This window comes from Brassica napus, chromosome C2 (assembly GCF_020379485.1).
Source record: "Brassica napus cultivar Da-Ae chromosome C2, Da-Ae, whole genome shotgun sequence".
NCBI classification, from domain to species: Eukaryota; Viridiplantae; Streptophyta; class Magnoliopsida; order Brassicales; family Brassicaceae; genus Brassica; species Brassica napus.
The window spans coordinates 50,184,085-50,255,616 of NC_063445.1; the positions used below are offsets into that span (position 1 = coordinate 50,184,085).

A 71,532-nucleotide genomic window follows, 5' to 3' on the forward strand; every position below is an offset into this window, starting at 1 on the left:
GACATGATATACCCGCTGAAAATGTTCAATCCAGAGTTGATGTTCCTAAAGAACAAAGTGATGGTAACAAAATAAATGAACCTAAGGTTCAGTTAAAGAGGGGAGACTAGCGGGTTCTAAAGATAAAAATCCCCGAAAGAAAAAGAAATTGGATGAACAAAATAAGGTTCTAGAAGAACCTGATATTGAAATATGCCTGAAAGAAGACATAAATAGAAAGGTTCCAGAAGAACCTGATACTGAAAAATGTCTGAAAGAAGGCATAGATAAAGATGATCCAGATGACGAGAAGGGAACAGAAAAGTATGAGATTTCCATCAACTACGCCCGAGATGAAAAGTTATGGATCAGAAATAAGATAAAAGATGTTGATGGAATGTTCTCCTTTTCTGTGTCTAAAGAGATCGATCATGAAAATGATGATCCCGATCCAAGGTCCATTTTGGAATGTTAAAAAGACATGATTGGGAGGAGTGGCAGAAGGCCATTCAAATTGAATTATTCTCCCTAATAAAAGGAATGTCTTTGGACCTATAGTCATAACGCCTGAGAATATAAATCTTGTTGGGTATAAGTGGGTATTCGTGAGAAAAGTTACACGATATAAAACCTGATTATTTGCCCAAGGTTTTTCTCAGAGACCGGGAATTGATTTTGAGGAAACGTATTTCCCGGTAATGGATGCAATTACTTTTAGATTTTGATGAGTCTAACAGCGTCTAAAAAATCTCAAAATGCATCTCATAGACGTTGTGACTGCGTATTTGTATGGATCGATGGATAACGATATATATATATATGAAACTCCCTGAGGAATTGAAAATGCCAAGGGCATTAAAAGAAAAATCCAGGGAGATTTGTTCGGTCAGTTACAGCGATCACTTTACAGATTAAAGCAATCTGGACGCATGTGGTACAATCGCTTAAGTGAATATCTTTTGAGTAAAGGATATGTGAATAATGCGATATGTCCATGCGTTTTTATAAAGAAATCGTCATCTGGCTTTGTGATCATTGCTGTATATGTAGATGACATGAACATAATTGGAACTCAAAAGGAGGTTGATGATGCTCGAACTCATATGAAAGAGGAGTTTGAAATGAAAGATCTCGGCAAGACAAAGTTTTGTCTTGGGCTCCAGATAGAGCATCTCCGAGAAGGAATATTTGTGCATCAATCAAACTATACGAAAAGGCCCTGCGAAGATAGCGAGAAGATATTAGGTCCAGAAGTACCTTATATGAGTGCTATCGGTGGGCTGTTATATCTTGCAAACTGTACCAGACCAAATATTGTCTTTGCTACTAACCTCCTAGCAAGATATAGTTCTGCTCCTACTCGCATGCACTGGGACGGAATAAATCATGTATTATGTTATCTCCAAGGTACAGTTGATTTAGGGTTAATGTATTTTAGAAAACCCGAGTTTGGTATGGTTGGTTTTGCAGATGCAGGATACTTATCAGATCCTCATAAGGCTCGATCACAAACCGGCTACATTTTTACGATTGGTGGAACCGCAATCTCTTGGCGGTCCCAGAAACAAACTCTGGGTGCGACATCTTCAAATCATGCAGAAACTATTGCGCTTCACGAGGCATGTCGAGAATGTGTGTGGCTTCGATCAATGAGTCAACACATACAAGAAGCAAGCGGAATAGTCAATGAGAAAGAGCCGACGAAAATATTTGAAGACAATTCGGCTTGTGTTGCTCAGCTTAAAGAAGGCTATATCAAGAGCGACAGAACAAAGCACATCCCTCCAAGATTTTTCTCGTACATAAGGGAGCTCGAGAAAAATAAAGAAGTGGACATCGAATATGTACGATCATGCAACAATTCAGCTGACTTGTTCACCAAAGCTCTTCCGACTACAACATTCCGAAAACACGTCTACGGTATCGGAATGCGGCATTTGCGTGACCTGTAACGACGAAGCTAGGTCCACTACTTTCAGGGGTAGATTACGACAGTGTACTCTTTTTCCCTTGTCATGGTTTTTGTCCCAATGGGTTTTCCAATGACCAGGTTTTTAACGAGGCACTACGTAATACATGATGGATAATCAAGGGGGAGTGTTAGAGATAATATCAAAAGATATGAGAACAACAATAATAATATGATCATCTCATATATTACCCTTTTTTATTTTGTCTTTTCTTATGTCGGTTAATTTGACCGACTTACTACCACTATAAATAGTGGTTTCATCTCATTTGTAACAACATGAGAACAACAATAATAATATGATCATCTCATATATTCCTCTCTCTTACGTTACTTTGCAAACAAGAAACAAATATATATATATGTAATAATACATATATAAATATTCACCTATTATTTCACAACATATTACACTTTTACTTTGAAACGGCTTAAGATTATCTACAATACTGTATGATTTCCTCTTCATTGAAGATTAATATTTCTCTTAACAATTATTATTAATTTCTAATAATGTGATTACGTGCATTAACTAAATTGTATGAGTTTGTTTTTTTTTTTAAATTACAGAAGGGTCAGTTAAGCATTCTCTGTATTGAATGACTCAGTTAGGTCCAAAATAAGCATTCCATCATTCAAATAATACTGTTTGTAGAAATCCATATTTGTAGACTTAGGAATAAAAGGGAATAATGCATTCCTTACCATTCATAATTTTTTTTTTATCATTTACAAGGAATTATTTTTCAAATGCATTTCCTCTCATTTCTTTTATTTTAGAGGAATATAGAACAAATTTGTTCCTCACTAAAATTGATAAAGAATCATTTTCCTTTTCACTCATCTGCATTTTTTCTCTACTCATTCCTAATGTTCTTATAATAGTCACCAGTTAGACCCTTAATAAAACAAAACTGTGGGTGTTCTCAAAAAAAAAATGTCTTCAAACTCTTTTTATTATTCTAAGACTCATGAATCTAAAAATTCAACTTATTAATATGTTTAGGTTCTTCAAAACTCTACAGAAAATAAAAGAAATGAATTAACTGAAAATAATGAGGATATACTTTTAAAATTCTTCTGAAGATGCGGCAAGGAAGCTTCCACAAACCCTAATGACAATAAAGGAAAGTTAACATAATTACAGAGATCTTCGTATATCGTATGATAAGATACGATATTTACATTCATCCCTCTAATACTCCCCCTCAAGTTGGAGCATGAAGATCTCGAATGCCCAACTTGCGCCTAAGATACATAAATTGTGAAGATCCTAGTGCCTTTGTAAAGATATCGGCCAGTTGCTCTGTAGTACGCAGATGAGACGTAGCAAGAGAGCCTTTCACAATTTCATCCCGAATGAAGTGACAATCTGACTCAATATGCTTCGTTCGCTCATGGAACACCGGATTAGCAGCACTATACAAAGCTGCTTTGTTATCGCAGAACATGCGCATCACCTGATCATGGGATATTCCAAAACCAGACAAGAGTTCCTTCGTACATTTAAGCTCCTTTATAGTGAAATTCATCGATCTGTATTCTGCCTCGACAGAACTCAACGACACAACGTCTTGTTTTTTTGTCTTCCAAGGAATAGGTAAATCTCCTAACATCAGCGGACATGCGTTCCAATCTGAATCACATTAAGCCTTGATTTGTAAGTCAGATTCTGCGCTCAAGAAGTCGCCTTGACCCGAACATCCTTTTAGATATCGTACCACTCTAATCACTGCGCCCCAATGCTTCGTACGAGGATTCTGCATAAATTGCACCAGCATATGTACAGCATAAGCTAGTTCCAGAATACACTGTCACTGTATATCCATTCTGACGACAGTTTGTGATATCAGCTCAAAGTTCACTGATTCGTGGTCCATCGCCTTGGAGTAGTGCCTGAAAAGCAAGGGGGAAAGCACAAAGGAGAAAGGAAGCCACCAGATCTAGGTGGTTTCGCCGGTTCGGAGCGGATGTTTGGATAGATCTAGACCGCACCCCCGCGACCCACTCACCTCCACCGCCTCCAGAGGTTTTCCGACTCAGCTCCATCTGCCATCCTCAAAGGAGACCGAAAACCGAGAGTAAGACCTCCGAAGGTCCAGATATAAGGAGACCAACCCCTCCACGTCATGTTACCACCAAGACTAAACCCAAAACTGTCGCGCCACTTCCACCGAAGAACACTTGACCACCATGAGCAAGGAGAAAAGAGCCGGAGAGAGCTTGGGGTCCATGCGCCATCACCGACCCCTCAGATCTGATGCATGTAGTTAGAGCTCTGGCCAAAATTCCTTACCACCACCGCGCAAACACCACCGCCACCGCCTTGAAAAGCTCCACCCTCAAGCCACCGTCTCAGGTATCGAAAAGTGGAAGAGAAGAGACGCAGAAGAGAGCCCTCTCACAGCGGAATCTGGCTGAGGCCGGTTGCCGAAGAAGCATAACTTAGAGCACCATAAATCGTTTTTTTAGAGGGGGAGGAAGGAGAGAGAAATTGACTAATCTGATATGTAAACAAAAAATTAAGAAAATGGAGTGTAGCTACGATGCCCCGGCCCATAGACATGGAATGTATGTGATTCGGCTGTATTTTATGAGTTGAAGACGTTAATTTCAGAGGTTGTGGACACTCAATGCTATCGTGAAGGGGATCAGTAGAAGCAATTGATTTGATATGTGAAACTAGATGGAAAAAGAATGGGAAGACGACCTATTTCCACACCAGAACTATCATATAGTAATAAATGTACACAATCTTTGAACCTCGATCTAATTGCACACAAATTAAGTATGACAACCTAGTTCCACACACGATAAAAGTTCAAAACCCGTTTCTCCCTAAACTTTGAATGACGAACTAATACCAAAAAATAGCGGTTTAAAGTTGGTTAGTGTTTTCTGTTTTAAAATTTAACCAATGACTAACCTAACTAAACCAAAACGACCCGATTAGAGAATATAAACCGGATTAAATTGACCTAATACAATAGGATCTAATAAACCAGCCCAAGACCCGACTTAAGCCAATTCGAAACCTAAAAACTTAAATCCCCAAATCATATTCCTTTGCCTCTCTACAACACAGTAATTTTAAGAATGAAGAGGACAGTGATGAGAGATGATGCTAAAGGAGGAGGATGACTTTAAGTTCGAAGAATACAGTGATGATTCCAAAGATGAGGATGAGGAAGATGAAGAGATGAATCGTCTCTACCTATAAATTAAACTCAAAATCCAACTCATTCAGACTTTATCAAGTTTCTTCAAGAATAAATGGAATAAAGAGAGTGTGTGGAAATCGAAATCTCTTATGGGTTTGTCTCTGTGGGAATCAAATCTCTTTTCTAGATTTTTAGATTTTAGGGTTCTAAATGATGAAATCGATTTGGGGGATTTTAATAAGGGTTTGGGTCTGATTTTAATCGATTTGTAGTTGGATCTTCGTTTGGGTCGGATTATACCAATATCAACCGATACAAATTGGTTTACTATCGGTTAATGTCATAAGCCATTAAAACCAAGCATAATCTTGGTCTGTGTGGAAACGGGTTTCGAACTTTCATCGTATGTGGAAATAGGTTGTTATACTTAACTGGTGTGCAATTAAGACGAGATTGAAAGATTGTGTACATTTGTTACTATATCATAGTTCTTATGTGGAAATAAGTCGTCTTCCCAAAAAGAATAAATATGAAACAAATGTATTCTAATTCCCAATAACTTCTTATAAAAAAAAAAACCCCATTAACTTGGTCCAAGTCCCATAGAATTTAGAGAAAATTTCGGTTAGATTTTTGTATCACCACGAGTTTTCCTAAGCATATGTTATCCTCACTTTCTCATTAAAAACCTAACTAAAGTGCCACCCATCCTAATGTTTCTCAGTGCTCAAGGATTTCTATATATATGTTAGAGTTCTCAATAACTGATAAACAAAATAAATCATCTGACGACTGACGCCATAGAATATTAAATTTTATGATAAAGAAACATTTTTTTTAAATACAAATCTGACTCTGAGCCGTCATACGAGATTCATAATCGATGCACCATATTGTAAATTTTTTGTAATATTTTTCTCCATAATCTGGGTTTTCTAGATTTTGAACTATAGATCTTTGAACGTAAAAATATTAATGAATTCTTAATCAAACCATTGGTGTAAGAGACTTTCACATGAAGAAACTTTTAGGTTTTATATATATATTTGAACGAAAGGCTATTATTATATTTATATATTCTATTAAAACTGAAGTACAAAATAATACTTGCTTAATTTTGAGTGATTTCTTACATATTTTTATTTCTTTTTAAACAAATTCTAGCCACTTCATTTATCGTCTTTTCTAATTAATTCGGCTTCATTAATTACAGAATTACAAAACATAACTATTATATCTTTTACATTTTTTTTCACCTTTCAAAACTACTTCTTTAATTACATTTACCATAATAATTCGATATAATTTATTTTACGTATTAACCATAATAATTTCATAGGTTTGAATGAAATTACTCCATTCTGTGACAAGAATTCAAAATGATTAACAATTTTTTTTACATAATTTGTTAGACAAGGATATTCAGAGTACATATCGGTTTTTCGTGTACTGATTTTTGGATTTTAAAATTAAAATCCAGTCGGATATAATAAAAATTTTAGACGGGGTTTAAATCAGATTCTTAACACGTCTATGTAGTATATAGAAACCTAATATTAGATAAATAATCCATATGTTTAAAAATTCACTAAATAATTTATAAAAAAAATAAAAATGAACATCCAAGCGAAGCTCTAGTATCTTTTTGAAAATCTAGAAAGTCAGTCACGTTGCACACAATAAGATGATACGACCAAGATAGAAAATTCCAATTTGTTTCCAACCTTGAGAGATTACATTGACGGTCAAATGTTTGAATTATATACTATCCTATTAAAATTTCTATAAATTAAATAAAATTTTACGCCAGATACATGTACAAATATCACAGTATTCATGTCATTTAATATCACAAGTAGGGGTGGGCATTTCGGTTATTTTCTCGGTTTGGTTCGGATTCGGTTCGGTTTGGTTAGTTCGGTTCTAGTATTTTCCCAACTGAAGTAAACCATAGTTAGTTTAGTTTGGTTTGTGTTCGGTTTGGTTTATATTCGGTTTGGTTTGTATTCGGTTCGGTTTGTTTTTCTGGATCGGTTTGATTAGATTCTTCTTAGTTTGATATATTTAAGAGAAATTATGTTTTACAACATAAATTATGTAAACATAAACTATGTGAACTAAAAATCTAGTATATATAAGAATTAAAATAAATAAAAATTAACTAATAAAAAAACCAACATCATTAATAATGTCTTTTATATCATTAAAATTAAAAAGCCTGCACTGAATGAAATATTTTACATCAAATATTTAGATGATTACATATTAGGCTAAAAGAATATATGTTAATGAATAAAAAATAGAAAATATGTGGTTTAGTATTTGAATTTTAGTATATTGGTATTACTAATATTTTTAATTTAAATAATTACAAAAAACACATCGATTTCTCGGTTCGGTTCGGTTTAAAACCAAACCGAACCGAACCATTCGGGTTGGGGAAATCTTCAACCGAATGGTTTGAAATAGACTTCGGTTCGGTTTGAATCGGTTTCGGTTCGGTTGGTTCGGTTTGAATTATAAAATTCATGTGATTTTAATTTATTGACTTTAGCATTTTATTATACTTCAAATTTTATTTTATATGAACTTATTTTTTTTATTTAATAGAATATTGTTATATGGTCTATATTTTTTATTTACATATAAAAACTTGAAGAATATTCTTTTGAAATCTTCCTTAGGTAATTTATTTTTTTTAATATTAATAATTAAATGTATGTCTTGTTACCAAATATAATATGAAAAATTCTTACTAATGAAAAAACAATTTTATGGTTAGTCAATTTAATCTGTCAAATTGATTATTTGAAAGATTTCGAAGGTGCAAATCTTGTAATTATTTTTAACAATGATTTATTATGATATTACAATTATGAAAAAGATTACATAGATGATTCGACAACCGACATACTTTCTGTCTTATGAGGATCTATGCATAATTGCATCACCTGAGCCGTCCTATGAAGATCCAAGCCTGACCGGATTTACTTAGATCATGTTGAAGATCTCTTATAATGCTTTTCTTTCGTAGGCTGCATAATTGTTTAATAAATCGCTTTTCCCGGGAAATGAAACATGAACCTCCTATAATGTGCAATCTGCAAGAAATTGCATAGTCTGAAATTCAAACTCAGACTTGGGTGTAGAAGTCTTTAAGCCTTAACCACTAAGATAAAGTGATTCATCTTGTAATAATCCTAGGATTAGGTGCTTCCACATCTTGTAATAATAATCTAAAACTTATTAGGATTATTTAATACTTCAGTGGTATTCAGTGGTACTAATCTGTAAGCAAATCTCTATAATATTATTTGAGAAGTCATTTTTCGATGTGTCGTTTTCACGTTAACTCGCACGATGGTTGATTACACTGATACCCTTAATGAATTAAAAATGTTACATTTAAAATACTATAATTTATTTTTTTATTTAGTTTCCTTTTTAAAATTTTCCAAAAAATATACATATAATAAAAAGGAAAATTTTATAAATTTAAAAAAAATTGAATTGAAAAACGAAAAATATATGTATATATAATATGATTTCATAAAAAAAAGGAAAGTTCACAGAATAGAAATATTACATTTAAAAAATATTTTCAAATAATATAAAATATACATTTGAAGTAATAAATATTTTCTTTATATTTATATTTTTTTAGATGAAAAATATAAATTTGTATATTTTGTGATTTCATTAAAAACAATTTACACAGTTAATCTTGATATTAGAAAAAATAATAATATTTATTTTAAAACATAATTTTAAACAATACAAAAAAAAATTCAAAGATTTAGAAATATTTTTATATATCTATATATTTTCTTAGATGATTACATAAAATAATTAAGTAACATAAAGTAATATATGTTTAATTGACTAAAATAGTTTATAATTAGTATTATTGAAATGTTTTATTTTATTTTCATATATTTAGTTGACTATAATATCTTTTGATTACAGAAAAATATCGATAAATTATATTTACTTATATAATATTATTTTCAAATGCAATCAGAATTTGTTTTACTGCTTATTTTTTAAGAAATATAAAAATAATCCTTTTATTTTCTAATATTTTTTTAAAAAACATCAACATATAATTTGATTACATGCACATTTAAACGATAAATAAAATTGATTTGATTTAAATTAATTATGATAAAAATATTTATGCTTCATTTTGAATTTGAAAGATTATATGTAACTCAATATACTCACAACATAAGTGACTCGACTAATCCAACTTATATCTAAAATCATATATTTAACTACGATAAGAATATATAATTTTATAAGAATAGTATTTTATTTTATAAATATAAATCATAGGACAACTCAAAACATATTAAAAAAAATAAATAAAATATTAACCAACTGTTACAATTTAGTTTTTTTTTGTAAAATTTATATATATGCATGAGATTTCAGAATATTATCGTTATATTAATTTACGTAACTTGGAATCAGACACTTTAGTTTATTTTTTTATGTTATTCTTAGCACAATATATCTTAAGTTATACATAATCTTCATAAAATATATTTACATATCTAAGACAACAACCACCTAAATGCAAATAAGAAACTAATCAAAATTTTAATATATTTAGAATAAAAAATGTTACCGTTGAATTCAGAGTTGCAATCTAATTTACTTAAATGATAACTAAAATCATATGTATAATTAAAGTAATATAATATTATTAATATAAATGATGCGTATAAATTATAAATTAATTTAAAACTAAAAATAAATAGCAATCGATTATTATAATATATTTACTTTAGAAATATTTATACTCGTGCATGAGCACGGAAAAATCACCTAGTTATAATTATAAGGTGAATCTATATTTGTATTTCTCTTTTAATTATACGATAGATTTTCAAAAGTATTACAAATTAGAAAACTAGACTGAAATACTAGTTCCAACATATTATATACAACCAAATATTATAACTAACCCCTATTATATTGCAACAAAATAATATCTTCTAACATTTAAATAAATCCACTTTAATTCACTCAACATTTTTACATAAGATCGTGTAACTATACATATCAAATATTTCAAATGGTTATTTTCCTTAAACCAGCTTCCTTCAATTTACTATATTACAAACGATATAGAAATTTTCAATACGTAGGAGTCATGTCATATTCATTATATAATATATATATCATCCTCTTCCATTAGATCAAATATTTTTACGAGATCGAATTTTGAAATATAAATGAGCCTATGTCCTATAGCATTTTTAATAAAAACCTTATTTTATTAGATTAATAACATTTAGATGATGGAGTCATGTGTTATTGTGTAAATTGTAATGGAAAGACATCTGTGTTATCTGACCTTTGCTATTACACGTACCTAGGAGTGTCAAAATGGGTCATGATCCATGGGTTAACCCAACCTAAATTGACCCATTAACCCAAATGAACTGTTTATTTTTGATCCAAAGGGTTAATGGGTTAATAGGTTAATGAGTTAATAGGTTAATGAGTTAACAAATTAATGGGTTAACATGTTAAATAAGTTTATTGGGTTGAGTCAACTCTGACCCATTTAGTTTTTAATTAAGAAAACCCAAAAAAAAAAAAAAACCCACGTATCTCTCTCTCGCCATCTCTCTCTTTCGCCGTCTCTCATCTCACCATGAAAGGAGCTTGAAGCTCTCATCTCGCCGTCTCTCTCTCTCTCTCACCGTCTCTCTCTCTCTCTCTCTCTCTCTCTCTCTCTCTCTCTCTCTCTCTCTCTCTCTCTCTCTCTCTCTCTCTCTCTCTCTCTCTCGCCGTCTCTCATCTCGCCGTCTCTCTCTCGCTTGGGTTCGTTTTTGCTTGGGTTTATGATTGTGTTCGTTTTTGCTTGGGTTCGATCTATAGATTCACTTGGGTTTATGATTTCCTTGTTAATGGTTCTTTATCTCCTCCACAATTACTACATCACATCCCAATCCAATCCTCTTTTCTGCTATAGTTTCGGTTTCTGAATTTTAGGTTTTGTCTGTATGTCGTGTATTTAGAATGTTAGTCTGATTGTGTCAAGTTTCTGTTTTGAGATTCTTGTATAGAACTTGTTATTGCCCATGTGATTTTTTTTCTCTTGGTGATAGAATCTGGAATGTACTAACATTGCCTCTGTTTTCAACTTGCTTATAAACCATATGACAGGAAGCTATTGATCTTCAAGAGTATTCTAATGCAAAGCTTGAGAAGGTTACTTGTTGAGCATTGAGAAGCTATTGTGAAATGTCCACGGCATCTTCTCCCCAAGTAAGCTAATTTTTCCTCCTGTTACATAAAAGCAGAGCTGATGCACATGAGTACATGACTCTTTATCTCTCTTTTGAACCAGGTTTGATCCTGCTACGGGTTTATTAACGGGAACAAAAGATGGTACGCTGGTCAACGTTTACCTGAGGATTTTTGGTAGGAAAACAGATGTAGCTATAACTCGTTTTAGTTATGTGTATTGTGTTGTAGTTATGGTGCAGCTTGATTAGTTGATATAGCTGGTAAGATACTTCTTTGCTCAAACGTCACATATCTCTCGTGTACGTCACATATCTCTCGTGTTCCTTACTCCTCCATGCTAGTTTTTGATTCCTGTGGCATAATTTGAATCCTCAAGTAAACTGAAGAGTAACAAAGTGGTTTGTGATCCAATGCTCAAGTTTGAAATCGAGGAGATGAAGTTATCGAAGACTAGATTATAAAGATGTTGGGTTGATACTTATTCTCTTGTTTTGATCATGACAATACTCATGTTGGGTTGATACTTATACGGTTGATACTTATACTCATGACAATCCTCATGTTGGTTTAATCAAGTTGGTTTTCAACTTAAAAATGGTTCATTAGAAAAATGTTGGGTTGATGGATCAACCATTAACCCATTTAATTTAATGGGTCATGGGTCAACCCAACCCATTCCCATTAACAATCAACCCATTTGGGTTACGGGTTATGGGTTATGGGTTGGGTCAAAATGGGTCAACACGAGTAACCGTGTAAGAAGAACGGCTAAGATTTCATTTTCCTGCCCTCCTACTCTGCACCCCTTGACAAACCGTACCTTCAGCTGTTTCTTTCGGAGTCAGAGGAGCCTGACACGCGAGCGCCAAAATCCTCTCCGCCAGAAGGGCACCTTCGTAACTCCATCTCTTCAATTGTGTGGGTTGGGCTGGATATGTCCCATCATAGGTAAACCTCAAATATGGACCTCCAATATAGGTATTTGACTAATTCTCCCTAAAAATAATCCCATGAGTTTACGTAGGGTTCCACTGGCGTTAGAGCTTTCATGGTTTAAAAAAACTACAAAGACTTTTTACAACATTTATCTTTTTGAAGTGGTTAAAGTTTCTCTTTCCTTTTTCATGTTATATTTTCTAAAGCTCCTGCTAACTAACATGATTTCTAAAACATAACTCTGTTTTCTCTAAACTATTAATTCTTTTTATCCCACAATAACAATATAACCTTTATTTAAATATATCTATATTAATTTATTACAAATATTTTTAGTAATTAACTTTTAACATATTATTCTTGTTCTTTTTAAGATTCATATTCCATTATCTTCGATGTCATATTTATTTTGCTTTCATTACTAATACAAATTTTGGTCACTAAATGAAACATTAAAATAATATTCACATATTCTATATTTTATAACTTTCAATAAATTTCTATATATATATACTTAAACTAACAGTCTAATTGAAATCCTTACGAGTCGTATTCTTAATTTAATTCATTTTTATAAGTTATAACTATATTTTTAATTAAGATCAATTAATAAACAATTTAATGATTTAAACAAAAATTATATATTTCTAAATTAGTTTATTTGAGATTATGTTATTAGTTAGATTGTGAATTATGTTTTTTTTTGTTATTCTATGAAGTCAGTATTGGATTAATGGTATCAATCAAACAGTATCTCCAACCCTATTTTATATTTTATTCTAAAATATAATTTTGAAATATAAATTTCTTTAATTTAATTTTATTTTTCTGGAGTAGAAAATAAGTTTATCTCATAATAAAACAATGTTTTTATTTTTTTGGTCATTACTTAATTTTCATTTCAATATAAAATAAGATTGAATTAATTCAACTCCTTTACAGAATTACTCATTTTAGAAGAAAATAAAACGTTGCAATACAAATGCTCTAAAAAAATACTTTATAATTAAACAAATAAAAATAATAAAAAGAAAACCAAAAATAAAGAGATTAAATTTTATGAAAACTCTAAAACGCGTATGAAATATATAATGACATATGATTTTTTTAAATCATTTGAATAGTTTAGAATTTAATAATATAACTAAACTACATTAAACTATCAATGAATGACAAATGGAGATGCTTTAAGAATTTTAGATTAGTCATAGAGAAATAAACATTGAGGTTCATCCCATCGACCACGTGCCATAGACATAGAGTGAGTCGCCATTACTCAACTTTTCTAATTCAATAAATGCACGACTTTGATTTAGTCAAAACTTTACCACTTGCTAGTTAGCTATACTTTGTTGTCTATTTATTACACATCGTCCGCAACTCATTGCTCTTCACTCCAAAACATAAACGAGAACCTACGAAAAAAAGAGAGAACAAATCAAGAAATGTCTATCTTTCTGTATTTCATCTTACTCTTACCTCTCCTTTTAATCTTCTTGAAACAGCTCTCACCTTCTAAAGGGAAGCTTCCACCAGGACCTATAGGTCTTCCCCTCATCGGAAACTTGCATCAACTTGGCAAATCTCTCCACAGATCGTTCCATAAACTCTCTCAAAATTATGGACCCGTGATGTTTCTTCGATTCGGTGTTGTCCCTGTGGTTGTCTTTTCCACAAGAGAAGCAGCTGAAGAAGTTCTCAAGACTCATGATCTCGAGACTTGTACTCGACCAAAGCTATCTGCGACCAAATTGTTCTCTTACAACTACAAAGACATTGGATTTGCTCAGTACGGTGATGATTGGAGAGAGATGAGGAAGCTTGCAATGCTCGAGCTCTTTAGCTCGAAGAAACTAAAAGCATTCCGGTATATCAGAGAAGAAGAGAGTGAATTGCTCGTCAAGAGAATCTCGGAATCTGCTGAGACACAAACTCTGGTGGATTTGAGAAAAGCTCTTTTCTCTCTTACCGCGAGTATCATATGTAGACTCGCTTTTGGACAGAACTTCCACGAGTGCGATTTTGTTGATATGGACAAAGTTGAAGAGCTTGTGCTAGAATCTGAGACCAATCTTGGCTCATTCGCGTTCACTGACTTCTTCCCCGCGGGTCTTGGGTGGGTTATAGACCGGATCTCTGGCCAACATTCGGAGTTGCACAAAGCCTTTGCCAGACTTAGTAACTTCTTTCAACATGTGATCGATGATCATTTGAAGCCCGGACAACCTGAAGACCATTCAGACATCATTAGTGTCATGTTGGATATGATCAATAAAGAAAGCAAACTCGGTTCGTGTAAAGTCACCTACGATCATCTAAAAGGAGTTATGTCGGTGAGTAAAAACAATATTTCACTTTTCTATTTATTTATTTTAAGTATCTTTAAACATTCTACGTATTCTCTCTCTCACCATGAATTTCTCTGAAATTTACTAGTAGAATATTAATACTTTTTGATGAGATAATGACGGTTACTATAACCAATTGGTATGTGTATAATTTGAAATGATAATTAACTATGTGTTTGTTTTATGATCAGGATGTATTTCTAGCGGGAGTGAACGCAGGAGCCATCACCATGATATGGGCCATGACAGAACTAATCAGACACCCAAAGGTGATGAAGAAACTCCAACAAGAGATCCGAGTAACCCTTGGTGACAACAAAGAAAAAATCACTGAACAAGATCTAGAGAAGGTTCACTACTTGAAACTTGTGATCCAAGAAACATTTAGATTACACCCACCAGCTCCTCTCTTACTCCCAAGAGAGACCATGTCTGATATCAAGATACAAGGCTACAACATTCCCAAAAACACAATGATCGAGATCAACACTTACGCAATAGGGCGTGATCCTAACTGTTGGGAAAACCCTAATGATTTCATCCCCGAGAGGTTTATCGATAGCCGTGTGGAATATAAGGGTCAACATTACGAGTTGTTGCCATTTGGTGCTGGTCGCAGGATTTGTCCAGGGATGGCCACGGGGATAACTATCGTCGAACTAGGTTTACTTAATGTTCTCTACTTCTTTGATTGGAGTTTGCCTGATGGAATGACCATTGAAGACATAGACATGGAAGAAGCTGGAGCTTTCGTCATCGCCAAGAAAATTCCTCTTGAGCTAATTCCAACTTCACATAAATGGTGAAGTGGTGAAAAACGTAAACGATGTATACTTTTGTAAAAAAGTAAACGATATAATAATAAATTCATAATATCAAAATTTGTGTGCATCGGTCTCTTGCAGTTGGTTCGATTTTGTTTTATTTTCATGAGTTGTAATTGGTAGAATTATGTTTCATATTTTTCATAAATAAAGTAAAAATAATAAAATAAGTTTAATTTTAAAACCCCTTTTACATCTTTGGACACGCATAATCTGTTTAATCCAGAGATGGTTCTATTGCTATGCTACCTCAATTCGCACAAAAACATTAGAAAGTAATTGAAAAATCCAACTCCCATAAACGTGGTTTATCGTAGCATGCATATACATATGTGATATGTGTATACAAAATTGGACCTTTTCAGCTGATAGTTTTCAATAGAAAATTTTGATGAAATTTCTTAAATTTCAAAATATTACATTCCATTATTTTCAGCTGCTGGTTTTCTTTAGACTTACTAAATTGTGTATAGTTCCAAAATCTCATGACCGGAGATGTCCATTAAATGATATTATATATTAAAACATAAGTCACAACCTTGATTCATGTATGATTTTTTTAAAAATGGACATAATGAACATATTCCTAGAAAGTCATGTTACATTTAATCTCTAATCTTATCATTTAAATTTTAAGCCTATCAGAAATTTTTATTGGGCTATCAATAATTGGATTTAAAGAATAAATGATCCATTGGATTTATAGATAGTATAAATTAAATAGATACTCCTTCCGTTCTACAAAGATAGACTTTTTAATATTTTCACACATATTAAGAAAACACATTAAACTACCATAATAAATGTATCTTTTTCTGTAATTTTCAATTTTCAATAATTTAACCAATAATAATTCAATAAAGTCAATTAATTTTCTTGAGGTTTACAATTTTTTCATAGAAAACACAAAAATACATCTTCATATAATTTAATGTTGTAATACTATACCTCCATATGTTAATTATTTAAATATTTGTCTATGTTAAATTTTAAAATTATAAATATTTTTTTAAATAACAAAAATCATATTATCTAACAATGATTAATCTTTTCTACCTTAAACCAATGAAAAAAACTAACTATATAGTTTATTTTAAAAATTAAACAAAAACTAAATGTTTAATTATTTATTCGATAATATAAACATATGAAGCGGAAAGTTTAATTTTGTAAAAACTTTCTAAATTTGTGAAATGTTACAATAATTTTAAATATGACAATAAAACAATATTTTACTGATCTATATATATAATTACAATTTTAATAATGAAATAATAATCTGAAAATATATATATATATATAGAAGAAGATACAAATACATGTGAAAGTTTGAAACAATTTATTCAATGAAAAAATATACCATATCCTTATTATGTTTTAAAAATTAATAGACACATATATATTATAATATATACCAATTTAAAATTGAAAGCAAAATGTTTATATAAAAATAAATAAAAATAAAAAACTGCGCAGTTGCGCGGATCGAGATCTAGGTCTTGATTAAAATTAAAACCTTATCCAATCTTTGAAGCAACTCATTTTGTAGATTTTGAGCCACAAACACGCAGAGACACTACTGTCTGTGCACCAAATTTAATAGGCGGGCCAGGGCCTCGAGATAACTAGTTGACACAAGATGGATAATAATTAGTGACTACGATTTCATGTTTCACATGTACATGTATACGATTTGTTTAAGTTCTATAACTTTAGAACGTGTTTTTTTGTTATTTTTATAATATATAATATCATCAATTTTTACGTTTATCACTTTTTAAAAGTGACTTCACTTTATAACCAATAGAGTAAACATGAAAAATAATTACAATTAATATAGTAAATTAATTTAAATATTTTTAGTTAATTTATAAAAATGTATCTAGTTCAATGATTTTCTTTAATAGTTTTTATTCAATTAATTTATTATTCATCTGACATATTGGTCAAATTTTAATCTTTTTATATATATATTATGTTTATAAACATAGTATCTATATAAAAATCATGTACAAATGAAAAAAAACTATTTGAATCATCGAAAAATAATTAAGTAATTTGAATATTATTCTAGTAACATGATTTTTTTACCATAATGCTATATCAAATAAATTTATTCTAATATATTGGTTTTTGTAAGTGTTTAGAGAAAATTTATGCAATTATACACAAATGTGAGCAAAATTAGAGAAGATATAAATGGAAAATTGCTGTGATAAATATGTTTTTAAAATATAAATTAGATCATTAAAATTTTGAAAATTATAGGCTTTGATTGAACGTCACAAATGGCGATATATATTTGGTGGAAAACATATTTATTCTCTTTTCAGCCAATATTCGACCAATCAGGTTAAAACTTTTCACTTACTTTTCTGCTGGTTACTATTTAAATAGAGTAAAAGTGATTATTTTTTCCCTCTTGGTTCAGGTGAAGAAAATGTGTTGCGTTGGATTCAACTATTATTTTATTCTATTTACTGTTACTCTCAGTTCCTCTTTATTTATTATGCTCAATTACTCTCATCAATACCAATCACACTCGTAGTTGAATCCTAAAAACGTTTTTCAACTATATATCACATCATCCAATTAATTTTGTTAAGACACCAGTAAATACATATATATATGTGTGTGTGTGTGTGTTAATTGTAGAAGACATAAATGCGTATAGTTGACGAATAATTTCATGATTTTGAACGATTCTTGATAGCACAGTTTTTGAATAATTGGAGGGACAAAAAATAACAATAATAATAATAATTGGAGGGACATGTTGGTGCTTGGTACGGCTCTGCTTGCATTAAAATCATCATAGCCATTTTGACAACAAGCCATAAATGAGAGGATGATTTTTCTTCGAGTGGTGACTATTCGAAGATTTTAAGCCGCCGTTTCGTGTTCACTACAAGAAATTAAGTTGCATGTTCTGAAATCCGAGACTAGAAATATTGGCATTCAGTTTTCGATTCCATTCCATTAATTTTTTTAATGAAATTCGTTTTAATTCTTTATGGTTTTGGTTTGGTTTGGATAACAATTATAAAAACTAACTGATATCTAATTAAATTTTGGTTTAGATTCGGTTATGGTTCGGTTCTTTTTTTGGTTAATTTTTTATAATTCAAGATAAAAACTATTTACAGTTTTAAGATTAAATATTGGGTATTCGAATAACTTTAAATATTTTGAATAATACATATTTAGGTCATTTGGTTCTTTCAGGTAATTTGAATTTCTTAAATATTTCAGATAAAAACTATTTAGATAATTTTTTTAATATTTCAATTTATAAGTAATATTTTAAAATATTTGGTATTTTTAAAATTGAAATAATTAATATTTTTAGATATATAAATTGTACTTATTTGATTTTTGGTTTGGTTCTAGAATATATGAACTGCTCAATTATTTGAACTTTGGTTGGTTTTAAATTTTTTAAATTTTTTTTATTTCGGTTTAGGTTGACTTTTAAATTCTTAGTTTATATGTCCATGCCTACTTGAAACCATTTTTTGTTTGAATACTATATTTTTGTTGATAAAGAAAGAAAAGATACATAATCATTACAAGAAAATTTGTTTTTAGCCACGACTTAGCGACAAACCTTTCGTCGACAGTATAAACTAATCACAAAATGTCCTCAAAATTAGCCACAACTTACAAAAACGATAATTTGGGACGTTTACAAAATACCCTTTGTGGCTATTCGAAAAAAGTAGCTACAATAACTATAAAATAAATTGTAGATATATATTTCCGCAAAAATCGCCCACAAGATTCGTGGCTTTCATATCCACAGTCTTACTTGTGGATATCCATTTTATTTAACTACAAAATGTATTTCGAAGATAGAGAGGTAGAATAAGCTTCAGAATAGATTGTGGACATATATTATCTGCAAAATCTATGGCACTTCTTGTTGAAGTTTTTGCCCCAGACCTAAATCGTAGCAATTTGTAGAAATTTTAAATAATTGTATGTGACCACAAATGTGGTTGTGGTTATAATTTTTAAATGATTATAATGTTAAGAAAACATATTAACATGTTCAAATCTGGTTTTTTAATTAATTATATTAACTATCTCCGCTTGTATTAGGATTTACGATATATTATGTATTATACATTTTTACTTTTTAGGTAGGAGAACATATCTTTAATTTACAAAGAAAAATAAGAACTTTTCGTAAAAACTGAAGAAAACATGAATTGAAGATACAAAATACAACAATTGCACATAGCCATGGGGATTCGATTCTCAGTTCGTTTCCGGTTCGATTTTTTGGTTTTTTAGGTTCTTCGGTTCTAAAGGTTTATGATCCATTCGAGTATTCAGAAAGTTTAATTCGGTTATTTTGGTTTTGGTTTGGTTTGGGTAGCAAAGTTGAGATCCGGCTTATTTCCAAGGTAATTTAGGATCTCATTTGGTTTCGCTTTTTGGTTAATTTGGGTTAAAAAGTGATAAACGGAGGTTTTCAGATTAAATATCTCGGGTTTTCAGATAAAAACTTGAATAATTCAGATAATTTAAATATTTTTGATAAAAATTATTCTAGTAATTCGATTGTTGGGTATTTTGACCTATAAATAATATTTTTAAGTTATTTAAAACTATATTATAGAAATTCGGATACCTATTTGGTTCTTGGTTTGGTTTCAGTTCGATTTTGGTTTTTAGATTCTACAGATATAGGATCCATTAAATAACTGACATGGTCCATACTTGAACCGAACTTCGTTTTTCGGTTTGGTGTGATTTGGTTTATCGGTTTCGGATAAATGTGTCGAGGACTAATTACATTAAATTATAAAATGCTCAGAAAATAATTGTTTTAAATATTCAAGAAGTAGCCATAGACTAGCATCATAACAACAAAAGATAACTAGATTTTGGGATAAAAAAATCAATGATTCACCACCACTACAAAGGAGTAAACACAACAAAAGAGTAATGAAGGATCATATATAAACAAGTCACGTGTTGTACATTGAATATAAGTAAAGTCTACTCTTTCGAATATAAGTCGTAAAAGTACATCAACAAATAGATTCGATTGCCACAAGTCCATATTCAACGAATTATTATTTTTTGTGGCGATTTGTGGCTAAACAGTAGAACTTAGTAATCTGTTTGTCTGTTTAATTTGATTTGAATAACCTTTAGAAAAAACACCTTTCAATAAATCTTCTTTCAAGTAATACTATTATTGTTATGATTTAACTATAGAACCTATTTCATCAATCATTGACAATTTGACAGTTTAAATGTTTCACATTTCAATCAAGCCGTATTTTCTAAATTATTTAGCCAAAATATTACTTGTTTTGTTTTATACGGCGTTCTTAAGACAACTTTGAACGCACATATAAAACTTGGCGAGAAATTCTTGGGTTCACCCCTAGGCTGAACCTCTAGATTCACCAACCAATAGTGTTTGAGTATTTGATATCTGATATTTTTTTAAAAAGAAAATCAAATTAAATATCCAAATTAGATTATATTTTTAAAATAAAATAATAAAAATACATAAAAATAGTTACAAAAAATAAATAAATTAATATTGTTAAGTCTTCAGCAAAATACTAAACCATATACCCTAAATATTAAACCCTAAACCCTAAACGTTAAATCTTAAACTTTGGATAAACTCTAAACCGTTGAAAAATCTTAAACCCTAAATCATACATTAAAAACGAAATTTTAATAACACTAAACCCTAAATCCTAATCACTAAACCCTAAACCCTTGGATAAATCATAAACTCTAGGGTTTAATTTTAAATAATTTTGATTTAGAGTTTATGATTTATCCAAGGATTCAGGGTTTATCCAAGAGTTTAGGGTTTAGTGATTAGGGTTTAGGGTTTAGTGTTATTAAGATTTAGTTTTTAATGTATGATTTAGGGTTTAAAATTTTCCAATGGTTTACGGTTTATCCAAAATTTAAGATTTATAATTTAGGGTTTGGAGTTTAGGATTTAGGGTATAAGATTTAGTATTTTGCTAATGGTTTAACAATATTTTTTTTTAATTTTTTTTATGTATTTTATTGTTTTATTTTAAAAATTTAATCTTATTTGGAAATTCAATTTTGTTCATTTTTAAAAAGATATCAAATATCAAATACTCACCTCCTAGGGTGAACCCAAGAATTTCTCAAACTTGGCTATCAATTATAATTAACGTTAATATTATTTTATTTTTTTTGAAAAAATGTTACAAAAATATTTTTTGCAATGCTAAAATCTTGTTATCTCGTAGCATAGTGTTTATGAATTAACTCCAAACTCAAAAACGTTCAAAGCATAGTGTTTATGAATTAACTCCAAATGCAAAAACCTTCAAACCATAGTGTTTATGAATTAACTCAAAACTCAAAAATCTAAAAGCTGAAAACTTGTTATCTCGTAGCAAACTAGAGACTCATAGCATCCTCATATGCGTGAGAGCCCATTCCCCTTAAATAGGAGATTCGATGAATCTCTATAGACTATCTCACAATAGTCTGATGGATAACATCTTCTTACATGTCTCTCGTCTTTTTTGGGGTCAAACCGTACATGTCTCTTTTCTATTCTCTCCGTTTCTAATTATAAGTAGTCTTGCTTAAAAGCACGAATATTTAAAAAATTATTATTTAAAAAAATATATCATTTAACCAATTAATTCAACCAATTAATAAAAATCTAACATTATTTCATTGGTCATATAATATCCAATAAATGAAAAAGATGCATTGAAATATGTAAACTATTTATATCGTGAAATAAACTTTTTTTGCTAAAACTACTTATATTTAAAAACTGAGGGAGTATTTTCTTTGTCTTTGCTATAAAGTTTTCTTCTCGTCTCTTTTAAAGTTTTCTTCTCGTCTCTTTTACAAATGAACTTCTTGGTGATTGTGCGCCCACTATTGGTTATTCACCAAAATAAGTCCAATCCCCAATACGGGATAAACTTTGAAAGAAAAACGTGGCGGGTATTTAACATTTACACCAAAACAAAAAAATAAAATGTGGCTGGTGTTTGTTAGCTATTGTTGTTACCCAGATAGAAAAAACAAACACGAAATCGTGTTTATAATTTTAATAACTTGTACAAGATAACACTTTGAAAAGACAATGTGGAAATTCATTTTGTAAAATCGTTAAATTTTGTTTTTTAACCAATCAAAGTTCAGTAAATACAATTACTGTCTTTAAAATTTACAATTTGCCATTATTATTGAAAATGTGAAATAAGGATCTTTTAGAAACAATTTTTCAGTTACAAAAAAAAATCTTTAATTTTTCTTATGAAAACGATGGTTTTTTTTTTTTAATTTTTAGGAGTGTTCTTTTTCTTTTTGTAGAGCTGTATGTGATTAATCAGTAAAATGTATGTATATAAATAAAATTATCATTTCTTTTTCTAAAAATGACACCTTAGCTTTTAGAAAGATTTTTCAACTGACACTTCATTATAACTTTAACAGATTTCGCAATTATTTTACATTTTATACTATTATTTTATACCAAATTAATTACTCCCTTGGTTTCGGAATGATCCATGTTTTAAAAAAAAAATTGTTTTTAAAAGATCCATATTTTACCTTTCAATGTATGTAATAATGGTAAATTGTAAATTTCAAAGAGATTAATTATATTCTGAACTTTGATTGGTTAAAAATCATATAAAATATCTAAACACGGAAAACAATGCATTTATTGTCAAAATTTTACGTGTTTGAAAACTCTAGAATATACATTACTAGTGGTATTCCGGCGCGCGCCGGGTTCATATATTTTGTTCGAGATCAAAATGACTTTTGAATAAATTGCTCCTATTGTTTGAATAAATTGCTTCTACTCGGAAATATATAATGAATAGTCAGTTGGTTGTTAACAATTTGGTTTGACTATTGGCGTCTGTTCCTACTTTATATTTTTCTTTCTTTGGAAACAGATAGAGCAGTTGTTTCTAATTGTTAATGGAGCAAGCTATGTGTTGATCACCCGTTTTGACTTTAGTTTGGGATACTTTGATTTGGGCTTTTGTTTTCAAGAGAGGTTGAGTTCTTGTGTTTGGTGTTTTTACTTTATGGAGATGTGTTAGTGTTATGAGCAGTAATTGAATTTTGATTCATGTCCAGGTGCGAAAAAATTAGGGATCCACTATATATTATTTTGATGCGTTTGTAGCTAATAGTTATTCGAGGTATGAATTTTATTAAAAGAGGTGTTAAAGAAAACTGATGTGTACGACGTTAATACGTCTGTAGAGATTTTTATATGAAATCAACATATCTTCAAATCTGCACGTATATCAGTTTATGTTGTCTAGGTCTTTCTCGTGGCAGCTAGCTAAGGGGTTCTGTTGTTATGACGACTTATTATGAAATTTGATTTGCTTTGTAGACTGTGATTTGTTGGAGCATTATTTTGCTATGTTTCTAACAGGTCTCATCCCTCACTTTGTTTTGTTCAAATATAAATTGTTTGCTTAACTCTCGTTTTTCAGAGGAGAATAACAGCACGACGAAATTAATTTTTGAAGAGTTTTAACTTTTTAAAAAGAAAATACATGACAAAAATAGATGTTAATACATACTCCCTCCGTTTCATATTAAGTGTCGTTTTAGAGAATTTTTTTCGTTACAAAATAAGTGTCATTTTCGATTTTCAATGCAAAATTTATTAATTTTATGCAAAATTTATTTTTCTATTGGTTGAAATATGGTTAGGTGTATAGGTAATAGTATTTTTTTATAGGAAATGTACAAAATTAATTGTTTCCTTAATCCGTGTGCCGAAACCTAAAACGACACTTATAATGAAACAGAGAGAGTATAATTTTCTCCGCCGACTATTTTTACATTCCACATTTTCCAACTTTTACAGGTCACAAATAGTAAATTAAAGAACTTCGTAAATAAAAAATATTTAAATGGGCCAAAAACATCAAATTACATAATAGTTTTTTTTTTTGAAAAGGGGTTTTCATAAATTACATAATAGATTGTAACAAACAAATCTCCTAGACTATATTTGCGAAGTGATTTTGCCACATGTCTTTTCTACAATCAATTTCACAAAACAAATATGACATGACTACTGAAATTGATGACATGGCTTCCGGAAAAATATGACATGGATAATTTCATTTAATGTTGATTTATATTTTGGCAAACTTATTAGAATATGGTAATAATTCATATATTACATTAAATATTGATATTTCATTTTGGTAAACTTTTTTTAAAATATGGTAATAGCTCATACATCATCTATAAAATAAATATATTCATATATAACATTTCAAATTTCGAAATACTATTATTTTGTATACTTATACAATTTGTATTACTAAAGTTTTCAAAAATTTCTACAATTTTTTTAAAATTTAAATATCTAATCGTAAGATCATTAGCCTTATATATCTACAAATTTTATAATATTGTTTAGGTTAAATATTTGATAATTATACAATTTTATATTATTTTATTAATTTTATACAAATTGATTTAATATATATCAAATATATATTAAATATTAGTAAGAAAATAGTAAAATCTATAATATTTAATAAAATTTATTTTTAAATATAAGTTAGATTTAAAAAACATTTTACTGTACATGGTGCAGGAAAACACCTAGTTAGACTGTGATTTTCATTGAACTGACCGTGATTTTTTTTCAGCTATAGTATATTAGATGGGATTAAGTTATCTAATCCTATTAATATTATCAGAAAATTTAGAAAAAGATTCACTAAAATGTGCTGTTCATATTTTCATATTCTTCGCAAGAAGATTGAGTCGGAGTAAAAGACAAACCTCTAGCATTCGCTCTGGATTAATTTTTATCATTTGCACGGAGGTCGAGACATGCACTGGTACTACTTGCATTTTCTTAATTCTCTAATATTATGCTCCCAGAGCACGTGGATCCTGTGATGTTAAAACATTGATCAGTTTAATAAATAACAAATGTTTGTATGATCATATATACAATGAAAACATATTTACGTGTGTATATGCCTTCGAACAGGTTCACAAAAAAAACAAAGAGGATGTCAAAAGTGACCATATGTAACCATTCGCATTGATAGGTACGATCAAGAAGCAAATGTAATAATTTATGCAAGACCTTTGCAATATTTCAATTCAGCACCACTTCATTCCTTGTACAATCTTTGCCTTCACTCATGTCGTATTGATTGCTTTTTCAATAAGCTAAATGTATATAACCACAAATTTTTGCCAGTTTGACCTTCTCTGTGAACTCTTGGATAACTGGTTCAAATTTTTTTGTATCATAAACCAGACCTTGAGAACATATTTGTTGAACCTTAGTGAACATACCTCTTTAACTTCTTATGAGATTTTGAACAAATGAATTAAGGATAATTAGAAGTCAAAATCTGAAGCATTGACACTCTCAGATCTTATGCGGACAAAAATAAAGAAAACCATTAATGAATCCAATGACCATAAAGCTATGATAAGTCAATTGACTAATCTTGCGCTCCAAATGAGTAAAAAAGAGACAGGATAAGCTAAACCTGTAGTTGCTTTGTGTATGTCACGTAAATGTTTTTTTTAGAAATAGTCTATCCTCTAAGCTCCCATTTTCCATTAACTCACAAACCAAGTACCCATATTATATTAAGGACATGCACGAAGGCGAAGAACCGTAAGATGATGTCTTATGAAACTTAGAACCTCCACCTTGTGTTGAAATTGCTTCTTTTCTTGAGCAGCATCAGATCTTAAGACTTTAATGGCAAGAGGGGCGTGATCAAGTGTGCCTTTATAGTCCGGCATGTATCAGTCTTTTCCTACTTTTCTGTTGCTCGTTAATATGTCAGTAGCTTCCTCAATCTCTTCTATATAGTATCTTCCCTACTGGACATCGTTCAGTACCATGGCACTAAACACACCGTTTTTCTCGTGAGATTCCCTTCTTTCTTTCATTTCTGCTTGCTTCTTTCTTTTATCCATCGTTCTTCTCGTACTATATCACTTCTCTCCTTCAGGAAAGAACTTGTGTCAGCTATAGGAGGTCTCTGTGTAATTTCCATTCGTATGCATCAGTCTTGATGAATTCATTGAGGCTTCTTGCTTCCATATACTGAAGGTACCCAAAATCAGTCATCTCATCAAGTAATGCATACTGCAATCACCATAAAGTAATGCATATTGCCATCACCATAAATAAATTTGAACATCAAATAATAGAAAAACTTTCTTAATACAGTATAGTATAAGAGGTGTGGCAGAAGTAACATACCACTACAACAAAATAAACCTTGGGGATTCTTCCTCTAACTCCTCACACTAATGTTTAAAGACCTATAAAAATCACCATTTCAATCAAAAGTACAGCAATACAATTATGTGTACGACTTAAAAGATAAATAATTTACTTACGTTGACTATACAATGAAGGCAAGAGAGAAGACTGCCAGCATTACAGGTATGCGTTGATGTAAGTGACCCCATTTAAATGAATACTCTGCTTCAAATCCAAACTATATAACCCAAGGTCCTAATCAGACTTGTTCATTACTTCCAACAGTTTCAAATTCCGACCAACTGTGTCCATTGCTTTAAAAAGGTTTCAATTTCATTTGGGAACTTTCTCAAACACAAATCTACGCAATATTAAACAAATCCAATTACATCACTGAGAGATAACGAAGGTCGATTCGAGATACAATAACACAAACAATAGAAAACAAAGAGATCGATAAACATATACGTACGAAGATGAAGCAACAGTAGCCATGATAGCAAATTCGATTTGATAGATCTTTCTCGGAACAGGGGATGCAACCAAAACAGAGTTAGAGAGGATATAATCTCGTGGCGGAATCAGATACGAACGTCGACAACTGTGTCTAAAGCGCCACCAGCGAGAATAAAACAAACCCTAAAATATGTAGGCCTCGTAAAAGTCACAATATTTAGTAGCTCAGAAGTTGCAGTCCACGATAAAAATCTAATGGGAAAGTCGCTTGTATAATTAAAGAAAGTGTGCCACGTGGAAGTAAATGCCCCAAGAAGAGAAAAAAGTCTCTTTTATTTATATAGATTTTGAAACGGATGGAGTAATAAATATTTAATATCCACAAAATGCAATATCCATTTATGCTATTGTTTCTTTTTCATCTTCCATCTAACCAACGTCAACAAAAATAAAAAAAAATGTTACACTCACATAATAATTCTTCTATCTTTCATAGAAATCAAAATTAGCAAAATTAGCAAGAAAACGAAATGATAAAAATATAACCAAATATTAATACAAAATTGCTGCCAAATATTGTGATAGGGTATATGATAAATATTATGAAAGCCCATATAATAGTTAGATAATGTATGTTGAAATGTTTAAAATAATCGATTTGAATATATGTCGTCAAAATACTTTTATCTATCGGAAGTGATTCGCGCATACTGAATGAAACTGAAACATGGAGAAAGATAATGTGGTGACTATAAGATCAGTAAAACAATATTTTAGACCTCCGAAAACTAATGATCTATGAAGCATCGATCTGAGCATTCATTTGATTTTAAGACTGCAGCTTAAACCACTAATTGAGTCATTATCGATCCATGAGGTATTAATTTTATAAGCCGGGATTTGAGGTATCTAAGGAGGGACTGTCTCAGTAAGTTTGTTTTGGAGAATCGTCAAGATCCTTGTCCTCCTTTTCTTTAAGGTTCACCTTTCTACAGTATTATGTTTCAAGAGAAGTATAAAATCATAGTGTTTTGACCGTATAATTTTTTTCTATTAAAACATTTTTCGTTCTTTGCTTTCTAAATGTATTAAATGATCCATAGAAAAGTGTCAAACTAAAATTTTAATAGAATCATTTTTTTTTCCCTCCAAAACACAAAATCATGTTTTGGTATATAAATGCGGAAGTAACCCAGAAGGGAGCAGATTATTATTGGTTATCCACCAAAAACTGAAATTTAATTTCCTATAAAGTAATTGTTTTGTGATATTAAATACTTGGTTTACATAAACAAATAGTGTAATATTTGTTACATTTTTTTTTAATCCTCATTAACAGATTCTTGAATCATTACCAAAATATTTTTCTTAAACAATCCTCTGAAACAAGAGTTAACTCCAACAAAACTAAAATAAGTGTCAATAAAGAACACAAGGGCGATGATAAATTGTATTGAGCAACAACGAACGAGCAGAAACAGGAAACAAGAGTATAAAGATCTTCTAGTCTTCTTCCTCGCCCTCGTTCTCAGCGATGTTGAAGTAACTCGTAAAGGTTACGGTCCTTGTTGGCTGCAATCACTCTGAGCCAATCCCCCACATTGTGCTTCTAACAAGTACTTCTTTGTCAAGTACTTGAGGTAACTCTTGGAGAACTGGCCATCGGAAGTGACATTGATCTTGTTCTTCTCACGGGTGATTGTGACAGAATCACCGAGGCACCGGCTTTGCCACCGACTTTAATCCTCTCCTGAAGGAACTTCTCGAGGGAAGCAATCTCCATGATCTTGTCATCGACAGGCTTGGAGCAGTCAATGGAGAAGGAAACTCCCTTCTTCTTTCCCTTAGCAACGGCTGCACTTCCTCTACTCATTTTTCCTCTTGAACAAATCGTCGAACTCTCTGAAGAGACGAGCGGCGATTTTCAGCTGTATGTTACATAAAGTATAAAATTTTGGCTATAATTTTACAAAATAAAATGTGTTAAAAATCAAGAGCACAGCCTGCGCTTTAAAAGGACAATCACTTAGTTACATATCACATTCGCTAACTAAAAAGTGTGTATATGTTGGGAATAAAATTATCTTTTGGTTAGACCAATACTTTTTAGCGCTACATGTAATTATGTAACAAGATGTATCATTTTCACATCAAACCTGCATTACATGCATTTATTGATAAATGGTATTCAATATACATAATACCCATGCCACATTGCAAAATAAAATTTAAGAACATACGATTCTAGAAATATAACATTATTACTTCACTACAAAATATGGAGAAAAGAAAAGCATTTTTTTCTCATATTTTAAGATGTGTTTTTCTCTTCAATTTGTTCAACGGGGACAAATTGGCACAAGTTCAAGAGGAGCTTTCTTGCTAATAATAACCGCACCTTCTTCTTCCATATCGATATCTTTCACTGTTGTCCCTTCAGGCAATACCCAATCAAAGAAGTAAAGCAAATTCAACAATCCTAACTCGACCATCGCGATGCCCATTGTCATACCTGGACAAATCCTTCGACCAGAGCCAAACGGCAAAAGCTCAAAGTTCAATCCTCTGTAATCAACAGAAATATCACTAAATCTTTCAGGTTTAAACTCATCAGGATTCTCCCAAAGTTTTGGATCGCGTGCTATCGCGTAAACGTTGATCATGATCTGTGTTTTTTTGGGAATGTCGTAGCCTCGGACCTTGATTGGTGACATGGTCTCTCTTGGTAATAAAAGTGGAGCTGTCGGGTGTAATCTGAATGTCTCTTTTATTACAAGCTTGAAGTAGTTAAGTTGGTTAAGATCTTCTTCTGTGATTCTCTGTCTTGATTCACCAAGTACCGTCCTAACCTCATCTTGTACTTTCTTCATCACACTTGGGTTTCTCATTAGCTCGGTCATTGCCCAAAGTATGGTCGTCGCACTTGTGTTTACTCCGGCCAGAAATATATCCTAAATTCAAGAGTGTTGAATGAAGACCATAATGTAAGGGAAAATTTATGGAAAAAAAAAACACAAAATAAAAATTCAGAGAATTGCTTACATATAATATTTGAAGATTTAATGAACTATAATTTTTCACGATAAATATTAATTACACGTTGTAGAAATGGAGTTTACATGACTAAAAATCAGATTGCTACTTCTTAACTCGTCACCAAACTGACTCTTACCATGCATTCAATATAAGCTTGTTATCACAGTATATGATAATGATATAGCTACAAGACATTATGAAAACAAATTTATAAACATACCATAGTATAACTTATTCTAATATACAATGTTTGTTTCATATATATTTTCTTAATGTTACAAATGTTGAATTTTCATATAGTTATTCAAATAAAACTTACAGAGTGTTTATCCACTTATAGAGTTCTAAAACTTGGATTAAACTAGTGTAAATTGGTTAATGATCCGCAATTATTTTGATACCTTCTTCAATTATAACGTATAACCCACAAGCACGCACAAAAACTACCTACCAGTTGAATCCAAAATGTGAATACTAGTGGAACCAGAACTATTAATTAAGTTAGAAAACACAATCAAGATTAAGCAAGAAAGTTAACAAAATCACTGAAAGAGATATTATATTAAATTGCTTACAGAGATAATTCCTTTGATATGATCAGTAGTGAGCTTAAAAGAACCATCTCCACCTTGTTTATTCATCATATCAATCATCACATCCACAACATCTGGACTCTCTAACACACTTCTTCCTGGCTTTAAGTGATCATCGAGCACTTGGTTAAAGAAATCATCGAGCTCTGAGAAGAGTCCTTCTAAGCTCTTGCTTTGACCGGTGATTCTATCAACAATCCAACCTCCAGGGAAGAAATTAGAGAAAGCGAATTTGGCCTGAAGCTTCTCTGACCTAGACGCTAGTTCCTCCATACCATCTTCATCGATGAACTCGGATTCGTGAAGATTTTGACCAAAGGCGAGTCTACAGATGATACTAGCGACTAAAGTGAAAAGGGCTTTCTTCAGATTCACAGGAGATTGTTTTTGAGAAGCTTCAGAGAGTTTCTTGACCAGCAAGTCATTCTCTTCTTCTCTTATATACCTAAAAGAGTTGAGCTTTTTCAAGCTGAATAACTCGATCACAGCGAGCTTCCTCAACGCCCTCCACTCTTCACCGTAAGGAGCGAACCCGATGTCTTTGAAGTTGTAAGAGATTTTCTTCGTCGCTATGGTTTCTGGTCGGCTGCAACAATCTAGGTCATGGGTTTTGAGAACTTCTTCCGCTGCTTTGTTTGAAGAGACTATGACAATAGGGACAAAACCGAAGTGGAGTTTCATCACTGGTCCGTAGGTTTTGGAGAGCTTTTGGAGACATATGTGTAGTAACCCGTCAAGGTTGTGTAAGTTCCCGATGATCGGAAGCTTTTGTGGGCCCGGAGGAAGGTTTATTTTTGAGGTTTGGAACCTTTTAGTGAAGGTTATTGTTACTAAGAGAAGTAGCAAAAGCCAGAAGAAGTAGATGAAAGTAGACATCTTGTGTTCTTGCTAGCTACTCTGTTCTGTTTTTTTTTCCGAGTGAAGAAGAATTTAGATTTAAAGATAGATTAAATTAGACTTTTCAACGTTGGAATCAAGAAAGCATTTAAGAGTTCAGACTTAAGAGGATGATCACTGCACGGCTGTTTTGAATTCACGGGTCGTTTTCGATATAATAGTCAAAGGATAATGATGGAGACCCATAAAGAAAATTCAACTAGAGTGTCTTTTTCTTGAAGTGGTTGATGTATGTATCTGGGGCAAATTAATCTTCTAGATGACACTGAGATCATCCGCAACGGTGTTACCCAAATAAGAGTCCTTAGAAAAAGTGTATTTTAATTTTTTTAAGTATTATTTTTTTTCTTTTTCAGATTAAAAAAAAAATATCAACCAATCACGGATCGCCACATATCGTGAGATTCGCAAATAGTGCAAAGATTAACTTAGTTCCAGAAAAAAAGGGATCTGTATCTGATAGTGAAGGTGAACTCGTTGGATCAAATTTGACTCTTGACTTTCAGATTTACTATTAAATTAGACTATTTGTATTTCATAAAAGCAAAATAGTGTGGTATTTCAAAAAAATAACAAGCCGATTTATCCAAAAAAAAATTATTGGTATGTCATGTAAAATAAATAAATTTTTCTTTTTTTTTTAACAACCATAAAATAAATAAATTGTTCATTTCATTATTCACGACAAAAGTAAATTTCCACCATTATATTTTCCAAAAAGATCGCCGAAATAGAAAATATTTGAAAAGTAAACTCTCTAATTCATTATTCAACACACAAAAAGACACTGTCAGTTTTATCAACAAGATGCCAAGATTATTACATCCAACTTTATTTATAACTTAAATAAAGGTACTTATTAAATATGAATAAACATTACACCGAGGGGAAAGTAAAAATGTAAAATAGAATAAAATATATATATATTATTGTGTTGGGTTTGATAAGAAAATACAATATGCATATATATATATATATAGTGGTAACATTAACATAATTAATGTTACCACTAGATAATGCTAACTTTCTTAAACACTTAATGTAAATATGCTAAGAATATCTTGAGATTAACTTGTTTTTTCAAGTATTTTCTTTTAGTCTTGAGGGTGTTCATGGGTTTCACGGGCTTCACGGTCTAAATCCGTAAGATACATATCTTTCGGTCCAACATATCTCTAATAAGAAAACATATACTATATGATACAAATCAATACTCTCTTTGACTCTATCCACTGTTGAAAAGGTATAATGTTCCATTTTTTTGTATACTTCAAAGTTGAGCCATCATTTAGTGATGAAGAATTGGAAGAAGCTCAAGAGGAACTTTCTTAACAACGGTAATATTACCATCTTCTTCCATGTCCACAACTGTCCCCTCCTCAGGCAATTCCCAATCAAAGTAGTAAAGCAAATTCAAGAGTCCCAACTCAATGGTAGCAATCGCTGAAGCCATTCCAGGGCACATCCTCCGTCCAGAACCAAATGGTAACATCTCAAAGCTTTGTCCTTTATAATCCGCAGGAGAATCTATAAACCTCTCAGGGATAAACTCTTCTGGATCTTCCCAGTGTTTAGGATCTCGTCCTATCGACCAAGTGTTAACCACTAGAAAGGTTTTTGGAGGAATGTTGTAGCCTTGAATCTTGATTTGGCTCATTGTTTCTCTTGGGAGTAACAGAGGAGCTGCTGGGTGCAGTCTTAGCGTTTCTTTGATCACAAGCTTCAAGTACTGAAGCTTATCGACATCTTCTTCATCGATTTTCTCATTTTGTTTGACTCTGATGCATGTTCGGATCTCTTCTTGAGCTTTTTTCATCACTCGTGGGTTTCTAACGAGCTCTGCCATTGCCCAAATCATGGTGATGGCACTTGTGTCTACTCCAGCAAGATATATATTCTAGGTCAAGAAAGACGCAAGATAGTTAAGAACATATTAATTCAAAATTTGTTACCAATTCTACATCAATGAAAACAAACCTAACGCCACGTAATCATGTTTTGATTCATTTCATTAAATATTGTTATCGATATTAATCTAAAAACCTCAATTTAAATAAATACTAGATATTGACCCGCATTACCGTGCGAGTTTTTTTAATACTAAAATATTTAGATTATGCAGTAAAATATATTATAAATTAATATAATTTTTTGGCGTAATATATTATCTAATTTTATAATAATACTTGTGTGGCGTATATTATTATTATTATAAAATTTATAAATTTTTATTTTTGTAAAAAAATTTATTTTAAAAATATTATCATGTAACAATACTGATTTAGATAATTTTTGTTTTATTTCTAAATTTGAAGCATATGTAGAAACTAAATTAAGTTGAACCTACATAATAGATAATTTGATATATAGTTATTAATTAAACCAATTTAGTATAGCTGTTTAAATAATAAAATGAATTATTTTTTAATTCAGGGGAATACACAGACGTTAATAATAGTAGAGTAAAGTCTTATATATATACGATATGAATAAATATCAAATGTTTCACCTATGAAAGAAAGTGTAAATTAGTTATATTACATGGTAAAACCATTTAAAGGTGTGACTTCTAAGTTATCTAAATTAAAAAAATCACATATGAAATAAGTCATATTTTTGTGTTGAATCGATAAAATTTTTTATTTTTAAATAAGAAATAGAAATGAGTATTTCTTTTTAAAAACATCTTAAAATACTTCTTAAATTTATTTTTGAAAATTAAATCAATTTAAAATTGTTATTATTATTAAAATATTATTAAAAAAATTTATAATTTTTTTTTACAATTAAAACTAAACTAAAATTTAGTTTCTAATTATTTTTTGTGATAATTAAAATTTTAATTAACTAATTTCGAAAATATATTTTATAAGGATTCTAAAAGATATTTGAAAGATTTTGTTATACATTTCTTTAAGATATTTATTAGTATTTCAAATAAAAATAAAGATATTCAAATATATTATAATTAAGTTATGTAAAATTCAATAAATTATCTAAGGATGGTCCAAATAAAAAAATCACAAATGAAAAAAATCATGACTTCTATTTTAATAGTATAGATAGAAAAAAAAAACTTATTGTAAGATATAATAGTGAACTATAGCTAGATTCTAGGCTTACTTGGATGATTCCTTTAAGATGATCAATGGTGAGCTTGAAAGATTCATCTTGTTCTTCTTTAAGCATAGTATTTAAGAGCGAGTCAACTATATCAGGGCGATCTTGATTTGTTTTTTCTTCAGGGTTCTTCAAGTGATCATCAATTATATGATTCAGAAAAGTATCAACCTCACCAAAAAGTTTGTGAAGTCTCCTATGTCTCCCTGACATAAAGTCCATAAACCATCCCAAACCACCAGGGAAAAGATCTGAGCTACTAATAGACCCAAGTTTCTGGAGCTCAAACATGAACTCTTTGATCTTTTCCTTATCAACATGCTTGTTCTCGTAGAAACGCTGTGCAAAGGCAGATCTGAATATGATACTTCCAGCTACACAGTAAATTTCTTGGCTCAAATCCACTGGAGACTTCTTTTGAGCTAACTCCTTCAGTTTCGTGACCAACAAGTCATTCTCTTCCTCTCTGATGTACCTAAAAGATCGAACCTTCTTCGCGCTGAAAAAGTTTAGAACAGAAAGCTTGCGTAACTGTCTCCAAACCTCACCATATGGCGCAAAGCAAATGTCTCTACCGTTACGCGAGAACGTCGATGTGGCGTGAGTCTTCGGTCTTGTGCAACACTCAAGATCATGTGTTTTGAGAGCTTCTTCAGCTGCTTCGCTCGATGAGATTACAACTATCTTGAGAGAGCCAAGATGAAGAAGCAACACGGGTCCATGTTTCTTGGAGAGATCATGAAGACATCTGTGAAACAATCCTTGAAGCTGGTGTAGGTTGCCGATGATAGGAAGCTGAGGTGGGCTAGGAGGAAGATTTTGTGTCGAGTCTTTGGTTCTCTTCACGAATATTAACGTGAAAAGAGCGGGAAGAAGCAGAAACGCAAAGATATATAGAACAGTAGACATTGTTTTTGTTTTTGTTTTCTGTTTTTGGTGATTATAAAAACGTAGCACAAGATATTAAAACAAGCATACATTTAAAAGAGACTTAAACACGGCAAGATAAGTTATGGTCCAGACATATAAAGTTAACATGCCGTTTACTGTTTGCCAAGATAAGCTTTGAGAGGTTAAGAAACATTAGCCTAACAACTGGAGCACTTCTTATCCTGAAGCTTTTCAACCAAGTAATTGTTTGAATACAAGATAAATTTGATCATTCAAAAAACTATTATTATTAGACGCAAACCAAAGACAAAGCTATCAGACTCAATGTCATATCATAAGGCCTATATGTGTCACATGTTTCTTTTGATTAGATTAGTATAACTATGATTGACATGTGAAGAACTTTTTCACATGTATCTTTGAAGGTTGCCACAAAGAAACTTTCATTTTTAACTGACAGTTTTTTTTGTTCTTGGAGTTCTAAATTCAATCTTTCCTTTTCTTTAATTTCTTTGCACAATAAAGCTTCTCCAGTGAGCTATTTCATTATTCATCTTTTATCCTTGTTTAATTTAATCTTCCTCAATAAAGCTCACAGGAGCTTATATCAATCAGACACTACAAGAAAACACACCGAATTCCGACGGATCTTCCGACGGACACCAAGGTCGTCGGAAATTTGCGACGGAATACTGACAAATTTCCGACCAAATCCAAAAAAATTAAGTCGTCGGAATTCCGTCGGCCATTTCCGACGGAATTCCGACGACATACGGTTCGTCGGAATTTTCCGACGACTTTTCGACGACATTCCGATAAAAAATGTAACCGTTGTAGTCGTCGGAAGTTCGTCGGTATATTCCGACGAAATTCCGACGACATTCCGATTAATAGCAAAGTCGTCGGAATTCCATCGGTATATTCCGACGGAATTCCGACGAACCATGTGACCGTTGCCGACAAATACATATGACCGTTGTATAGCCGTTTGGGATTGGACAATTCCGACGGAATTCCGACGGACTTCTTTACATCCGTCGGAATTCCGTCGGAAAGTCGTCGGAGGTCCGTAAGCAATTTCCTATAAATACAACCCCTCCTCATTCAACTCATTCACACTTCATTCTCTCTTCATTCTCTTTAGTCATAACAATTCCGTGAAAATCATGTCTTCAGAAGTTTATTATCGTTCGTGGATGGATAAACCTCATTTGGATCCGAACACCAATTTGCTTACGGAAGAATACGTTCAAGGGATTGGAGAATTCATGAGGCTTGTTCAACAGCAACCGGATGCAAAAAGTGGTATGTTAAGATGTCCCTGCTCTTCTTGCAATAATAATAAGGTTATAAAAGAATTTGATGTTTGGACTCATTTGTATATGAAAGGGTTTTCACGTAATTATAAAGTTTGGTACCTTCATGGGGAAACTGGTTATGAATATGGTAGTACTAGCGAACCTCAGCCTGTTAGTGAACCTCAGCCTGATATTAGGTTAGAAGAATCTAGAACGGATATAGATTATGGTGTAGGTACTGAGCAGATGGTACATGATCATTATAGAGGGGAAGAACCAAACCCCGAGTCTAGGAGATTTTTTGACATGTTGGATGCAGGAAAACAACCTTTGTATCAAAATTGTAGAGATGGTCATTCAGTCTTATCATCTGCAACTAGATTAATGGGTATTAAGACAGACTATAATTTGGCTGAAGAATGTATGGATGCGATTACTGATTTTGTCAAAGGTATTCTACCTGAGGATAACCTTGCACCGGGTTCATACTACGAGGTTCAGAAACTTGTTGCAGGTCTTCAACTACCGTATGAAGTGATAGATGTATGTATTGACAACTGCATGATCTACTGGAGAGCGGATGAGACACGGAATGTATGCAAATTTTGTGGGAAACCTCGTTATCAGGAGACGAGGGGAAGAGTTCCGATCCCATTCAAAAGAATGTGGTATTTGCCTTTGACGGAAAGATTGAAGAGGTTGTATCAGTGTGAGCGCACAGCAAAAGCAATGAGATGGCATGCAGAGCATTCCACAAATGGTGAGATTAGACATCCTTCAGATGCAAAGGCTTGGAAACATTTCCAGTCAACATATCCAGAATTTGCGGAAGAGAGAAGAAATGTTTATCTTGGATTATCTACTGATGGTTTCAGCCCATTTGGAAAGCATGGAAGGCAGTATTCTCTATGGCCAGTTATTGTGACACCGTACAACTTACGGCCGAGCTTGTGCATGCGACGAGAGTTTTTGTTTCTCTCAATTCTAGTCCCCGGGCCAGATCATCCTAAAAGATCACTAGATGTGTTTCTTCAACCACTAATATATGAGTTGCAACAACTATGGGCGCATGGTTTTGAGACATACGATGTTTCGCGCAAAGAAAACTTTCAGATGCGGGCAGTACTTATGTGGACAATAAGTGACTTTCCAGCATATGGTATGTTATCTGGATGGACAACACATGGGAAGCTATCATGTCCATATTGTCAAGATGACACAGATGCTTTCCAACTAAAGAACGGAAGGAAAACGTGTTGGTTTGACTGTCACAGACGATTTCTACCACCTGATCATCCATACCGCAGGAGTAAGACTTCGTTTACGAAGAACAAGCAGGTGTTTGATGGTCCACCTGAGGAAGTTAGTGGGAAAGATTTGTTGAAGCAGTTTAGGTATTTTGATGCAGAAAGGACGCCAGATGTAGGTGGACATGAAAACATTCGAGTCAATGCGGTTGGAGAGCTACATAACTGGCACAAAAAGAGTATTTTCTGGGATCTACCATATTGGGAGAGTCATCTATTGCGGCATAATTTAGATGTCATGCATATTGAGAAGAACTTCTTCGATAATCTGATGAACACAGTCCTTAACATCCAAGGTAAAACGAAGGATAATTTGAAGTCAAGGTTGGATTTAGTCGATATTTGTGATCGTTCTGAACTTCACGTTGATGAGAACGGTACGGCCCCTTTTCCCATTTATCGGCTAGATGGTGCTAGAAAAGAAGAGTTCTTTGATTGGATTACAGAGAAAGTGAAATTTCCTGACGGATATGCATCAAATTTGGGGAACTGCGTTGATAGAAGCGAAGGAAAGTTTACTGGCTTGAAGAGTCATGATTGTCATGTAATTATGCAGCGCCTCCTTCCGTTTGCCTTTTCAGCATTATTGCCACGTAATGTTCATGAAGCAATTGCAGGGATTAGTGTTTTTTTCCGTGACTTATGCAGCAGAGTATTGACTGAAGAGGGTATTAATAATTTGAAGACAAACGCACCAGTCAGCATGTGCAACCTTGAGAAGATATTTCCTCCATCATTCTTTGATGTAATGGAACATCTTGCTATTCATCTCGCAAGAGAATTGGAACTTGGTGGTCCTGTGCAGTACAGATGGATGTATATTTTTGAGCGTTATATGCATCATCTGAAGAAGATGGTCAAAAATCAAAGCAGGGTGGAAGGATCTATAGTGGCACAGGTGATCAATGAAGAAACTGCAATCTTTGCTGAAAATTATTTTCCACCAGAAGTGCAAACAAAACACCGAAGACCTGCTCGGCATGATGATAGAGGGGAGAGAGCAACATATCATGTTACTGTCCCAAGCATGTTCAAGGAAATAGGACGACTTAGTGGAAAATTCACGAAGCGGAGACTTACGGACACTGAGAACGCTCATTTGCAAACATATTTGCTCACCAACTGTGAAGATGTTCTACAATATGAGAGGTAAAAATATTTATTCATTTATTGTTAGATTAATATTCAATAAATTTATTTCATATTGATAATATTTTTGTATATAGTGTATATATGGCGGAGTTGCGTATGACTCACAGGCATGCAACAGAAGATGAGCTTCGACAACTTAGAGATAACGGATTTGCTGCGTGGCTTCGTAGTTATGTGAGTCATATATCCTATTACCCTATGCAAATGATTAGTTTAAATTTAATATATATAAACTAATTAATTTTGCAATCATATATGTTTTTTTTATAGGTGAATGATGGTTTGGCCAGAGGTCTTGTGTTCGATGATTGGATACGCGAATTTGTGCAGGGACCAAACTATGTGGTCAAATCATATCCTAAATTTTGTACGCGAGGATATGCATTCACAAGGAAAGGTCATTCTAAGACAACATATGATGCTGGTGTTTCATCTTCTTCTGGTGACGATGTCTACTACGGCAACATAAAAGAAATATTGGAAATCCAATTTCCTGGAATGGTTGGATTGCGTTGTGTAGTATTCTATTGTGATTGGTATGACACCACCCCAGATAGAGGAGTGAAGATTGATGCGTTTGGTGTTACATCAGTTCATTCGCGGCGGAAACTTCAATATTATGATCCCTTCATTCTTGGTTCGCAAGCTGATCAGGTATGTCAATATATTCATAATTTTTTACCAATATAATTAATTAATGTTATATATTGAACTAATACTTTGTATAATTGATATGTATAGGTGTGCTACATCAGTTACCCTCGGGTGACGTACAGAGACGATCCATGGGTTACTGTAACGCAAATCAACCCAAGAGGACGAGTGGATGGAACTTCTGATGATGATGAACCATTGCAACCAGAGTCTACCAGCAACGCCCAGGCAGTTGAAGATTTGGAAAATGTTCAACTCGTTGAGAATTTGACTGTGTTTGGACATGATGCTGTCGTACATTCAGAGCCGGAAGCCGAGGTTGGGGAGTTTGATGAAGATTCAGAAGATTCTGATTAGTTTTTTTTTTTTTTTTTTTTTAATGGTCCGTCGGAAATCCCTCGCAATATACCGACGACATAGCGACGACAACGGGTTTCATTGAAAATTGGAAAGGTCGTCGGTATTTCGTCGGAAAATACCGACGACATGTTTTTCTATAAAGTTTCAATCATAAAAATCTATAAATTTAGATGCCAAAACTATGAAAATAACACATAATAAGTGTTTAGTATAGTATTAGATCGCAACCGTTCAAATATAACAACTCATTAAAATATTTATGTATGCATATCATTGTTTTCATAACATCTCATCTTAACATTATGTACTTATACAATCATATTTATATAAGCTTACACTACAAAAAATATTGTTGTGTAAAATCGTGTTATAAAACATTTTTATTGTTAAATCTTTATGCAAATACTATATATATTATCAAAGGTTTGGATTTTGCATTTAGAAACTTGAAAAGAACACCCTAAACACTAAGTCGTCGGAATTCCGTCGGAAAATACCGACGGAATGTGTCCGTCGGAAAATACTGACGGACACGTTCCGTCGGAATTTCAATTAGCCCGGGAGAACCAAACCGCTTGAAAATTTTCGCGAATCGGCATTTGGTATATTTTAAATATACCGACGGAATACCGACGAACCCGTGTCCGTCGGAATCCGCGGAAATAAAAACCCTTCTCCTTTCTTCTTCGTTATCTCCGCGGCCTCTCTCTCTCTCAAGATCCTCTCCGGCGATTTCGGCGATTCCGGCGACTCTCCGGCGATTCCGGCCTCTCTTCACCGGCGAATCCTCTCCTCACCCTCCTATCTCTTCCCCAAACCCCAAATCATGTAAGAATCATCCCAAACCTTTTTTTTTTCAATTGTTTAGGGTTTTGGAAGTTGATCTCGGATTTTAGGTTGTTTGATTGAACATTTTAGGATTGAATGGATAGTTTAGGATATATAAGTTAGGATTGTTGTTTTAGTTTTTTTTGGAACATTTTTTGATTTTTAAAAACGTTTTTTGATTTTTTAAAACGTTTTTTTTATTTTTAAAAACGTTTTTTGATTTTTAAAAACGTTTTTTGATTTTTAAAAACGTTTTTTGATTTTTAAAAACGTTTTTTTTTTTTTAAAAACGTTTTTTGATTTTTAAAAACGTTTTTTGATTTTTAAAAACGTTTTTTTGAAAAAAATATAAATATTTAACACCATTTTTCTTCATTTATAAATTTTAACAACATTTTTCTATATTTATAAATTTTTTATAATTTTGTATACATATATATATATGTAAATCATGTATAGTAAATTTTAAAATTTTTAATATTTTTTTTAAGTTTCCACTAATAAATATTTAACAACATTTTTTTTTAAAATATAAATATTTAACAACATTTTTCTTCATTTATAAATTTTTAACAACATTTTTCTATATTTATAAATTTTTTATAATTTTGAATACATATATATATATATATATAAAAGGTTTAATAGTTTTTTTTAAAACGTTTATAAAACCTTTTGTAAATATATAAATGAAAATATGTTTGATGGGTTAATTTTTTTTTTTTAGGGCCGAGGATGAAGCCCGCCCCGCAGCCCGTCTTCGACGTAGTTCGGTGAGCGGTTCCCGTGCATCGGTATCGTCTCATGACTCGGTTCCCGCATATATTCCCGCTCCAGCTCCCTCTGCCCCTCACGCTGCCCCTCACGCTGCTGCTCAACAGGATCCGGGGGTCATGCCGGTTCATCTATTGGTTCAACAACCAGGTCGAGAGCATCTCCCGTTTCTCCAACCCAACCCACGACGAGGCCATAGCACTTGGTTAGTATTTTTTTTTATTTGTACCGTTATATTTTTTGCTTTAATTAACTTGCTAACTTGTATTTTTTTTTAAAGGTTCACCAAGTCGAAAAATGGCATTAGCCGGAGCATCAACCAGATGATGTACTCCATGCTCCGTTTTGGATATCCAAAGTGGAGTGTGATCCCTTCCGACGAACGAGAGTTGTGGTTTCGTCAGTTTGCGGTATAGTAACCCTTCATTTTTTTTAAGTTTTTACATTTTTTTACATATATTTACTTATTAAATTGTGTTTGTTTTGTAGCAAGAGTTCAACTGGCACTCCGATCTTACGGAAACAGTCCGTAAGAAATTCAACGAAAAGGCCATGGACTCTTACACAAAGCAGATAAACGCGTGGAAGACAGTTTGGCAGAAGAACAAGAAGCCACGGTTCATCAACGGGGGGGTGTGGGAGCAGTTGATAGCTCATTGGGAGAGGAAAGACACTGCAGAGACGTCTTCTAGGAACTCCAGGAACCGGAAGAGCGATCGTGGCGGGAAAGGTATGTATGTGCACAACCTCGGCGCTTGCTCCATGTCTACTAAGGAGGATGAACTTGTAAGTTTTTTATTATTATTTATCTTTATATTTTTTAAATAAATATTTTATATATTTTTTGGCTAATAATGGCGGTTTTTTTAGATCGAAGCAAATGACGGTAATCCCGTTGATCGTCTCCAACTCATTAAGGTGGCTCACACTAACAAGACGACGGGTCAAATTCAGGACCCCGTGATCAGAGGTGTAGTTGATTTGGTGGAAGCTGAGATAGTTTCTCAATCTCAGCCTCTCTCTGATGACGGCGACTCCACGGGAGCTTCAACCAACCTGTCTCTATTGCAAATAAATGAGATGGTTGAAAAGGTAATTTTTTTTATTAATATTTTTTTTTTATAATGTCGATTACTTACTTGTCCATATTTACTTACTTTAAATATTTTTGTAGGCGGTTCCTAAAAGGAAAGGAGGCCGTTTAGTTGGGTTGGCCCGTCGTGCTTCTTCGTATCCGGCATCTTCTTCGCAAGCTCCGTATGCCGATCCCATGATTCTCGAGGAGCTACATGACAAAGATGAACGGATTGGGGCATTGGAGGAGCAGAACACCACTATCCTTTCGGAGAATGCCACTATCCGTTCGGAGAATGCCACTATCCTTGCTGAGTTGGCATCCCAGAAGAAGTTCAACACCGAGATTATGCAGAAGCTAGATCGTTTGATGTCTTCGAGTTCTTCTTAGTTTATTTCGGCTTTATAAAACTTTCGGAATGTTTTTTTTTTCTATTTCGGTTTGTATGAATTTTAAACTTTATGAATGTTTTTTTCCTATTTCGGTTTTTATGAATTTAAATTTTATAATATTATTAGTTTTAAATTTCCAATTTTTTAAATTTATTAATATCAAAAAATATATAAAAATGCAAAATTAATTTGTAAAAAAAAAGGGTATATACCGACGGACAACGGTCGTCGGAATATACCGACGGACATATATCCGTCGGAATTTACCGACAAACCCATTTCCGTCGGAATATACCGACGAACGTGGTTCGTCGGTATATTCCGACGACCGATGTCCGTCGGTAAATTCCGACGCCTACAGTTCGTCGGAATAAACCGAGGAACCACGTTCGTCGGAATTGTAGTTTTCCGATGAACTCCGGTCTTCTGTAGCCGCATCGTAATATCGTCGGAAGTTCGTCAGAATGACGTTTCTTGGTATTCGTCAGAAAGTCGTCGGAATTTCTGACGAAATTCCGACGAACGTTTTTTTTCCGACGAAACGATACCGACGGACGGGTTCGTCGGAATTTCGTCGGAATAGACCGATTCCGACGAATTACCGACGATTTCGGCCATCAGAATCCCCCTGTTTTCTTGTAGTGAGAGTCCAAATGAAACATCTGACTACAAAAAAAAGGTCTGAAAACAAAAATATCTGAATACTTATGGATGATAATTTTGAATGTTGAAACTATACAACATCCAGATACAAACCAGTGCATCAAAAATTCAAAAATACTTTTTAGCAAAATAAAACATTAGTTCCCGCCCCTCCCCCACAAGTTCTATTCTTAAAATCACAACACAACTCTAGTCTGAAGTATTTTACACAGTTCAACTTCTTGTACTCAAATTAAAGACTCCTTGACCCCATCACTGACGAAGAATGGGAAGAAGCTCAAGAGGAACTTTCTTAACAACAGTAAGAACACCAGCTTCTTCCATGTCCATATCTTTCCCCTCCTCGGGCAATCCCCAATCAAAGTAGTAAAGCAAATTCAAGAGTCCCAGTTCAACGGTAGCAATCCCGGAAGCTATACCTGGGCACATCCTCCTTCCAGAGCCAAATGGTAACATCTCAAAGCCATGTCCTTTGTAATCCACAGGACAGTTGATACACTACAAGAAAACAGGGGGATTCTGATGGCCGAAATCGTCGGTAATTCGTCGGAATCGGTCTATTCCGACGAAATTCCGACGAACCCGTCCGTCGGTATCGTTTCGTCGGAAAAAAAACGTTCGTCGGAATTTCGTCAGAAATTCCGACGACTTTCTGACGAATACCAAGAAACGTCATTCTGACGAACTTCCGACGATATTACGATGCGGCTACAGGAGACCGGAGTTCATCGGAAAACTACAATTCCGACGAACGTGGTTCCTCGGTTTATTCCGACGAACTGTAGGCGTCGGAATTTACCGACGGACATCGGTCGTCGGAATATACCGACGAACCACGTTCGTCGGTATATTCCGACGGAAATGGGTTTGTCGGTAAATTCCGACGGATATATGTCCGTCGGTATATTCCGACGACCGTTGTCCGTCGGTATATACCCTTTTTTTTTTACAAATTAATTTTGCATTTTTATATATTTTTTGATATTAATAAATTTAAAAATTGGAAATTTAAAACTAATAATATTATAAAATTTAAATTCATAAAAACCGAAATAGGAAAAAAACATTCATAAAGTTTAAAATTCATACAAACCGAAATAGAAAAAAAAAACATTCCGAAAGTTTTATAAAGCCGAAATAAACTAAGAAGAACTCGAAGACATCAAACGATCTAGCTTCTGCATAATCTCGGTGTTGAACTTCTTCTGGGATGCCAACTCAGCAAGGATAGTGGCATTCTCCGAACGGATAGTGGCATTCTCCGAAAGGATAGTGGTGTTCTGCTCCTCCAATGCCCCAATCCGTTCATCTTTGTCATGTAGCTCCTCGAGAATCATGGGATCGGCATACGGAGCTTGCGAAGAAGATGCCGGATACGAAGAAGCACGACGGGCCAACCCAACTAAACGGCCTCCTTTCCTTTTAGGAACCGCCTACAAAAATATTTAAAGTAAGTAAATATGGACAAGTAAGTAATCGACATTATAAAAAAAAAATATTAATAAAAAAAATTACCTTTTCAACCATCTCATTTATTTGCAATAGAGACAGGTTGGTTGAAGCTCCCGTGGAGTCGCCGTCATCAGAGAGAGGCTGAGATTGAGAAACTATCTCAGCTTCCACCAAATCAACTACACCTCTGATCACGGGGTCCTGAATTTGACCCGTCGTCTTGTTAGTGTGAGCCACCTTAATGAGTTGGAGACGATCAACGGGATTACCGTCATTTGCTTCGATCTAAAAAAACCGCCATTATTAGCCAAAAAATATATAAAATATTTATTTAAAAAATATAAAGATAAATAATAATAAAAAACTTACAAGTTCATCCTCCTTAGTAGACATGGAGCAAGCGCCGAGGTTGTGCACATACATACCTTTCCCGCCACGATCGCTCTTCCGGTTCCTGGAGTTCCTAGAAGACGTCTCTGCAGTGTCTTCCCTCTCCCAATGAGCTATCAACTGCTCCCACACCCCCCCGTTGATGAACCGTGGCTTCTTGTTCTTCTGCCAAACTGTCTTCCACGCGTTTATCTGCTTTGTGTAAGAGTCCATGGCCTTTTCGTTGAATTTCTTACGGACTGTTTCCGTAAGATCGGAGTGCCAGTTGAACTCTTGCTACAAAACAAACACAATTTAATAAGTAAATATATGTAAAAAAATGTAAAAACTTAAAAAAAATGAAGGGTTACTATACCGCAAACTGACGAAACCACAACTCTCGTTCGTCGGAAGGGATCACACTCCACTTTGGATATCCAAAACGGAGCATGGAGTACATCATCTGGTTGATGCTCCGGCTAATGCCATTTTTCGACTTGGTGAACCTTTAAAAAAAAATACAAGTTAGCAAGTTAATTAAAGCAAAAAATATAACGGTACAAATAAAAAAAATACTAACCAAGTGCTATGGCCTCGTCGTGGGTTGGGTTGGAGAAACGGGAGATGCTCTCGACCTGGTTGTTGAACCAATAGATGAACCGGCATGACCCCCGGATCCTGTTGAGCAGCAGCGTGAGGGGCAGCGTGAGGGGCAGAGGGAGCTGGAGCGGGAATATATGCGGGAACCGAGTCATGAGACGATACCGATGCACGGGAACCGCTCACCGAACTACGTCGAAGACGGGCTGCGGGGCGGGCTTCATCCTCGGCCCTAAAAAAAAAAAATTAACCCATCAAACATATTTTCATTTATATATTTACAAAAGGTTTTATAAACGTTTTAAAAAAAACTATTAAACCTTTTATATATATATATATATATATGTATTCAAAATTATAAAAAATTTATAAATATAGAAAAATGTTGTTAAAAATTTATAAATGAAGAAAAATGTTGTTAAATATTTATATTTTAAAAAAAAAATGTTGTTAAATATTTATTAGTGGAAACTTAAAAAAAATATTAAAATTTTAAAATTTACTATACATGATTTACATATATATATATGTATACAAAATTATAAAAAATTTATAAATATAGAAAAATGTTGTTAAAATTTATAAATGAAGAAAAATGGTGTTAAATATTTATATTTTTTTCAAAAAAACGTTTTTAAAAATCAAAAAACGTTTTTAAAATCAAAAAACGTTTTTAAAAATAAAAAACGTTTTTAAAAATCAAAAAACGTTTTAAAAATCAAAAAACGTTTTTAAAAATCAAAAAACGTTTTTAAAAAAAAAAAAAACGTTTTAAAAAATCAAAAAACGTTTTTAAAAATCAAAAAATGTTCCAAAAAAAACTAAAACAACAATCCTAACTTATATATCCTAAACTATCCATTCAATCCTAAAATGTTCAATCAAACAACCTAAAATCCGAGATCAACTTCCAAAACCCTAAACAATTGAAAAAAAAAAGGTTTGGGATGATTCTTACATGATTTGGGGTTTGGGGAAGAGATAGGAGGGTGAGGAGAGGATTCGCCGGTGAAGAGAGGCCGGAATCGCCGGAGAGTCGCCGAAATCGCCGAAATCGCCGGAGAGTTTTGAGAGAGAGAGAGGCCGCGGAGATAACGAAGAAGAAAGGAGAAGGGTTTTTATTTCCGTGGATTCCGACGGACACGGGTTCGTCGGTATTCCGTCGGTATATTTAAAATATACCAAATGCCGATTCGCGAAAATTTTCAAGCGGTTTGGTTCTCCCGGGCTAATTGAAATTCCGACGGAACGTGTCCGTCAGTATTTTCCGACGGACACATTCCGTCGGTATTTTCCGACGGAATTCCGACGACTTAGTGTTTAGGGTGTTCTTTTCAAGTTTCTAAATGCAAAATCCAAACCTTTGATAATATATATAGTATTTGCATAAAGATTTAACAATAAAAATGTTTTATAACACGATTTTACACAACAATATTTTTGTAGTGTAAGCTTATATAAATATGATTGTATAAGTACATAATGTTAAGATGAGATGTTATGAAAACAATGATATGCATACATAAATATTTTAATGAGTTGTTATATTTGAACGGTTGCGATCTAATACTATACTAAACACTTATTATGTGTTATTTTCATAGTTTTGGCATCTAAATTTATAGATTTTTATGATTGAAACTTTATAGAAAAACATGTCGTCGGTATTTCGTCGGAAAATACCGACGACATTCCGACGAACTTGTCGAGTTCGTCGGAATGTCGTCGGTATTTTCCGACGAAATACCGACGACCTTTCCAATTTTCAATGAAACCCGTTGTCGTCGCTATGTCGTCGGTATATTGCGAGGGATTTCCGACGGACCATTAAAAAAAAAAAAAAAAAAAAAACTAATCAGAATCTTCTGAATCTTCATCAAACTCCCCAACCTCGGCTTCCGGCTCTGAATGTACGACAGCATCATGTCCAAACACAGTCAAATTCTCAACGAGTTGAACATTTTCCAAATCTTCAACTGCCTGGGCGTTGCTGGTAGACTCTGGTTGCAATGGTTCATCATCATCAGAAGTTCCATCCACTCGTCCTCTTGGGTTGATTTGCGTTACAGTAACCCATGGATCGTCTCTGTACGTCACCCGAGGGTAACTGATGTAGCACACCTATACATATCAATTATACAAAGTATTAGTTCAATATATAACATTAATTAATTATATTGGTAAAAAATTATGAATATATTGACATACCTGATCAGCTTGCGAACCAAGAATGAAGGGATCATAATATTGAAGTTTCCGCCGCGAATGAACTGATGTAACACCAAACGCATCAATCTTCACTCCTCTATCTGGGGTGGTGTCATACCAATCACAATAGAATACTACACAACGCAATCCAACCATTCCAGGAAATTGGATTTCCAATATTTCTTTTATGTTGCCGTAGTAGACATCGTCACCAGAAGAAGATGAAACACCAGCATCATATGTTGTCTTAGAATGACCTTTCCTTGTGAATGCATATCCTCGCGTACAAAATTTAGGATATGATTTGACCACATAGTTTGGTCCCTGCACAAATTCGCGTACCCAATCATCGAACACAAGACCTCTGGCCAAACCATCATTCACCTATAAAAAAAAACATATATGATTGCAAAATTAATTAGTTTATATATATTAAATTTAAACTAATCATTTGCATAGGGTAATAGGATATATGACTCACATAACTACGAAGCCACGCAGCAAATCCGTTATCTCTAAGTTGTCGAAGCTCATCTTCTGTTGCATGCCTGTGAGTCATACGCAACTCCGCCATATATACACTATATACAAAAATATTATCAATATGAAATAAATTTATTGAATATTAATCTAACAATAAATGAATAAATATTTTTACCTCTCATATTGTAGAACATCTTCACAGTTGGTGAGCAAATATGTTTGCAAATGAGCGTTCTCAGTGTCCGTAAGTCTCCGCTTCGTGAATTTTCCACTAAGTCGTCCTATTTCCTTGAACATGCTTGGGACAGTAACATGATATGTTGCTCTCTCCCCTCTATCATCATGCCGAGCAGGTCTTCGGTGTTTTGTTTGCACTTCTGGTGGAAAATAATTTTCAGCAAAGATTGCAGTTTCTTCATTGATCACCTGTGCCACTATAGATCCTTCCACCCTGCTTTGATTTTTGACCATCTTCTTCAGATGATGCATATAACGCTCAAAAATATACATCCATCTGTACTGCACAGGACCACCAAGTTCCAATTCTCTTGCGAGATGAATAGCAAGATGTTCCATTACATCAAAGAATGATGGAGGAAATATCTTCTCAAGGTTGCACATGCTGACTGGTGCGTTTGTCTTCAAATTATTAATACCCTCTTCAGTCAATACTCTGCTGCATAAGTCACGGAAAAAAACACTAATCCCTGCAATTGCTTCATGAACATTACGTGGCAATAATGCTGAAAAGGCAAACGGAAGGAGGCGCTGCATAATTACATGACAATCATGACTCTTCAAGCCAGTAAACTTTCCTTCGCTTCTATCAACGCAGTTCCCCAAATTTGATGCATATCCGTCAGGAAATTTCACTTTCTCTGTAATCCAATCAAAGAACTCTTCTTTTCTAGCACCATCTAGCCGATAAATGGGAAAAGGGGCCGTACCGTTCTCATCAACGTGAAGTTCAGAACGATCACAAATATCGACTAAATCCAACCTTGACTTCAAATTATCCTTCGTTTTACCTTGGATGTTAAGGACTGTGTTCATCAGATTATCGAAGAAGTTCTTCTCAATATGCATGACATCTAAATTATGCCGCAATAGATGACTCTCCCAATATGGTAGATCCCAGAAAATACTCTTTTTGTGCCAGTTATGTAGCTCTCCAACCGCATTGACTCGAATGTTTTCATGTCCACCTACATCTGGCGTCCTTTCTGCATCAAAATACCTAAACTGCTTCAACAAATCTTTCCCACTAACTTCCTCAGGTGGACCATCAAACACCTGCTTGTTCTTCGTAAACGAAGTCTTACTCCTGCGGTATGGATGATCAGGTGGTAGAAATCGTCTGTGACAGTCAAACCAACACGTTTTCCTTCCGTTCTTTAGTTGGAAAGCATCTGTGTCATCTTGACAATATGGACATGATAGCTTCCCATGTGTTGTCCATCCAGATAACATACCATATGCTGGAAAGTCACTTATTGTCCACATAAGTACTGCCCGCATCTGAAAGTTTTCTTTGCGCGAAACATCGTATGTCTCAAAACCATGCGCCCATAGTTGTTGCAACTCATATATTAGTGGTTGAAGAAACACATCTAGTGATCTTTTAGGATGATCTGGCCCGGGGACTAGAATTGAGAGAAACAAAAACTCTCGTCGCATGCACAAGCTCGGCCGTAAGTTGTACGGTGTCACAATAACTGGCCATAGAGAATACTGCCTTCCATGCTTTCCAAATGGGCTGAAACCATCAGTAGATAATCCAAGATAAACATTTCTTCTCTCTTCCGCAAATTCTGGATATGTTGACTGGAAATGTTTCCAAGCCTTTGCATCTGAAGGATGTCTAATCTCACCATTTGTGGAATGCTCTGCATGCCATCTCATTGCTTTTGCTGTGCGCTCACACTGATACAACCTCTTCAATCTTTCCGTCAAAGGCAAATACCACATTCTTTTGAATGGGATCGGAACTCTTCCCCTCGTCTCCTGATAACGAGGTTTCCCACAAAATTTGCATACATTCCGTGTCTCATCCGCTCTCCAGTAGATCATGCAGTTGTCAATACATACATCTATCACTTCATACGGTAGTTGAAGACCTGCAACAAGTTTCTGAACCTCGTAGTATGAACCCGGTGCAAGGTTATCCTCAGGTAGAATACCTTTGACAAAATCAGTAATCGCATCCATACATTCTTCAGCCAAATTATAGTCTGTCTTAATACCCATTAATCTAGTTGCAGATGATAAGACTGAATGACCATCTCTACAATTTTGATACAAAGGTTGTTTTCCTGCATCCAACATGTCAAAAAATCTCCTAGACTCGGGGTTTGGTTCTTCCCCTCTATAATGATCATGTACCATCTGCTCAGTACCTACACCATAATCTATATCCGTTCTAGATTCTTCTAACCTAATATCAGGCTGAGGTTCACTAACAGGCTGAGGTTCGCTAGTACTACCATATTCATAACCAGTTTCCCCATGAAGGTACCAAACTTTATAATTACGTGAAAACCCTTTCATATACAAATGAGTCCAAACATCAAATTCTTTTATAACCTTATTATTATTGCAAGAAGAGCAGGGACATCTTAACATACCACTTTTTGCATCCGGTTGCTGTTGAACAAGCCTCATGAATTCTCCAATCCCTTGAACGTATTCTTCCGTAAGCAAATTGGTGTTCGGATCCAAATGAGGTTTATCCATCCACGAACGATAATAAACTTCTGAAGACATGATTTTCACGGAATTGTTATGACTAAAGAGAATGAAGAGAGAATGAAGTGTGAATGAGTTGAATGAGGAGGGGTTGTATTTATAGGAAATTGCTTACGGACCTCCGACGACTTTCCGACGAAATTCCGACGGATGTAAAGAAGTCCGTCGGAATTCCGTCGGAATTGTCCAATCCCAAACGGCTATACAACGGTCATATGTATTTGTCGGCAACGGTCACATGGTTCGTCGGAATTCCGTCGGAATATACCGATGGAATTCCGACGACTTTGCTATTAATCGGAATGTCGTCGGAATTTCGTCGGAATATACCGACGAACTTCCGACGACTACAACGGTTACATTTTTTATCGGAATGTCGTCGAAAAGTCGTCGGAAAATTCCGACGAACCGTATGTCGTCGGAATTCCGTCGGAAATGGCCGACGGAATTCCGACGACTTAATTTTTTTGGATTTGGTCGGAAATTTGTCAGTATTCCGTCGCAAATTTCCGACGACCTTGGTGTCCGTCGGAAGATCCGTCGGAATTCGGTGTGTTTTCTTGTAGTGATAAACCTCTCCGGGACAAACTCTTCTGGATCTTTCCAGTGTTTAGGATCCCTACCTATCGACCAAGCATTCACCACTAGAATGGTTTTTGGTGGAATGTCATAGCCTTGAATCTTGATTTGACTCATTGTTTCTCTGGGGAGTAATAGAGGAACTGGTGGGTGTAGTCTTAAGCTTTCTTGCACCACAAGCTTCAAGTATTGAAGCTTATCAAGATCCTCTTCAGTGATTCTCTCCTTGTGTTTGATTCCAATGCAACTATGGATCTCATCTTGTACCTTTTTCATCACTCTAGGGTTTCTAACGAGCTCTGCCATCGTCCAAATCATGGTGATGGAGCTTGTGTCTACTCCAGCAAGATATATGCCCTATCAACAAAACAACATTAGATTATGTAAGTAAGGATATGAAGTAAAGAGATTTGTTTGCTTACTTGGATGATTCCTTTGAGATGATCAATGGTGAGCTTGAAAGATTCATTTTCTTCTTGTTTCGGTATCATTTCTAAGAGGTAGTCGATGAAATCAGGACGATCTTGTGTGAAGTTCTTGGATTGATGATCATCTATTATATGATTTAGAAAAGTATCAACCTCCGTGAAAACATCATGAAGTCTCTTACGTTGCCCTGATACAAAGTCCATGAACCATCCAAGACCAGCAGTGGGGAACATATCAGTTAAATTGAAAGACATGTTACTGTGAGCTTCAAGCATCAGTTCTTCGATCCCTTCCTTATCGATATGCTTGTTCTCCAAGAAACTCTGCCCCAAGGCAGATCTGAAGACGATACTAGCAGTTAAGCAAAAAAGGGTTTTGCTCAAATCCACAGGGGATTGCTTCAAAGCCAATTCTCTCAGTTGCTTGACCATCAAGTCACACTCTTCCTCTCTAACGTACCTGAAAGATCGAACCTTTGTCACGCTGAAAAACTCACGAACCGCGAGCTTACGCAGCTCTCTCCATGCCTCACCGTATTCCCCAAAGCCGATGTCATTACCGTTACGCGAGAAAACGGTTGAGGCCATAGTGACGGGTCTTGTACAACACTCAGTGTCATGGGTTTTAAGAACTTCTTCAGCTGCTTCACTCGATGAGATCACGACCATTCTAAGAACCCCTAGACGGAGTAGTATCAAAGGTCCATGTTTCTTCAAGAGATGATGAAGACATCTGTGAAACAACCCTCGAAGCTGGTGTAGGTTTCCGATGATAGGAAGCTGTGGTGGGCTTGGAGGAAGATTTTGTTTCGAGGATTTGATATCCTTCACGAATATTAACGAGAAAAGAGCGGGGAGAAGAAGAAACAAAAAGAAACACAAAATAATCGACATTGTTTTCGTTTTTTGTGTGTTTCTGTTGTTCGGTAATTATAAAAACAGAGCATTGCGACATTTTAAATAAGCAGATAGTTAAAAGCGACTTGACCGGCAAGATAAGACACAGTACAGACATATCACATATGAAGTTAACATGTCCTTTACGTTTGTGAAGATAAGCTTTGAGAGGTAAAGAGGCGTTCCGTTTAAACACTGGAACTAACCAAGTGCTAGTGGTCTAGTGGTTCTCATTGGAAGAGAAGTCGGAATTGTATATCTAATCATTTTCATTTGATAAGATAAATTATTTAGATCCATGAAAAAATCTGGTGAGTGAAGTGTGAACTAATCAACGGCTACACTGACTTTGGCAGAATTAGTCTGGTGTTGAAAGTATGGACCATCCAGTGATTAAAAAATGGTGTAAAATATATGAACCTAAGCCAATCGACATTTCAAAACTCGAGCACTTATTATCTTGAACCCTTTAAATTAAGGGTCTGACTGGTTCAACCGCAGCGGTTGCGGTTGCGGCTGCGGGAGTTTGCGGATGCGGATGGTTGCGGTTTCTAGCGGTTTTAAGAGATTTATACGACTGGTTCTGCGGTTAGAAATTGGTGCGTTTGCGGAATACTTATGACTGGTTAACTACCAAACGCAACAGCGGTTAAATAATAAATTAATAATATTTATATTTTATATCATTATAAAATATCAAAAATAATAATATTATAATAAATATAAAATTTATATTTAGAAAGTTATAGTTTAAACTTTTTAAAAATTATAGAAAATATTTTCATTTTAAAGTTTTATAATATTAATTAAAATATAATAGATATATTTTAGTATTTTTATAATTCTAATTTAAATTTTTTATTGAATATTTTTATTTTTGTATTTAAATTGTTTTAGAAAAAAAAAAAAATTTATCCTTCCGCAACCGTCCGCAACCGTAAACGCTAACTGGAACCAGCTTTTGAATTTATGAGGTTTAGAGCGATTTGGAGCGGTTTGGAGCGGTTTGAGCGATTGTTGCAAAACGCCAACAACCGCTACCAACCGTAAAAGCTGCGTTTGCGGGTGGTAGCGGGAAAGCCAGTCATACCCTAATTAGGTCAACACAAATCATTATTCCTAAAATCAAGTTCAAAGAATAAAAAATATTTGATTTTTTTATAAGAATATGATTTTTTACAAGAATTGATTATAAAATACGCTTGATCATTTGTAACTATATCTACTCTATTAAAATAGAGTCCTAAATTTATCTACTATTGAAGTTGTTATTTATGTTTTGGACTGTTTCAAGTTTGTTAGTATATTACTTAATTTATGGATCATATCAAGTTAGTTACAATATATTTATATTAAACGCTACTGCTACATTAAAATCGGACAACTTAGATTAAACCAATAATCTACTCTATTCTAAGTAAACCAAACGAATTATGTTCCACTAAAATTAAAGTAGACCGATTGTATATACAATTATATTAGTAATACAATAACTCTTATTTGGACCTCTTTTACCATAGATGAAACTTTGTTCTAAGTTGATTTATACCTTTCTCTTACCCACATCATATATTTTATACATCATTCTGAAAATATACTGAATGTAACGTTAAAAAATACTTATGTGTTTGGTTGCAGAATGTAAAATGAATTTGAAAAGTATTTAATTATAAAGTTACTCGATAAAAAATTCATATGTATTTAATACATATATGTTTCATATTATCGGGTAAAAAAATTCTTCTAATCGGAACCGAAAAAAATCGACCCGAATAGATCCGGATCCAAAAAGAACCGATTCAAATAAATACGGACCGGAAATAATTGAGTGAAATTTTACAAGTATATATTGGGACCAAGTGTATAGGACTCAAAAGGTTAAGACAACTCAAAAGATTAAGGCATGAAGAACTCGAACCCGAACCCGAAAAGAACAGGTCCGAACCCAAAAGAAACTGGTCCGAACGCGATCCAAAGACCCGAACACCCATACCTATTTAGGAAGATGTGATTTTCAGTATATACTTTGAAGTTCATAAATACAGAGAATTCAAACTGGCATAATTTTATGAAATCATGGGCCTTAATTCAACACTTCAAAATTATTTTAGGTTTTTTTTGTTTTAATTAGAGAGATAGGTAATTATGTATATTATATTTTTGACTTTAAATAGAGCAACAAAAAGGTGCACAAGGAAATTGAAAATTAACATCATAAATTATTTGGCACAACTATAATCATTTTAAACTCTATATTTTAGACTAAAAATTATACACATCAAATATTGACTATATTACATAATTATATGTACATTATATATGTTGGTATTAAACATATGAAAATTCAAAATATATAAATATATAAAATATAATTAATCTAAAACTTATTACAAAACTTTTATGCAAAGCTTATAATATAATTGCATTATTTGTGGCACAGCTAAAAAAAATTATACCGCCAAAAAATGTATTGAACAAAAATAAAAACAAGTAAAATAAATAATTTACACAAAATTGTGAAAAACCTTATAGTATAAAACTTATGAATTCTGTGTGTTCAAATCAATTTAATAAATTTGTTCAAATCAATTTTTATAAATTTAAACAAAATTTATCAATTTAGTCGATAAAAATAATTTTACATTTGAAAACACGAATCAAAATAATTAATAAATATCCGCCCGACTGGGCGGGTTCTAATCTAGTTTTTGTTAAAAAGCATTCCCTTAAATATATATATTTTTAATTTTTTTTTATTTTTAGATATAAAATAAGAATAATTTTTAGAAATATAAATGAATTGAAATAAATATTTTAAAATATTATAATATAAGTAAATATAAAGATGAGTTGGAGATCTCTCTTAATTGCCCAAGTAAAGGAACATCAGTTTTATTTTATTTTTACGCATAAACAGAGGAGCTTAGTTAAGCATAACAGAGGAGCTTAGATTAACGAGACTAGTGATCTATATATTTCACAGCCACGGGCACAAGTAGAAGCTCGTTTTTCTTGTTGACCGTGAGACCCGGAGCTTCTTCGATGTCGATATCTTCGACCTTCATGCCTTCTGGTAACTCCCAGTCAAAACGATGCAACATATTAGCAAGACCAAACTCCACCATCGTTGTCCCCATGTAAATTGCAGGACAAATTCTCCTTCCACCCCCAAACGGTAATAGCTCAAAGTGCTGTCCTTTTGCATCAATGTCACTATCAACAAACCTCTCCGGGAGAAACACTTCAGGGTCTTTCCAAGTATCAGGATCACGCCCTATAGCCCAGACATTCACATGAAGCCGTGTCTTTACTGGAATCGTGTAACCGTTGATCTCAAACTCAGACATTACTTCTCTTGGGAGTAGTATTGGTGTTGTAGGATGTAGCCTCCAAGTTTCTTTGATCACCATTTTCAGGTACTTGAAGTGATCAGTGTCGTCTAAGGTGATCGTTGACCTGCTCCCCATGTGGTTTCTGATTTCAGATTGGACTTTCTTCATCACACGTGGGTTCCTAGCGAGCTCTGTCATTGCCCATGTCATGGTTATTGCAGAAGTATCTATCCCCGCTAGAAGAACGTTCTGTGACAAAGATTATAAAATCAGGTCAGATTCTCATGATATTACAAGACGTGTCGAGTATGCAAAATAACAGAGAACCAAACCTGAATCGAACCAAAAAAACGAAAACTTAGAGAAACACGAACGGTCCCAATTTCTCTAAACCTAAAAAAACATAACCGACCGAGAACCGAATTGGTACCGAAATATTAAAATATAATTTATTTACCTGAAAATATTAATTATTTTTAGTTTTAAAATAACTATATATTAAAAATATAATTTATAAATCCAAAATTATTCAAGAAACTGAATTACTTTAACATTTTTTGGATTTTTTGGGTTTAACATGAAGTTTTAATTTTTTTGTGGGTTTTTTTGTTCAACCCCGAATCAATCCGAAAAGTTATGGGTTCCTAAATGGATCCAAAACACCCCAACCAAAATAAACCGATCCGACTCAAAACCCCGAATGTACAGGACTAGTGCCAAGTGTTTTGTTATTACCATCAAGATTGCTTTGATATGGTTTCTTGTGAGCTTGTCATTTCCAAGAACAGCTTCTTCCTTCTCTAACTTCAGTAACAGATCCACGAAGTCTTCACTCCCTTGTTTCTTTTCCTGTTTGTGCAAATCAATCATTTGTTCATAGAACGCATCGAGATCTCTCACGCTCTTCTCTCTACGCCCTTGCAGACCTGTGAACCAGTCGATGATCCGTCCGAAACACGGTATGAAGTCTGAGGCTGAAAAGCTTCCCAACATCTCAAGTGCCTCACGGACTAACTTATTGAAACTATCACTGTTGAGTACAGTTCCTTCAAAGCTCACACTAAATGCTGCCTTGCATATTACGCTCACAGTCAAAGCAAGACACGTCTTGTTCAAGTTGATAGGAGTTTTCAGAGAAGCTGATTCAGTGATTGAATCAATCAGCTTCTTGACCTCCTCTTCCTTTATGGGCTGGATCGAGTGAACTTGTTTAGTACTGAAAAGTTCCTGAGCAGCGAGCTTTCTTAGTTCTTTCCAGTAATCATCATAGGGTGAGAAAGCAATGTCCAGATAGTTGTAAGAGAGGTCTCTTGGCCCTAAAGAAAGATCAAGATTCAAGATTCAAGGGGTTTTGAGTAAATATTCAAGATTCAAGATTCATAGGTTTTGTTAAGAAAAGTCAACACTTGTGTACCTGCCAAGCCTGGGCGGCTACAACAGTGGAGGTCATGGATTTTCAGAGCTTGTCTTGCTGTTTCAGAGGTGGAAACTATGACTGTTGGGACTTTTCCAAGCTTCAGAAGCATGACAGGACCATACTTCTTTGAGAGCCTCCATAGAGACAGATGTGGTAACTCTCCAATCTGGTGCAAGTTACCTATGATAGGAAAGCCAGGAGGAGACGGTGGTCTCCGTTGATGAAGCCGCCGGTTCTTGTATTTGATGGCGGCGAGAAGAAGAAAGATGAGGGACAGAAGTGAGACAAGCGAAATGTCAACCATTTTTCTGATTTGATGGGAGATGAAACCAGTGCCGGTCCTGAGCGCTGTGGCGCCTAAAGCGAACCAACAAAATAACGCTCTCTAAAAACAATAATTTTTCACTTTATCTTTCTAAACTAAACAAAAATTTGTTTTTTCATGATGCAGAAATTTCATCAAAAAACTAATAGATTAATCTAAAAAAAAAAAAAAAAATTTCTACAACTTTCTCTGGTTGTAGCCACTTATTCGTCTTGTAACCACTTAATTGAGTTATTATTTTGTTTTCAATAACACTTACTAAAAATGCATGAAAATGATAATAGTGTTATAATTAATTCAAATGAAAAATATATAATCAGGTAAATACAACAGTAGAGAACATCATTTTGAAACTGGTTTATATAATTAGTTTGTAAATTTAATGAATCTTTCAAATTGTCAAAGTTCCAAGAGAGAGTATTTGGATTCAAAAATAAATTTCATGTTTATTTTTAGCTGTTAAAGATACAAAAAAAGTAATTGGGTGAAATATAAGATAATTAGTTGAAGAAAATAAATACATGAGTTTAGACTTTAGAAAAGGATATTAGATTTTTGTTTATAGTTGGTTTGTTTTAGTTTATATGACTACGATTAAAGAATCATTTAATAAATCATATAAATATGGAAACTACGATTATCAATAAAGGAATAAAAATCTGTCAGATTCTCTACCGTATTAGAAAAAGAATAACAAAGAAAGGTAAAACTTAAGAATAAACAAATAAAGCTTCAACCACTAGGCCAATAAGAAATATTAGTCAAAAATTTGGTGCCCCTAACCTATATCAGAATATTGGCGCCTAAAGCCCTAGTTTCACGGACTTTAGCCCAGGACCAGTTCTGGATGAAACGTAACTCTCACCTCCTAGGTAAGGTAAACTTAGGGGTGTTCAATCCGGATATCGGTTCGGTTTAGGTTCGGTTTTTTTCGGTTTTTGATATTTCGATTAGTAAAATATAATTACCATTTTAAATCCATATTTACTTCAATCTGGTTCGGTTTATATACCGTCGGTTTTCGGTTTATTCGGTTTTATACTAAAAAACATAATTATTAGGTCATATTGTCAGCACAATCATTTATTAAAAATATATTACATGTTCAAATAAATGAACAAAAAAGTAAAAATGCTTCTACCATCAAATAAAATAATCAAATCTATAACTAAAATCAAAGCTTGAAATTTTGAAAATAAAAATATGAAACAAAACAGAAACATGGAAGAAAAGTTTTTCCACTCTTCCATATTTAGTGTTCATTAAAGTCATGTTTTTTCAATTGAACAAAAAACTCTGTTTGTTTACAGATAAGAAAAAAGTTGTGAAAATTTTTCATTAATTATTGTCCATCAAATTTATAATCTTCACATTAATTTGGTGAAGACTAAAATAAAGCAAAACGATCAAAAGAAGACTTAGAAAATAAGATGTCTGAATTGCGATGTATTGTTATTTAATTATAGCTCAAGTGTTTTACAAATTAAGGTTCTTTATTACTATAAAATTATGGTAATAGTTATTAACATAAATTTAACTTATTCAACAAATAGATTTTCATGTATTGTTATAAAATAGATACATATTTACATGTTTCTACTTTTAATCGGTTTTGTTCGGTTTATTCGGTTTAATCGGTTATATATCAAACCATATCAAAATCCTACGGTTTTTATAAAATTATATTCATTCGGTTTATATGATATATACCAAAACCAAACCATATTGTCTATTTCGATTCGGTTCGGTTCGGTACGGTTTGGTTTTACCATATTGAAGAGCCTTAGGTAAACTATATACTAGCACGTTGCTGTCTTGTTTTCCTTTTTTTTTTTATTTGAACACCACACGTCACTGTCTTATATCCTTTTTAATGTATAACTTTCACTGATTAATGAAATTATTTATAGACATTTATGGGTTATGTTTGGGCTTTTACATGTTGATGGTGACGAATCGGCATGACTGAAGTTGATGGGCCAACGGCCTATTTTCAATACCTAATGTCAACAAGTGCCACAAACTTTAGAAAACGACGCAATCATACTACAAAAGCAAAAGCGCCTTGATAACTGCGACCCCTTTTGTGAAAGAAAACATGCAGCAGAGATAAGAGATCTAAAATTAAATTTGTTATTTCAACTAAATGTTAAATATCTTACGATCAAATCTTGAACTATAGAAGTGCTAATGTGATTACATTCAAGTGAAGATAATTTATCTAAACTTCAGCGAATATTAGGCATGGACAAAAAAATCAGAGCCCGATATCCATCCGTAAAATGTTATAGGTCCTTTGTCGCTACTTGATGATGGGCTTTTATGTCTCCAACACTAGACTGGACTTCAGAAAATGTTATAGGTCCTTGTTGATTAATACCTCTAATGTGGTGCCCGGGTCAGAGCCGGCTAAAATGAGGGACAAACGGTGCTACCGCCCCGGATCCAAACCCGTGTCCCCCCGTAACTTGATAGTTAAGGGCCCAATTTTTTTTATATATACATATTTTTATATAGAAAATTTTAAGTATTTATTAAATTTGGTTTAAAAAGGGTCCTAAAATATTTTACATGTATATAATTTGTTTTTATCAAAAAATTTACAAAGCTGTTGCTGATAAAAAAAATTAAATATAGTTAAATTTTAATTAAAAATGAACATTAAAAGCGTAATTTTTTTTCTTTCATAAGTCCAAATAAATGTTGAGCCGGCCCCGGGCATCGCATGGAGAGAGTCAAAGAGGCTCGGATGAGAGAGTGCAATCACACAAATAATAAAAGGAGCATATACTGATCAGAGAGCCTGTCCACGTAGGACAATAAAATCCACCAATCAGGAGTTCTTTTTTTGACACGTCATCTCTGGTGTTTGTTGTTGGACTTCAATTTTTTTCCAATGAAAGAATGTTAATGTGTTGGTCCAGTAAGCCCATCTCTATTGCTTTGGCTTCTTCTTCACGCCGTCGTGAGGCGAGAGCCTCGACGTTTTCCTTTCTTTTTTCTCCAGATCCCGTTTTGCTAGATCGAATTGTGAGACCTTTTGTTTTCCTCTCTTCGTTTTCCGTTTCGAGATCTGATCAATCAATACGTTCTCCACTTTCTTTCTACATTTAATCTGATTTATGGATTCTCTCATCCTTTTGCGTTCTGATCTCATTTATAAAACTCTTACTTTGAATTTTATTTCGATCAAACTTGAATATCGCGATGAGTTCGAACGGAAAATTGACGTTGTCCGGTGATCCGAGTTCGAAGAAACAAAGAGGTGTTGGGGCTGACTCCTTTCCCGGAACGAACAAGTCCATCGGCAAACACGGTGGCTCTTCGGGCCTCTCGATCGGCGATCCCTATTCGAAAAAATCCAAAGGCGATGCGTCTGTCTCTTCTCCCGGTCTGAAAAAACCCATCGGCGCGGCGGGTGAATCTTCCGGCGTCCCCACCGGCGTATCTAACTTGAAGAAAGCTAATGGTAAGAGAACCCGTGTATTTCGTTATCTTATTATAAAATCTGAGGCTTTGTGATTTCTCAGACAATGATAACGATCATACTTATTCTGCAGGTCCGATAGTTGAAAGGGCGAAGTCAGATTTATCCTCCGGCGTTAGGGGCAAAGCCGATGTCTCCTCTGACGTCAGGGGTAAAGCTATTGTCTCCACCAACGTTGGGGAAGTGATGTTCTTCAAAGATGTGAAATTCGGTCCTCATGAAGGCGAGGTGAGGTTTCGGTTGATCCACTTTTGGGAAGCTCGAAATGTTCTGACGAAGCTTCTTCTCGGTCTCGAGATGCTTCTCATCGACGAAGAGGTATAAACCGAGTTATTTTTTATGTTATAAGTTAACAAATTGTTTAAACTACAAGCTAAGATATCATTTTAGCTTCAAACTTATCTGTCTATTCCGAGTTGATATTTTTAGAATCAAATATATATTGATGCACTTGTGTGATTTGCTCTACGTTTTTAGATCGTTATTACTGTCTCGCTTGTGTGATTTGCTCTACGTTTTTAGATCGTTATTTATATCAACAGAAACGTTTTTGAACTTACTGAATTCATATTGCCTGTTGAGTATCTTTAATATCTTTGTTCACCTTTTCAGATATTTCCTGTCTATCTTTTCTAATATAACTCTTTCATGTTGTTAACAGGGAACTGTTATCCAGGGCTTCATCTCATCTGCAAGGATTGAAACCTATTTGCCACACATGACAGTGGGTGGCATTTACAGACTCAACAATTTTTTCGGGTCTAGACATAAGACTTTGTACCGAGTAGCTGAGCCAAGTGTCGTTATCACCTTCTCATCGACATCCGCTCTCTCTGTTCTGGAGAACAGTCTGGTATGTTTCCCTGATGACCGTTTCCGGTTCCATGGATATGAAGAATTCAATGCTGCCTGCGACTTGAAAGGAGATCTCTATGGTAAGTTCTCACAATCATTCCACCCCATCATCATATGTATACGATGATGTTTAGTTTATTTTTGGGTTTGTCCAATCTTATATATATAGGTTTCATTGCTGCGAATATAGTATATAAAGTATTGAATTTGAATGATGTCTTTTGCAGATTATGTTGGCCACATCAAGCTTGTGAATGGGCAGGTTCTCAATGACAGTCTCGTGCTAGATGAATCTGAGATAGCTTCAACTCGCCGCGTTTTGCTTCATGTGCAAACACATGAGTAAGCTAATACATATCTTCTTCCATTTTCATATATTGTTTCTCTTACCACACGTGTTTTGGATGTTGTAGAGGCCCCGTTATGAAGCTATACCTATGGGACAAAGCTGCTTTCGACTTCAGTGAAAAATTTAAAGCATCTGGAGGAACTGCAAAAGTTATTTTAGTCACCACACTAAACCCGAAATGTTTTGGAGGTTTGTATATCAACTTTTGTTTATTGTTTAAGAAGATACTTAGGATGGTTAATGATTCTTAAATGTGTAGTTTAGCTTTGAGGAATAGAACTGCAATCGATTGGATTTGTAGTTTAACAGCTTTGAGCATTTGTAAAGTCTGTGAAGCATTAAGTGTTGAGTAACTCGATAGGTTCTGGGTATCATAAATTATAGATGTGCATAGTCTCTTCATCTTAATTTATTAAGATTTTTGATCTGTATTACATCATTGGAACTGGTATAGGTGCCCTATCTCTATCTTCCATGGCCCCATCACGGGTATTCATGGACAGTGATGTCCAAGCAACCCGAGATTATTTCACTTGGTAAGCATATTGTTTAACATATCTTCATTGTTTTCCAGTATGGTACTTATGCTTTGACATTGTCTTCAGGTTGGTCTCAAACTCAGATGTCGCCAACAGAGTTGATGCAGACGTTGTCACTAAGACTGAAACAGTGACCATATGCGAACTCTTTTCTTATATGAAGCAAGCAGCTGCCAAGGTAGTTTATTACCAATGGATAACACATTAACTATGATAGTCTCTGTTTCTCATTTAATTTTAAAACTTTTTTGCAGGTTGCTTGGTTTGAGTGCATAGCGACCGTTGCTGATGCTGTGCACGGTTCAAGCTGGTATTACATAGGCTGCGGTGTGTGTCACACTAAGGCAACCAAAGGGCCTACCACCCTTATGTGTAAGAAGTGTGGGAAGAGTGATATTGTCGGTGTTGCACAGTAAGTTAACCAAATTTGCGTATACTTATTCTTTCAAAGGATTCATTATTCATATGCTCACGACACAGGTTTCTAGCCAAGATCTCTGGGTACGATAAGAGTGACCAGGCGTTTTTTGTTCTCCTTGGTGATGCTGGTCACTAGTTGACTGGAAAGAAAGCCTCTGAATTGGTTGAGAGCTATTTTGAGGTAATTACAGACCTGCCCATCTTTGTTATTTGAAACTGTATTCTTACAATATAGTTAGAAATGTGTAGTGACAATTGTTTGAATGTATGTTAGGCCAATGAGAGTGTAGGAGATGATCACATAGTTCCAGTGGCTCAAGCTCTGTCTGATACCATAGGACAGACTCGCAAGTTCATTGTGAAAGTATCAAATCACAATTTGACTGGCAAGACCCAATCTTTGACTGTGACAAAGGTGCTCCTTTCAGACGATCCAGAACTTGAAGGCGAGTTGGAGGAAGATTCGATTATCCCAGCCGCCCAGAAAACTTTGGATGATGGAGGTGCTGAGGATGATCCTTCCATGGACTCTAAGGGCGAAAAGGTGAAAAGAGCTGCTGAAAATGATGAAGCAGATGCTCCTAAACGAGCCAAATGTGGCTAGGATGTTTAAAGTGGTGGTGCTTATGGTTACTAGACGTTTATGATTTTTTAATTTTCAATTTCAAACTTCATATTTGCAACAATTGAATGTCTTTCTTGAAAACTCTTTTTGGTTAACTTATGTTATTGCTTTCTTTTTAAGTTTGATTTTGCTCCATATATTTGTTTCGATACTCATCTTAAAAAGCATAAAATGTTTGATATATACTATATCTGAACATGCACCAAAGCCCTACAAAGGGCTAATACCATATCAACAAGGGAATGAACTGAAGCTCATGATCATATTTTTGAATTTTCCATTTCTTGCTAATCAAAATCTGTACGATAGGTTTTAAATTGAGGCGTCTTTCACATGCTGTTCTGTTCCTCTATTAATGTTTTCGTATGTTTATAAGACATTCTTATAAACAAACACGTAATGTAAATAATATTATATGAATACATTTTTCTCAGCCTCTATCTACTCCTATCAATGAAAAGTTATTGTAAATGTAAACATCCAATCATAACATATTTATGCTAAACATAAAATTATTATATTCTCACAATATTCCATTCCTAAACACAATATATTTAATCTCATCTCAGATTTATATTAAAAAAATGATAAATAAAAAAACACACACCAAAATGCTGAATTTGCAGACAAAATTATAAGTACTTCAGCTGCTATTTCTGTTTTGAAACAATCGCATAAACTTGAATTTTCTTAGTTTTGGAGATGCAGTTCTTTCATTCCAAACAAAACCATTAGAAGTTATTATTATTAAAATCGACTATCAACACACTTTTCCGTGCATCGCGCGGAGAAAAACTCTAGTAATTCGAGAAGTGCAATAATTGGGAGAGACAAAGTACATCATTCAGAATTAAAAATCCAGATATTAAAAGCAAAATATTTTGGTAGTTGGTTAAAAATCAACTTAAATAAATAATTGACAATATTTTAGAAAAAGAAAACTAGTGTTCTGTTCAATCATACCCATATAGGATTTGGTGGAATAATTAGGTTCAGTGTACTGAGTGGAATCAAGATAAACGTGTTTAACCTTTCCAACGTTTGTTTTGGCAACGAATCAATTTGATATTATTTGAACAATTTCCAGTAAGATAAAAGTTTGTACTTGAAGATGTCAAATCACGTTACATTTTTTGTATCTACATTCTTTTTTTTTTTTAATTTCCCTTTCATACAACATTGTTGGATTAGCATGACAAGATACAATCGGTCACAAGATGTAGTTTCATAGTACAATGGATGCAACAATTTATTGTAAAGTCATGAAAGACTTAGTTTAAAGTGATCAATTATATTACATACTTCACAGGAACAAGTAAAAGTTCATTTTTCTTGCTCACATTTAGTCCAGGAGACTCTTCCATGTCGATATCTTCAACCTCCATGCCTTCTGGTAATTTCCAGTCAAAATGAAACAACATATTAGCAAGACCAAACTCCACCATTGATGTCCCCATGTATATTGCTGGACATAGTCTCCTGCCAGCCCCAAATGGCAACAACTCAAAACTCTGCCCTTTTGGGTCAATGTTGTTATCAATAAATCTTTCAGGGAGAAACATATCTGGATCTTTCCAGGTATCAGGATCACGCCCTATAGCCCAAACATTCACATAAAGCCGTGTCTTGGGTTGAATCTGGTAGCCATTGATCTGAAATTCAGACATTACTTCTCTTGGAACTATAAGAGGTGCTGGAGGGTGTAGCCTCCATGTTTCTTTGACTACCATTTTCAGATAGTGGAGCTTCTCTATGTCATCCAAGGTTATCACTGACTTGTTCCCAATTTGATTTCTTATTTCGGATTGAACCTTCTTCATTGCTCTAGGGTTTCTCATAAGTTCTGTCATTGCCCATGTCATTGTTATTGCAGAAGTGCCTATGCCCCCAATAAGAACATTCTGTAATCAGATATAAAATAAATGTTAGAATCCTCAGGTAAAATTCTAAGGGTTGCCAATATTTATATATATATATATATATATATTTTTTTTTTTTTATCAACTCAAATATTTATATCTATAGTTACCATTAAGATTGCTTTGACATGGTTTCTTGTGAGCTTCCCATATCCAAGAACAGATTCTTCTTTCTGAAATCTCAAGAGCAGATCCACAAAATCTTCCCTACCTTTCTCTTTTTCCTCTTTATGCAAATCAAACATTTGTTCATAAAAAGCATCAAGATCTCTCACACTCCTCTCTCTCCTCCCTTGTAAGCCGGTGAGCCGGTCGACGATCCAGCCGCCGTTTGGGAAAAAATCCGAGGCAGAGAAGCTCCCAAGAAACAAAAATGCCTCGTTGATGAACTTGTCGAATCTATCGCTGTTGAGTACAGTTCCATGGAAACTCACACCAAATGCTGCCCTGCAAATCACGCCAACGGTTAAAGAAAGAAACTTCTCGCTCAAGTTAACTGGTGTTTTCTCTTGAGCTGATTTGGCGACTATGTCTATCAGCTTCTTGACTTCCTCGTCCCTGATGGGTTGCATCGTGTGAACTCGTTTAGGACTAAAGACTTCTTGCACACACAGTTTCTTGACTTCTTTCCAGTAATCATCATAGGGAGCAAAAGCAATATCCAGATAATTGTAAGAGAGCTCTCTTGGCCCTGAGAAATGATCCTATATGTGAATAAAGAAAAATTCTGTAGTATGTGTTGAGTGAGTGTTATGGTACCTGCTAAGCTTGGACGGCTACAACAATGGAGGTCATGAATTTTCAGAGCTTGTTTAGCTGTTTCAGAGGAAGAGACTACTACAGTTGGGACTCTTCCAAGCTTCAGAAACATCACAGGACCGTACTTTTTGGAGAGTTTCCATAGGGATTGATGCGGTAACTCTCCGAGCTGGTGTAAGTTTCCGATGATCGGTAAACCAGGTGGAGATGGTGGTCTTCGTTGCTGCTTCTTGCGTTTAAAGGCGGCGAGAAGAAGAATAGTGACGAAGAGAAGTGATAGAAACCAAATAGTAGCCATATAGTTTTCCTAAAAATGATGATGATAATGATGAAGGAGGCTTGCGATCTTATATATACACATTTTTAGCATTGTGGTCATTTCTCTGGTTTCAACCTTTTTTTTTTCCCTTCATTTTCAACCCTTTAAAAGAAACTAATATAGTTGAAACTTGAGAATACATTATAAATTCTATTTTTACCAAAAAAAACTAAATACTCTCTTCAATTCCACTAATTTGAAATATAAGACAAGACGTTAATATAATATTTTGAAGTCTTAAGTTATTAACTAATATAATTAAAGTTTAAATAAAAATAAATAAAATATTGGATTAATTATTTTTCAATAAAAAAATTATCTCTGCTTTTATCACTTCAAAATATTCTTGTTTTATCAGAACATGTATATTCTAAAATACGTAAGTGTCCCAATACAACAAAAACACCAGATAATGTAATACAAAATAGATCAAAAATTAATTTTATGAAGTCTAATTAATATGTAGAATTGTATAAATACAACTTAAATAAATTAGGGGTTTTTGCCAAAACTAACCCACAACTTGATTTTAACCCCAAACTTATACCCAAACTTGAATCAAATGCAAAACTAACCTAAAAGCCTAGTGAAATTACAGCTCAGCCCCTTGTGACCAAACAAAAAAACAGAAGCCATTTTTACGAATATAGCCCTAGTAAATCGTCTGAGTCGTCTGAGATGTTGGAAGTCGTCTGGACGACTGAAGTGTAAGTCGTCTGGTACCGGTTTATTTTAAAAATAATTTATAAATCTTGTAAAAAAATATTTTGATGCATGAAAAATAAAAATCAAGTAATTATAAACAGTTTTAAGTGATATAAATTAAGATATGATAAAATTGATTTGTTTTGAAGATAGATGAGTGGAAGTAGTGAATCATGAAATACTTTGGTTTAGGAGTTTGGCAAACATATGTTGTAGTATTGTATGTATTGTTATGGTTAGATTTTGGAAAACTAAAATGTTTTTTTCAAAAATTAGTTTTCACCTATATGTGTTTATTTATGTGTATAGTAAACACTTTTCAAGTTTGATTTGATTTTATGAAGTCTTTAATTAGATAATTAAGTTTAGGGGTTATGTTTAGGGTGTGGACGACTTATATTTTAGTCGTCTGTTGAATAATTTACTCGGACGACTTACATTTCAGTCGTCTGGTGAAGAAATTAAAACAGATGACTTACATGTAAGTCGTCCAAATATTCCCGCCTAAAATTTTTTTAAAAAATTATTTTTCCGCTTAAATAATTTAAACCAGAAAGTCTTCTATTTTAGTTTCCCGCTAAAAATATTTAATTTCCCGCTAAAAATATTAAACTCTTCTGGACGACTTACATGTAAGTCGTCTGTTTTAATTTCTTCACCAGACGACTGAAATGTAAGTCGTCCAGGAAGTCGTCTGAGTAAAAAATATTTAATCTAATTGGATTTTTTGTCTCCCTATATAAAGAAAAATTTACACATTCTCTCTCCTCCTCTCAAATGGCTGCAACAAAAATGTAATGTTCATCATTCTAAAACTCTCCAACCTCTCTCTAATCTTTTTGACTTGAAAACACCAAACTTTATATGAATTTTTCAGTTTTGTCTCATGTATTTCTTATTAATCTATCTCTTTTACAGGTTTTTAATCAAATGATATTCATCTTCCATTAATTTAAAGGTAAATCTATTAATTTTAGATATGTATTTTTGTGTGTTCTATAAATGTAGATTTATCTAATCTTCCACTCATTTTCTCTATTTTTAAGTCATTTGAACGTTTTTGGATATGCAGGTTTTTCAGATCTGGATTTGATATGCAGGTTTTTCAGATCTGGAAGACTTCTTGGACGACTTACCTGTTAGTCGTCTGGACTTCTTGGAAGTCTTCTGACAAAGTCGTCTGGACTTCCAGGAAGTCGTCTGGACTTCCAGGAAGTCGTCTGGACTTCCAGGAAGTCATCTGGACTTCCAGGAAGTCGTCTGGACTTCAGGGAAGTCGTCTGGACTTCCAGGAAGTCGTCTGAACTTCATGGAAGTCTTCTGACGAAGTCTCCCTTTCATAATAGATCTGAGCGTTTTGGTAAGTTCTTATGTCTGATTTTTCTTCATTTGGGAACTTCTTGTTGTATAAAGTTCTTACTTTTTTCCCAAACTAAAACTCTCCAAACCCACTCTAATCTCTTTGACTTGAAAACACCAAACTTTATATGAATTTTCCAGTTTTGTCTCATGTCTTTCTTACTAATCTATCTTTTTTGCAGGTTTTTAATTAGATGGTACTCATCTTCCACTAATTTAAAGGTAGATCTATTATTTTTAGATATGTATTTTTGTGTGTTCTGTAAAGGTAGATTTATCTAATCTCACTCATTTTTTCTGTTTTTAAGCCATTTGAACGTTTTTGGATATGCAGGTTTTTCGGATCTGGATTTAATATGCAGGTTTTTCAGATCTGGAAGACTTCTGGGATGACTTACCTGTTAGTCGTCTGGAAGTCGTCTGGAAGTCGTCTGGAAGTCGTCTGGACTTCTTGGAAGTCTTCTGACAAAGTCGTTTGGACTTCCTGTAAAGTCGTTTGGACTTCCTGTAAAGTCGTCTGAACTTCCTAAAAGTCTTCTGACAAAGTCGTCTGAACTTCTTGGAAGTCGTCTGGACTTCTTAGAAGTCGTCTGGACTTCTTAGAAGTCGTCTGGACTTCTTAGAAGTCGTCTGGACTTCTTAGAAGTCGTCTGGACTTCTTAAAAGTCGTGTGGTCTTGTCTACTCAAGTGGAATCCAAGCTTGTCTTTGTAGAGGAATGATCTATAATAGTTTTGTTTGTGGTCTGTTTTGTGAATTGCATGTCTACTCTTTTAGTTGTGAATTTTTTGTAAAATCAGTAATAATGTTTTCCAAGATGTATTAAATGTGCTAACAATGTGTTTACACATTTACAAATCAATGAAATAATAGACTTCAGTAGCCTTTTTCTTATCTTTGGATCTCTCATATGCAATAATAAACTCCAATGGCCTTTTTCTCATCTTAATAAACAAGAATGTTGGTAGCTTTATATTGATACAACATTTTAAGAAGTATTTTAACCCTTCTTCCAACTCATAACAATAGTCATCATTATTGTCTATAACAATAATACTTAAGAGATGGAAACAAACAATAGTAACTAGTCTTGAAGTAAATAGAACATAT

General features: G+C 33.7%; 7 protein-coding genes, 1 long non-coding RNA gene and 1 pseudogene across 8 annotated transcripts; 2 read left to right on the forward strand and 7 right to left on the reverse strand.

The window, feature by feature from the left end:
* Window positions 1–11,230: 11,230 nt before the first annotated feature.
* Window positions 11,231–12,020, reverse strand: LOC106437433. The gene is made up of 2 exons (XR_001287262.3): window positions 11,535–12,020; window positions 11,231–11,409 (listed from the first exon to the last, which is right to left on the reverse strand). It is a non-coding gene; the product is annotated as an uncharacterized LOC106437433 (long non-coding RNA).
* Window positions 12,021–13,662: 1,642 nt separating this feature from the next.
* Window positions 13,663–15,668, forward strand: LOC106437462 (cytochrome P450 71B22). Its single transcript, XM_013878354.3, has 2 exons — window positions 13,663–14,642; window positions 14,849–15,668. The coding sequence occupies exons 1-2, from the start codon at window positions 13,755–13,757 to the stop codon at window positions 15,461–15,463; spliced, it is 1,503 nt and encodes a 500-aa protein (XP_013733808.1). The 5' UTR covers window positions 13,663–13,754; the 3' UTR covers window positions 15,464–15,668.
* A 13,043-nt stretch (window positions 15,669–28,711) lies between these two features.
* LOC106437430 lies at window positions 28,712–29,120 on the reverse strand (annotated as a pseudogene).
* A 234-nt stretch (window positions 29,121–29,354) lies between these two features.
* LOC106437456 (cytochrome P450 71B23) lies at window positions 29,355–31,811 on the reverse strand. The gene is made up of 2 exons (XM_013878349.3): window positions 30,824–31,811; window positions 29,355–30,163 (listed from the first exon to the last, which is right to left on the reverse strand). The coding sequence occupies exons 1-2, from the start codon at window positions 31,715–31,717 to the stop codon at window positions 29,552–29,554; spliced, it is 1,506 nt and encodes a 501-aa protein (XP_013733803.1). The 5' UTR covers window positions 31,718–31,811; the 3' UTR covers window positions 29,355–29,551.
* Window positions 31,812–32,865: 1,054 nt separating this feature from the next.
* Window positions 32,866–35,876, reverse strand: LOC106437391 (cytochrome P450 71B3-like). The gene is made up of 2 exons (XM_013878289.3): window positions 34,862–35,876; window positions 32,866–33,635 (listed from the first exon to the last, which is right to left on the reverse strand). Exons 1-2 carry the CDS (start codon window positions 35,765–35,767, stop codon window positions 33,027–33,029), a joined length of 1,515 nt encoding a protein of 504 aa, XP_013733743.1. The 5' UTR covers window positions 35,768–35,876; the 3' UTR covers window positions 32,866–33,026.
* A 14,794-nt stretch (window positions 35,877–50,670) lies between these two features.
* Window positions 50,671–54,077, reverse strand: LOC106378679 (cytochrome P450 71B4-like). Its single transcript, XM_013818773.3, has 2 exons — window positions 53,111–54,077; window positions 50,671–53,045 (listed from the first exon to the last, which is right to left on the reverse strand). Exons 1-2 carry the CDS (start codon window positions 54,008–54,010, stop codon window positions 52,344–52,346), a joined length of 1,602 nt encoding a protein of 533 aa, XP_013674227.2. The 5' UTR covers window positions 54,011–54,077; the 3' UTR covers window positions 50,671–52,343.
* Window positions 54,078–56,859: 2,782 nt separating this feature from the next.
* On the reverse strand, window positions 56,860–59,174 carry LOC106382113 (cytochrome P450 71B34). The gene is made up of 3 exons (XM_013822076.3): window positions 58,760–59,174; window positions 58,081–58,661; window positions 56,860–57,594 (listed from the first exon to the last, which is right to left on the reverse strand). The coding sequence occupies exons 1-3, from the start codon at window positions 59,064–59,066 to the stop codon at window positions 56,974–56,976; spliced, it is 1,509 nt and encodes a 502-aa protein (XP_013677530.1). The 5' UTR covers window positions 59,067–59,174; the 3' UTR covers window positions 56,860–56,973.
* A 3,120-nt stretch (window positions 59,175–62,294) lies between these two features.
* Window positions 62,295–65,341, forward strand: LOC106378678. Its single transcript, XM_013818771.1, has 10 exons — window positions 62,295–62,556; window positions 62,648–62,892; window positions 63,236–63,509; window positions 63,657–63,771; window positions 63,843–63,967; window positions 64,233–64,314; window positions 64,384–64,495; window positions 64,572–64,729; window positions 64,798–64,846; window positions 65,012–65,341. Exons 1-10 carry the CDS (start codon window positions 62,295–62,297, stop codon window positions 65,339–65,341), a joined length of 1,752 nt encoding a protein of 583 aa, XP_013674225.1.
* A 1,249-nt stretch (window positions 65,342–66,590) lies between these two features.
* On the reverse strand, window positions 66,591–68,528 carry LOC106379830 (cytochrome P450 71B37-like). Its single transcript, XM_013819695.3, has 3 exons — window positions 68,041–68,528; window positions 67,392–67,972; window positions 66,591–67,263 (listed from the first exon to the last, which is right to left on the reverse strand). Exons 1-3 carry the CDS (start codon window positions 68,336–68,338, stop codon window positions 66,652–66,654), a joined length of 1,491 nt encoding a protein of 496 aa, XP_013675149.2. The 5' UTR covers window positions 68,339–68,528; the 3' UTR covers window positions 66,591–66,651.
* Between the last annotated feature and the right edge of the window lie 3,004 nt (window positions 68,529–71,532).

What these genes read in the sequence shown, in the direction of transcription:
- LOC106437456 (XM_013878349.3), bottom strand. Translation starts at nt 31,717, where the DNA reads ATGTCTACTTTCATCTACTTCTTCTGGCTTTTGCTACTTCTCTTAGTA. An exon ending in ATATCAAAGGAATTATCTCT is followed by an intron (nt 30,164 to 30,823) that starts GTAAGCAATTTA and finishes TCTTGAATTTAG; the next exon opens with GATATATTTCTGGCCGGAGT.
- LOC106379830 (XM_013819695.3), bottom strand. Translation starts at nt 68,338, where the DNA reads ATGGCTACTATTTGGTTTCTATCACTTCTCTTCGTCACTATTCTTCTT. An exon ending in TAGCCGTCCAAGCTTAGCAG is followed by an intron (nt 67,973 to 68,040) that starts GTACCATAACAC and finishes ATCATTTCTCAG; the next exon opens with GGCCAAGAGAGCTCTCTTAC. An exon ending in ATGTCAAAGCAATCTTAATG is followed by an intron (nt 67,264 to 67,391) that starts GTAACTATAGAT and finishes ATCTGATTACAG; the next exon opens with AATGTTCTTATTGGGGGCAT.
- LOC106437462 (XM_013878354.3), top strand. Translation starts at nt 13,755, where the DNA reads ATGTCTATCTTTCTGTATTTCATCTTACTCTTACCTCTCCTTTTAATC. An exon ending in ATCTAAAAGGAGTTATGTCG is followed by an intron (nt 14,643 to 14,848) that starts GTGAGTAAAAAC and finishes TTTTATGATCAG; the next exon opens with GATGTATTTCTAGCGGGAGT.
- LOC106437391 (XM_013878289.3), bottom strand. Translation starts at nt 35,767, where the DNA reads ATGTCTACTGTTCTATATATCTTTGCGTTTCTGCTTCTTCCCGCTCTT. An exon ending in ATCTTAAAGGAATCATCCAA is followed by an intron (nt 33,636 to 34,861) that starts GTAAGCCTAGAA and finishes TTCTTGACCTAG; the next exon opens with AATATATATCTTGCTGGAGT.
- LOC106382113 (XM_013822076.3), bottom strand. Translation starts at nt 59,066, where the DNA reads ATGGTTGACATTTCGCTTGTCTCACTTCTGTCCCTCATCTTTCTTCTT. An exon ending in TAGCCGCCCAGGCTTGGCAG is followed by an intron (nt 58,662 to 58,759) that starts GTACACAAGTGT and finishes ATCTTTCTTTAG; the next exon opens with GGCCAAGAGACCTCTCTTAC. An exon ending in ATATCAAAGCAATCTTGATG is followed by an intron (nt 57,595 to 58,080) that starts GTAATAACAAAA and finishes TCTTTGTCACAG; the next exon opens with AACGTTCTTCTAGCGGGGAT.
- LOC106378678 (XM_013818771.1), top strand. Translation starts at nt 62,295, where the DNA reads ATGAGTTCGAACGGAAAATTGACGTTGTCCGGTGATCCGAGTTCGAAG. An exon ending in ACCCGAGATTATTTCACTTG is followed by an intron (nt 64,315 to 64,383) that starts GTAAGCATATTG and finishes CATTGTCTTCAG; the next exon opens with GTTGGTCTCAAACTCAGATG. An exon ending in AGAGTGACCAGGCGTTTTTT is followed by an intron (nt 64,847 to 65,011) that starts GTTCTCCTTGGT and finishes AATGTATGTTAG; the next exon opens with GCCAATGAGAGTGTAGGAGA.
- LOC106378679 (XM_013818773.3), bottom strand. Translation starts at nt 54,010, where the DNA reads ATGTCGATTATTTTGTGTTTCTTTTTGTTTCTTCTTCTCCCCGCTCTT. An exon ending in ATCTCAAAGGAATCATCCAA is followed by an intron (nt 53,046 to 53,110) that starts GTAAGCAAACAA and finishes TTTTGTTGATAG; the next exon opens with GGCATATATCTTGCTGGAGT.